The sequence below is a fragment of the Cupressus sempervirens genome, chromosome 7 (assembly GCF_028749045.1).
Source record: "Cupressus sempervirens isolate cs-2001-9-10 chromosome 7, ASM2874904v1, whole genome shotgun sequence".
Classification (NCBI taxonomy): domain Eukaryota; kingdom Viridiplantae; phylum Streptophyta; class Pinopsida; order Cupressales; family Cupressaceae; genus Cupressus; species Cupressus sempervirens.
The window spans coordinates 493,223,568-493,295,656 of record NC_143124.1 but is presented as its reverse complement, the minus strand read 5'-3'; the positions used below and the strand labels follow the sequence as shown (position 1 = coordinate 493,295,656).

The window sequence follows — 72,089 nt, the reverse complement described above, 5'->3', positions numbered from 1 at the left end:
GTATGTTTCTCTTGGTATACTAGCTCATATAGCTTATGGTACATGTCTGCAAGGATTGCAACTCCCCATGTCATCATCTAGGGCTACCTAATCAAATATGTCACTAACCAACCCCAACCTAAATGGAAGCCCTTTTGGCTCCTATCTATGACTGGGGCCTAGGTAACTAAGGAATAAACAAGATAGTCATGGGATACTAATCCCCATACTCATCAATCAACATCTCCCAGCTGAGATGATGGTCTAGGATGGTGACATCCTCAAAAAATTTCTATATGATAGCTCTCCCCCTCTATCAGAGTCTGATCATAGTAAACCTATGGCATTCAAAACCTTAGATTTGTATGTCTCATTTGGACATCAAGAACCTAAAAGAAAAAATCTCAAGACATGTCTATCACACTTACTAGATCATTGTGGTGTGGTACATTAGGATGCAATATACATCCTCGAGGGTGATCATAGCCTCACCCATGGGCAAATGGAAGGTATTATGCTCATTGTGGCACCTCTTAGCCACTGTTGCCAGTAGCCCATGGTTCATGGGATATGGGGCATCTATAGAAACTAACTAAAATCCATACTCTCTACAGCTTCTATCTCATCATCATCTAAGCGTTAAGTGACACGTAACCCCACCAACTTGGGGGCTCTGATCAATGACGTTGAAAGACTATTTGCTTAATCAAAATAAGAAATAAAAGAGCATCGATCCTAATGATTATAGATCAATAAAATCTCTAAAAAACTAAGTACAAAAGAAAAAAATTGTCACATGCTCAAATTCTACCTCTAAACATGAAAAAGTGCTCACAAAATGCTATACAATACTTTTTATAATATATGTGTGATACTTTTCACTCATACAGTATTGTGCAATACTTTTTATAGTAGGAGTGTGACACTTTTGTGTCGTGTGATACTTTGCACAATGTTGTGTGAGATTTGGGTACCTCTAATATGATATACCTGATAATACCTATGCAATACATTGTGACCATCAAAAGTATTGTGTAAGACTTGTCATAATAGGCATGATACTTTTCACAAAAAGCAAAAAAGACATAAAAACATGTTAAAAAGAGCAATAAATGATCTAAATGCTTGAAATTTTCAAAAACTTACTAGGGCCGCATACTCTAGTGGCCTATTATGCAATCGGTTGCACTCAAAATGGTGTCATTTTTTCATAATACCTTCCAAACCCATCACTGTCTCTCCTAGACCACTCAAAAGCTCTCAAATTTACAAGAGAAAAAATGAGTTGAAAATTACCCTTGGACCCCTTATATGGTCCTTTGACCCGTATTTTCAAACTCATAATTCTATGAAAATTGTACCCTTGGCTAATTTCAATGTCCTGGATCCATTTTTAGGATCAAAATCAAAATTTGAGTTCAGCTTGCTAGTCAAAAATGTATTTTAAAATTATGTCTTCTTCGATGTAGTTAGTTGACCTTTTGAGGTCTAATCTTTGAATCTTCATTGGGGAATCTTCATGTCTTCATCATTTCTACACTTCTTACCTACTTAAATTCACTTCATTTTACCACATTTCACTTTTCTATTTGATTTGATCTAATTTTGATACATCTTTATTGGTCAACTATAGTCAAACTAGGGAATTCTATAACTTCCTTATTGTCACTATTTGGTTTTAATCACCTATCTTTCATCATGGACCTTGATCTATCTTGATTTGATCATATTGTTCTCATTTATGCATCCCCTTTACCTCATTTCAATTTTGATCCTGAGAGGGAAGGAATATTCTATCACCTCTGCAAATTACTTGCTTGCTATGGCTATCTATTTCTCCAGAGCATATGCTTGACCTTTCCATTTTTCTCTTGATTTATCTTCTTTTCTTGATGTTAGTACTCTTCTTGGGTTTTGATATCACCTCTCTCTTCCTCGTGTTTGGTATTATCACTACTAGGTTGTGCATTTAGGACTTGTTATCTCATTTTGCACTTTTATTCTTCAAAATCAAATCTCTCTATCTATTGCTACTTTCTTGGCTTCTTCTTTCTTTGACGTAATGTGTTCCCATATCGATCACACATTAGTAAAAGAGGGGAAATTTTAATCATCTAAAAATGATCAATAAGATTATTATCCCCCCTTCTCAGCATTTTGGCTAAATTATTTAATCATTTGCCTAGGTCAAATTGCTAAAGATTATTTTATTTTATTTTAACCTATAATTTGACTATAATTTTAGACACCTAAATCTAATTACATCATTTAAAGCAATCATATTTAATCATCTCCTAAAGGCATGATTAATTAAGTATTTAAAATTCAATTAATTTGTTATCATCCCCTAGTTAATTAATTCATTTAATTGACTATAGTCCAATTGATAAAATTAAATGGCAAATCAAAAGTCTAAATTATAAATTAAATCCCTTTTCTCCTATTAAATTAATAATTTTACTATGCCCATTTTATTTAATTCCACATCCCTTTTTATTAAATATATCATTTAATAAATCAATCCCTAACTCCTAACTATTCCTAAATCCCTATCATTAGCTAAATCCAATCCTTTCACCCATGTTAACCTTGTTTAACCTACTAATTATACCCACTTGAGTGCCTAACCCACTTGCACCCTAATCCTCCTCTAATCCAACCCTAATCCTTAATCATGTGCTTAACTTTAATCCTAGATTAAGGATTCCTACCCCAAACCAAAGTGAAACCCCTCTTACACCCCCACCCACATGCATTAAATGCTCTTACAGAGAATCAATTGCCTCTTACACATTGCTTACATGCTCTCACATCCCTCTTACACACTCCATCCCCCTCATAACTCATTTGTCCCCCCACTTTTTCTCTATCTTGCCCATCCTCTCACATCCTCTCTCCTTGTGACACTTGTCACAAGGCTATGGATTTGAGAAAGCACAATCCATGTGCTTCCCTCTCCTTGCATCTCATCCATCCCTCATCCTTGCATCTTGACCCTCCATCTGCACCTCCTTTGGCCTATAAATTGAACCCCTCTCCTCTCACAAATCATCCACTTTTAATGCTAAGGTTATAATGTTATTTTGATAGCCTAAAAACTACCAAAATACCCTTATAATGAAAAATTCAGCCACACTTGCACTCATGAATCTCTCATCCATTGAATCTTGAGCATCATTTGAGCATACATCTCCATCATTGGACACATCTACACAATCAAGAAGGTTTCTTGGGTGCTCTTATGATGGTTTGCACTCTCTTTTGCACCTTCTTTGTCAGAACTATATGTGAGTTTTGTTTTGGTTTTGTGAATTTTGCAATCTTTGTTAATGTTCTTTGCATGCTAACTTCATAGGCTCTACATTTTGGCACACCTAGTGGGAGCCCACAATGAGTCATTCTCTCACCCTTTTCATCTATTTTTCTTTCTTGCTAACCAACTAATGAGTTTTTTTGTTTGAATATTGTTACATATTGTGCCCCTCGCCAAATATTTGAATTTTTTAAATATTTTCCTGCCCAACGATCACTTCTTAGTTTAATGTTATTTTTAAACATCCCAGGAATATCAAAAAAATTAAATGACCGAACCTTGTGATTTTCCTTATTTCCTAGGTTTATTTCTGTAGGCCTGCAAGTCTCCATCGTCAGATCTCGAAATATCCACGGTCAGCGCTATCTCGCTATGGGAAGTTCCACGTTGTTTTGCCATAGCAACATAGCACCTTTTGGCCGCATGGCCAGTGGGTCCTCCTTTTCCTTGTTGTTTCTCCAGTATCAGGTTTTGCTAGATCCACGGTGGGTGCTATGACACTATCAAAAAATCTGTGTTCCTCGCCATTAGTGACATAGTGCTCGGACAAAAAATGATGTTGCGGTCACATTAGAAGGAAGATGGGTACCAAGCATGCCTCATCGGATATCAATGATAAAATTTGGCACACACAGTGGGACCTCAGGCAACGTGGAAGGATGACTGTGCTTGGAACGAGGCTTTGATTCATCGCCAGCTAGGCAGTTCATTGATGTCAATAGTTACTTGGACCCACACCCCTTTCGAACGCATGAAGATTTCCTCACCCTCGGATCAGTCTGGATCAATGGTGGGTGTTATCTCTCTATGGGAAGCTGCAAGGATATTATCCATAGCAATATAGCGCCTCGGCGATAAGTGGTACAAATGACATCATGCGCCCACCCTTCTCTAAAGTAATATTATGGCTCTTCCTTGGTGGTAATTGTTAGGTGGTTCATAGTACAGTGGTGATATTTCATTGGTCCACTCAGCCAACTTAGTGTGTAGTTGTGCATTTTTGTTGATCACCATAGATCTAAGGAAAATCAACAGTGGGCACTATCTCGCTATGGAAAATTGTGAGGATATTACCCATAGTGACATAGGGCCATTGTGCCACATGGATCGGTGGGGCTAGGTCATGCCAAGATGAAGATGCCAGATGGTTTCCAAGTGGTTCGTGGGCCCAAGTTTTCAAGTTTCTTTTAAGGAGATAGCACAGTAATATGGTGAGTCTTCACGATAGTCAAATCAGTCTAAATCCACGATGGGCACTATCTCGCTATGGGAAATTGCTTGGAGGATACGCATAGTGACATAGCACCTCGATGACATGTGTCCCAGTGGGTCCGATGGAGGCAATAATAGTTAGATGCACTGGTAGTTAATGTGACCGTCACAGTTGGAGTTTGAGGAATTGGCACAGTTAGTAAAGAAAGATTGGTCAACCTTCGAAAGACCTTGTGGGGTGGCAAAGTGAAAAGAGATCATTGGTCCATGTGGCTCATTTCGGTGCCAGGGTTATGTTGACCTGCTAACCATGCTAGTTCATGAATTGGGAACAGGGGATACCGAGGTTTTTTGCATAATCTGATCTTATGATCAATTCCAACCACCCTGGAGTAAATAAGAAACAAAGAGGAACACTCTACCCCCCGATCCAACCTATCTACCTGGTCAGAGAAAATTTATGGCGCCGTTTCTATCTTTTCAAGGCCCTATTTTAGTTAAAAATCAGATTTCATGGTACCAAAAAGCTATATTCATATCAGATTTTCTTCTAGATCCCCATGATTGTTCTCTGTAGGACTTCAATGTAGTGGTTAGGGAGCAACTTCAGTTGGAGGACATCTTAGTTATGCCTAAGCTATAAAGGCAACTTCTAAAATTTTGAAGGGGTCAACCTTTCTTTGTTTTCTCTGTTATTGCTCTACAGATTCTCAGTGTAAATTCCCCTGTGCCTTTGAACTACATGATTTTCTACCTTATCTCTTTCAACCATTGGTATGAAAGTGCAAGAACTCTTTGCCTCTTACTGGTGTTTTGTAGAGATCTCTGATCTACATGACTATATCTCCTTGGCCTATGAATGATAATATAAGTGAATCTCTCTTTCCTTGTGTCATTCACCTTGGTCTTTTGATCTGCATGTGATTATTAGATTAAAGAAACTCTGAATGTGTATATCCTTAGTTTCATTCTGGTTCAAAAGTGCATATATGGGAAGAGATTGGTCTGAACACTCTATTTTGGTGCATCACCTCTTTAGATTAGATTAAGTAGATTTTCTTTCATGCTCTCCTTCTCCCTTTTCCTCTCCAAGAGTAGTTAGGTGCATCTTGATAGTAAGAGGAAGCTGGCCTTCTCCGGAGACTCGACCTCATAGTTCAAGTCCCACAACTTGCAGGTTGTTTCCATGTTTCATGAGGTCATCCTTAGGTAGCAACTTTGGACAAGGGTGTAGACTTCAGTGACAACAATTTTTTGCATGCCTGATGGGACAACTTTTCAAAAAACTTCAAGCCTATTGGTGTCAAAAGGGAAGATTTCAAGATCAATACCGAGGAGATAGTACTGGCTTTAGTGTTTAAGCCTTCAAGAGGCTCATTCTTTAAAGTACTTAGTGACTCTGAGCTTCAAATACATATTTGGTTCCAGACCAAAGTTGTAGTGATTCATGCCCAGAGCTGAAACAAGGGCATCTTCTAGAGGTAAGTTTCAGTATCAAGAGCTTTCATTTTCAAACCTAGAAGAAGGAAGACTAGAATATATTTATCACTGATTAGGAGTGCAATAGAAACAAATACACCTACAAGATCTAGATCTATCTCTACTCCTCCTACTATTAGATCTCAGCCTAGACTACCATCAATACATATCAATAGATCACTTGTCTATATGGCATTTCCTAGAGCTCATACTTTTGCCACCTTTAATGGTGGGAGCCCTCTCTTATTAGCCCAAAGACATGACATACCAGTAGCTACCCTCAAAAGTATACCAGAGTTTAGTGGTGAAACTTTTATCTCTCCCTCAAAACACATTCAAGAGGTTGCAAATGTCTACAATATCCATGGTATTGCAGAGGATGATGTTGTAGTTAGGCTCCTAGCCTCATCCTTGAAAGGAAAAGCACTACAATGGTATAGAGGTTTAGCTCATGGTTCTATAACAGATTGGGATGGATTAGGAGTAGGATTGTGCAAACATTTTGAGGATAAAAGTGACTATTTGTCACTTTTAGAGTAGTTGACTACTATAAAAAGAGCCCCCCATGAATGTATGACTGATTTTAATTATAGATTTCAAAAGACATGGGATAGAATACCTACTTCAGTGAAGCCTACCCCTGGTAATGCCTTCTTGCATTACCTTAGAGCTTTTAACAGTGATATTGCCACTACAATCCAAACTATGGGAGGAGACACCTTGCCTAATGCTTATGACATAGCAATAAAATTAGAGAACATCCTAATACAAGGAGGTAATCTAGCTCCAAGGCCTCTTATGCCTTTCTTCCCTGATGTTCCAAATCATCAACCAGCAATGGCTCCTCTTCCCACAACTTCTACATCACAATCCCTTGTCCCAGTCCCTCAAGCTTCCACATCTTCAAATGGGATAGATGAAATCAAATAGATGATGCAATCTCTGATGCAGAACATGGATAAAAGAGAAAAGAATCTAGAGAAAAGATTGCAAGATTATGGGAAGAAGCTGGAGGATAACTCCTCTATGATGCAAAAAGTAAGCAACAAGGTGGTGACTTTAGAAAGACAGCAAGCTCAAGGTAGTAGGCCTCATCAATTGCAACATCAAACTCCAAGTAGTGGTAGGCCTCCAAATCCTAATCATTGGAACAATTCTTTTGATCAGAGTAGGCAGGGTGGCCATGCTTCAACCTCAAATGTAAACCAAAGTAGGGCCATAGTCCCTCAAAACAATATGGCTCAAGATCAAGATTGTTGACCCTCCTGTAACTACTCCTACACCTATTGTATGTGTCAGAAGGCTTAATCTTTTATGGCTTTGATAGTCCAAGAACCTGCAGCAAAACAATCATACAAGGATGACCAATTTAAAGATGCCTCAGATATGCAAAGACAGGGCGATTACTCTTTTATGAATCATCAGATGGAGAAGCATTGTAATGTAAACCAGGATTCCATTTCTCATAACATTAGAAGCAAAAGAAGAGCTATGGAAGATGTTGTCCCTCCTCCTCCCAATCAAACCTCAACTTCAAATGTGATATCTCATGAGCAAGCAGCAAATAATCAATCAAGTACCTTTCAGTAGCAAAGGCAAAGGCATGGCAGAAAGGATGCAAGTGATCCTCAGGTTATTCCATCTCAACCTCATACAATCGCAACTCCCAAGGGTTCTACCAAAATACCTCCTATGCCATTTAGTGTAGTAGAGCAAATGAAGAAGACAAATGAGAATATCTCCATATGGGATGTTGTTGCTACTATACTCGTGCAAAAGAGGTTACTACAACAAGAATTAGAAAGAATTGAATCAAAGGATCAACCACCCAGCATGGAAAGTGCCACTAGCCTAGTACAACCATCAGATAGGATAGAAACAAATAAAAAGGTTAGACCTCCCCCATTCTATGTTTCTCTAATTATAGGGGGCAAACTAGTCCATAATTGCATGATTGATTCAGGGGTTAGCAGTTCAATGATGCCTAGGTGTGTTGCTGATGCTTTGGGAATGAAATATGAGCCCATTGTTAGGGATGTATTACAGTTGGATGGTAGCACTGTTAAGACTGTAGGGATCCTTAAGAACGTGGAGATGGCCTTACATGCATGCCCTAGTTGTACTATAACCCAAGATATCTCTGTTGCTATGTCAAGCCATATTTTGCCATCTATCTATCAAGAGACTTTACTGCCCAAATAGGTGGTTTCATATCTTCTGATTGGTCATATATGTCTTTCAGGACGAGATATGGAGCCAATGCTTCAATTAGAGCAGAGCCTCAAGCCCTCCATCATACAGAATCTTACACCCCTAATTCCATCAACATGAATTGTCCTATCCTAGAGATGGATGAGAATGACATAGTGAATGAGCCCACCACTTCCCTAGCAAAGATGCCTAATTTTTTCTCAGATGAGTGGGCTAACACATATCAATTTGATCTTATGTCAGAAACCCTTGAGACAAGTCTCGGTACATATTGTATATTAGAAAAAGATGCTTTAGTTCCCAATCTTGTGGGTACTAAAGAGGATATGAGTGGGATATGGAGTATGTACTTTGATGGATCAAGGAATAAGGTTGGGTCAAGGGCTGGTGTGATGTTGATTTCTCCTGCACAAGTAAGGTAGTACTTCTCCTTTAGGCTCCAATTCAGTTGCACTAATAATGTAGCCGAGTATGAATCCTTGATTCAAGGTCTCCTACTTTCTCAAAAAAGAGGAATCCAAGCCTTAAGGGTGTATGGAGATAGTGAGTTGGTGATTAATCAAGTGAGAAATCAGAATACCACCAAGAATTTTTTGCTCAAGTCTTATAAAAATAGGGTATGGGATTTGCTAGAAGGTTTCAATGCATTTAATATTCAAAGCATCCCTAGAAAGGAAAACAAATATGATGATAGACTTGCAGCAATAGGTACATCTTATGATGTGCCAGGGAATCTTAAGGAGGAGGAGAAGCAACAAATCAGAGTGGTACTAAGGCCTGCTATCCCTAATAATAGTATCCATTGGCAAGTGTTTGAGTTTGACAAGCAAATTGTGAGCTTCTTGTAGAATGAGGCAGAATTTTCAGAGAGAAATCAGTCAAGACTACAGGATCAGTATGGTGACCAAATCATTAACCTCAGCTCCAACAAGTTGCCTAAAGGTCTCGTTACTCTAGAGAGCATTTTTAATCTTGATGATCAAGCAAGAGGTAGGGCCATGAACCTAGCTTCTGATGAAGATGACTACACTCCAGTCATGGTTGCTGATGGAAAATCCTTGAACATGGGTAAGGTATGTTCTGAAATTGAGCAGGAGAGTTTTATTCATCTATGTCATGAATTTAATGATATATTTTCTTGGACATATGATGATTTAAAGGGTTTTGACCCAAAGTTATTTCAGCATACTATAGATTTAGTTGATAATGGCAAACCAGTAAGACAAAAGCAGAGGCCAGTGAATCCCAAGATTGAACCCCTAATGAGAAAAGAGCTATCCAAGTTGATTGAGGCCAATATAATTTTTCCCATCAAACACTCATCATGGGTAGCAAACCTTGTCCCTGTTATGAAGAAGAATGAAGAAATTAGATTGTGTGTGGACTTTAGGGACCTTAACCAAGCTTCCCTTAAAGATCACCATCCTCTCCCTTCTATGGAGCAGATTTTGTCCAAGGTCAGTGGTTCAAAGAGATTTTCATTTCTTGATGGATTTTCTGGCTACAATCAAGTGCTGGTTAAAGAGTCTGATAGATACAAGACTGCATTTACCACTAAATGGGGTACCTATGCTTATTGTAAGATGCCATTTGGGCTAACCGATGTAGGTAATACATTTCAGAAGGAAATGGAGATGGCCTTCAAAGGATTGATTGACAAGTTTTTCTTAGTTTACCTTGATGATATCACTGTGTATGCAAAGGATGTAGAAGACCATTTTGATCATCTAAGACAAGTATTCTTAAGATGTAGAGAGTTTGAGGTTTCCCTTAACCCAAGCAAGTGTGTCTTTGCTACTAACCAAGGAAAATTATTAGGACATATTGTATCTAAGGATGGCTTAACCATTGATCCAGAGAGAACAAAAGAAATACTTGCCCTTCCTCTTCCTAAACATAAGAAAGGGCTACAAAGTTTCTTAGGTAGGATAAATTTTGTGAGAAGATTTATCCCTAATCTTGCTACAATGGTGAAACCTCTTACAGCTATGATCAAGAAAGGTATGGTCTTTGCATGGACCAAGGAAGGGAAGGAAATTTTTGAAGAGATCAAGGTAGCCATAGCCTCAGCCCCTACTCCAATGAATCCAAATTTTGAGAAAGATTTTATCCTTTATACTCTAGGTGGTGAGTCAAGCATTTCTGCTGTCCTAACTCAAAGAAATGATAAAGGTGACGAGCAGCCCATAGCTTTCTTTAGTGAAGGGTTTAAAGAGTATCAAGATAAATACAACTATGTAGAGAAGCAAGCCCTTGCAGTCATCAAAGCTTTAAAGAAATTTAGGCACCTCTTGTCTCATAATAAGATTCATTTGTTAGTACCCCATGCCAGTGTGAAAGATTTCCTTTTGAGAAAAGATATTAGTGAGAAAAGAGCTGGCTAGATTACTAAAGTGATGGAATATGATATTGACATTCAGATTACCAAGCTGGTAAGAGGGAGGGGGTTGTGTAAACAAATGTTATCACCTCAAGAACCTAATGAGGAAGCTGTTGTGATATTGACAGAGTGACAAGAGGTAAGAAATAGTGACCCAAGGATTTGGATGGATGATATGATGAATTTCTTATTAGGCAATGGATACCCTCAAGGATTAGATAGAACTAAAAGGAGACAGTATAGATTACAGTCAATTCCTTATGTTATAGTTGACGGTGTCCTCTTTAGAAAAGATTTTAATGGAGCCTTATTGAGATGTATTGATATAGACCAAGCTGAAAGAATAATCAAAAAGCTCCATGATGGTCCTGATGGTGATCACTTCTCAGCTAGAACAACTGCAATGAAGATCATGAGGGCTGGTTACTTTTGGCCATCCTTGTTCCATGACTGTCATAGGTATGTAAGGAAGTGTGAAAAATGTGCCTTCTTCTCTGGAAAACAAAGACTTGCAGCTCTTCCCCTTCATCCTATCTAGGTGGATCAACCTTTTACTCAGTGGGGACTGGATTTCATAGGCCCTATCAATCCTTCTTCCAGTTTTGGTCACAAGTGGATTCTAGCTGCTACAAATTACTTCACTAGATGGAGAGAGGCAGTTGCATTAGAGGATGCCACAGAATCTTCAGTTGATTGTGACTAGGTTTGGTGCCCCTTCAACCATTAGTTTAGATAATGCAAAGTCATTTGTAGGAGCTTAGATTTGTGCATGGGCAATTGACCACAGCATTTTTACTTGAGCACATCATCAAACTATTATCCTCAAGGTAATGGCCTAGCTGAGTCATCCAACAAGAAACTGATTAGAATCATGAAAAGGACAATAGAAGATAACCAGAGGTATTGGTATAAAAAATTGAAGACTGCACTATGGGCTGATAGAATAATGCCTAAAAGTTCAATAGGGAATTCACCATATGTGTTAGTCTATGGCAAAGAAGCAAGGCTTCCAATTTCATTGGAGTTCCCATCCCTAGAGCTAGCTCATCAGTTGGAGTTGATTGAAGATGATGCCATGACAGTAAGAATGGAAGAGCTGATGGAGCTAGAAGAGAAGAGAAGTAAAGCCATGCAAACCCTAGAGACACACCAACAGCAGGTAAAAAAGAGTTTTGACAGGAAGGCTAGGGTCAGGACTTTTAGAGAAGGTGATTTAGTTTTGAAATGGGATGCAAATAGGGCAAAACCGGTGAGGCACTCAAAATTTGACACACTGTGGAGTGGTCCCTATCTGATTGAAAGTTGTAAACAGGTCAATTCTTTCTAGTTAAGCAAGCCTGATGGTGAGATTCTGCCTATCCCAGTCAATGGGATCTATCTCAAGCCATGTTTTTGAGGGTTTGAGATTCCATGTACGTAGTTAGCTTAGTTTTGTTTCCAGTTTGTTCCCTACTTTTCCAACAAGTGCACAAGCATAGGATTATCTTCGTGAGACAACAAGTTTTCTCAATTTGGAAGGACATAGAGGAGGAGCTTTGGTCTCTAGTTTTGGTTGCAGAGACAGGGGTTTCAAGGTTTTCCTCTTAGAGGTAGGGTTAGGGTTTCATAGTGTACGTAGGATCTACATCTTTTGACTCTGTAACCTAATGGATACATGAGGTCACTGGTCTATGCATAGCAGGCTAGCATCCCCTGTGAGTCGCCAGAAATGTTACATATTGTACCCCCTGCCAAATATTTGAATTTTTTAAATATTTGCCTACCCAACGATCACTTCCCGATTTCATGTTATTTTTAAACATCCCATGAATATTGAAAAAATTAAATGACCGAACCTTGTAATTTTCCTTATTTCCTAGGTTTATTTCTTTGGGCCCGCAAGTCCCCATCGTCGGATCTCGAAATATCCATCGTTGGCACTATCTCACTATGGGAAGTTGCACGTTGTTTTTCCATAGCGACATAGCGCCTTTTGGCTACGTGGGTAGTGGGTCCTCCTTTTCCTTGTTGTTTCTTCGACGTTGGGTTTTGCTAGATCCACGGTGGGTACTATGGTGCTATCAAAAATCCTGTGGTCCTTGCCGTTAGCGACATAGTGCACAGATAGAAAATGATACTATGGGGACATCATAAGGAAGGTGGGTCCCAAGCATGCCCTGTCAGATATCAGTGATGAAATTTGGCACACACGGTGGGACCTCAGGCAACGTGGAAGGATGACTGTGCTTGGAACAAGGCTTTGATTCATCGCCAACTGGGCAGTTTGTTGATGTCAGTAGTTACTTGGACCCATGCCCCTTTTGAATGCATGAAGATTTCCTCACCCTCAAATCAGTTTGGATCAATGGTAGGTGTTATCTCGCTATGGAAAGCTACAAGGATATTATCCATAGCGACATAGCACCTTGACGACATGTGGTACAGATGACATCATGGGCCTGCCCTTCTCCAAAGTAATATTACAGCTTCTCCTCGGTGGTAGTTGTTAGGTGGGTCATAGTACAGTGGTGATATTTCATTGGTCCACTCAGCCAACTTGGTGTGCAGTTGTGCATTTTTGTTGATCACCATAGATCTCAGAAAAATTGACGATGGGTGCTATCTCGCTATGGAAAATTGTGAGGATATTACCCATAGTGACATAGCGCCATTGTGCCACGTGGATCGGTGGGGCCAAGTCATGCCAAGATGAAGATGCCAGATGGTTGCCAAGTGGTTTGTGGGCCTAGGTTTTCAAGTTTCTTTTAAGGAGATAGCGCAGTAATATGGCGAGTCTTCACGATCGTCAATTCAGTCTAAATCCATGATGGGTGCTATCTCGCTATGGAAAATTTCTCAGAGGATATGCATAGCAACATAACACCTCGGTGACATGTGTCCTAGTGGGTCTGGTGGAGGCAGTAATGGTTAGATGTGCTGGCAATTAATGTGACCGTCGCAGTTGGAGTTTGAGGAATTGGCACAGTTAGTAAAGAAAGATTGGTCAACCTTGGGAAGACCTTATAGGGTGGCAAAGTGAAAAGAGATCGTTGGTCCACATGGCTCATTCCAATGCCAGGGTTATGTTGACCTGCTGACCACGTTGGTTCGTGAGCTAGGAATAGGGGATACCGAGGTTTTTTGCATAATCGAATCTTATGATCGATTCTAACCACCCTAGAGTAAATACAAAATAAAGAGGAACACTCTACCCCCCAATCCAACCTATCTGCCTGGTTAGAGCACAGTTATGGTATTTTAGTTAAAAATCAGATTTCATGGTACCAAAAAGCTATATTCAGATCGGATTTTCTTTTGGATCCCCATGATTGTTCTCTGCAGGACTTCAATGTAGTGGTTGGGGAGTAACTTCAGTTGGAGGACATCTCAGTTATGCCTAAGCTATAAAGGTAACTTCTAAAATTTTGAAGGGGTCAACCTTTCTTTGTTTTCTCTGTTATTGCTCTGCAGATTCTCAGTGTAAATTCCCCTATGCCTCTGAACTACATGATTTTATGCCTTATCTCTTTCATCCATTGGTATGAAAGTGCAAGAACTCTTTGCCTCTTACTAGTGTTTTGTAGAGATCTATGATCTGCATGACTATATCTCCTTGGCCTATGAATGATAATATAAGTGAATCTCTCTTTCCTTGTGTCATTCACCTTGGTCTTCTGATCTACATGTGATTATTAGATTAAAGCAACTCTGAATGTGTATATCCTTAGTTTCATTCTGGTTCAAAAGTGCATATATGGGTAGAGATTGGTCTGAACACTCTATTTTGGTGCATCACCTCTTTAGATTAGATTAGGTAGATTTTCTTTCATGCTCTCCTTCTCCCTTTTCCTCTCTAAGAGTAGTTAGGTGCATCCTAATAGTAAGAGGAAATCGGCCTTCTCCAGAGACTCAACCTCATAGTTCAAGTCCCACAGCTTGGAGGTTGTTTCCATGTTTCACGAGGTCGTCCTTAGGTAGCAACTTTGGACAAGGGTGTAGACTTTAGTGACAACAAATATGTTGCAAGTATTTTTTTTTTATTATGTAGGTTAGAGGACACATTTGGGACAAAGATCAAGCTCCTTAAACATTAAAACACTTCCAAACTCCTTTTAACAATTTGAGAAAGCATATTCTAGGTCATTTAAGTTCTTTTATCTATTGTTTATGTGTATTTGCCACTTCCTATTACACATATATTCACTGTGTCATTACTTTTATTCTATCTTTTATTATCTTTCTTCATTCTATCTCGGATGATCTCTGTTCTTTGTCTTCCTACTCATTGTTTTCTCCTTTTTGTGCATACATTCCTAACTCTCACATATCCATTCCTTACACTTGTGCATCCATTCCTTACCTTGACACATCTCATCCATTCCTTACTTTCACACATTTGTTTACTACTTCCATGCATCCATTCCTTACTTTCACGCATTTGTTCCGTATTTCTACACATTTTCATTAATTCCATGCATTTTTTTGATAATTCCATGCATCCATGTAGTAATCCTACACATCCTTGCAGTATTTCTTCACATCCATGTAGTAATCCCACACTTTTGTGGCATATTTACATGCTTTTATGTAGTGATTTTGTGCTTTTGTGCATTAATTATGTGCTTTTGTGTAGTTTTTCTGTGTATTTTTTATGTATTATTGTGCATTTGTGCTACATTTCATTCAATGCATTCATTATGTCTGTTGGTGCATTTGTTTCATCAATTAATTGAGGGTTATCTCATTTGCAAGTTGAGGAGTATTTTCACTAACATTGTGCTTGCAGGATTTGGATTGAGATTTTTAAGTTTTGTTTAAAAAATTGACTTGTATACTTAATCATGGTCTAAAACTCTCACATTTCAATTTTGGTATAAAACTTGATCAAATTCAATATTGATAAGGGAAATCAAACAAACACAATTTTCAATGGAATAACTAACTAGATAGAAAACACAATCTTGAATGCTAAGGATCAAAGAACCATTTTCTATGAATCACACTTCAATTTGGGCATAAAATACTTTCACTCAATCTTGAATGCCTAAAATCAAAGAACAATGCAAATCAATACACTTCAATTTTGGGGTTTAAAAAAAATTCACAATCTTGAATTCTCTTAAAGTATAATGCTCTTATTCCCACCCTTCTCAAAGCTTTCACACACAATTTCTTTTGTTGACTCAATTTCTTTTGTTGATCATCATTGTCAAGTTGTAAAGAACATTACATTTTAATCACAAGTGTCTTCAAATAATAGATAGAAAACTTCAAAGCTTCAAGGTGAAATGAACCATATGTATTGTGTGTTTGAAGATGTGTTTTTCAACACATGTTTGAGCTATCTTTATTTTTGCAAAGTAGATCCCTTTAAATACATGATACATGTACCAAAAGTTGTTAGCAAGATCATTTACAACAACCTAGGAGTGCTTCTAGTGAGTTCATCATCTTCTAGGAAGCGTGTCCCCTTTGGATAGAAGCTCAAACTGGTAAACCCCTCTGACCAATATATAAATGAGAAGAAAGGTAAAATTTATTCTCAATCTAAGGCAAGTTTGAGCAACGTGTTTCTGATGGTAGTCTAAGGTGGGAAAACTTTCCCATAATTTCAGCATGGTAGAATAGATTCTTAAGTGGATCATACATGTAACAACCATTTGACATGACTCCATGGATCTTATTACAAACAAAATTAGTAGCTACCCTTTTATCCTTGGTGTCTTACTCATGGTGCAAGAGAATATAAGGCTTCTCTAAAGTTACTTGACATATGTGTTTTTCTTGGTAGAAACATAAGGCTACTTGGACTTCATCCCCAAGAGTTGTTGTCCCCACAGAATGGGGGCTTCTATTTGTCATACCTTGAAGGATCATTGATGTATAAGTTTGTTGATTGATTCTTGTATTGACTCACCTCTTTGATTAGAGGGAAATATCACACTAGATCCATAAAACATCAAGATGGGCTCCTCCTAATAGGCCTAATAATTAACACATTGATCCCAAATTGACCATAGGGATAAAGTGTACTTGGATTATCATATTTCTAAAATGACCTCATGAAAAACATTTGTAAAACATACACTTTGGTTACTATCAAATCCTTTTGTTAAAGAGATCACTTGTCCACCTCTCTCAAAGTTGCTTTGTCCTTTGAGAGACTATTTTTTCACAATACACCATTTCTATTATTAAAAGAGTCTTATCCTCATTGTTTCAAAATGGTTGTTAGCAAGTCCATTCACAAAAACCCTAAGTCTAATTTTCTCCAGTTTATATCTTGTGTTATCCATTGATACAAATCATTTTTTGCCCACTTAAACTTATTTTCTATCCAAAGATTCATATCTTCCAACCTAAGTGAAAGCCATACTTAGTGTAGTCACTACCTCAAACTAAAGTTGAGATAAAAATAGAGCCAATTAGTGGAAACCTCATGTCAAACCAACCAAAACCCAAGTTCAAAAAGGTCAAACTCAAGAAACAAGCTATCTATAGAGAGATCAAAGTCGAATGAAAGAAACACACACCCAACCCAAGAGTTGCCAAACTAGATAAAATTGAGAAGGAAGGTATTGAGGTTGCCCTATAAACTGAGTGGGATCAAAAAGCTCAAAACATGACCTTGAGATATGGATTCAATCAAATTTTCATCACCTGCACTAGATACAACCACTTTGATTAGGTCCCTCTTCTTCCATACACACTTTGCACTTATCATATCATAGATCTATCCCTTAAGGTTATCATATAAGTCATCATCCCCCTTATGAATTTTTAGATCCATTATCCTTAGATCATGTTTTAGAGAACCCATCCTCATCCAAATCATATAATAGATCCAAATCCTCCATCATCCTTAATCATTTGGTGTCAATGTGTTATAGATTGTGTATCCTACATCTTAGTTCCATCATACTATCACAATTACCCCTTTGACTGAGCATTGTCTAGGGTAGTCTATCTTTGTCACTTATGTTCCTCGTCATCTTGAGCTAAAGTTTGGGCTCCACATTTGATCATCATGTATCTTATAAATGGTCATAAGTCTATCCTAAAGTTTCCATTATCATCATATCTTGACCCTCCACATAGGAAAAAAATTCTTTTACTTTTACATCACCTTCACTAATCCTTTAAGTCCCTTAGATATCATATCATTAGAAGTAAGATCCTCCATCATCATCCTTTGCATCTATCATACATCTCTACATCCTATGAATATCCTTGCATCATAGTTGTCACATCCTTAGGAAGCTTAAAAATCACCCCTTTACATATTTGCACCCATTGTCATACCATGTTGCATCTCATCCTTAGGAGAATTATTATTTCATGCCACATACCACATGTTTAGGCAAGAAAAAAAGGAAGAAGAAGGAAATGGACACTAGTCTTAATGGTGGTTCAGCTAGCACACAAACACACTTGGTGATATCTATGATCACACATGACCCACCACAACAGAATCCAGAAGAGTTGGGTCCTACACTATCAGACATAGATGCCTTTGTGAATCAACCTAGGCATGTAACCCTTGTAAATGCCATCATAGACAAAAATAGAGAAACCATCATGGCCAATTTTTAGAGAAATAATGTTGGTTCCTTTGGCTTTGGAAGGCCTCCACCTTTGGACACATTAGATCTTGCACATTTGTTGTTTGGAAAACATCCACTACTCATTGGTCCCTCTGATCCAAATGACCCCTTTTTCATACCTAGAAGAGGACATCAAAAAATGATACCATAAATCATGACCCAAATATACCCTCCACCTAACTTGATGCTCCCATCCCATAAAGTAACCAACCAACCATTCCACAATCATTAGTCCATGCAACACCTCAGTAACCTACCATCATACAACCTACACCTACCACCACTTTCATCATTGTTATTTCTGCCACCTCACAACTTGCATCCATTCCATTAAACATTTTAGGACCTTCTACCTCCCAAATTGTTGCTTCCACCTCATACCTACCTGTTAGTAGTGCACCCAACATATTCCAACATATCACCCAAGCTACATTGTAATTCATTACAAAGATGTCACCAACAAGGCCTACCAACCAACCTCTCATTACCCCTAGTCCATTTACATCTATGCCAAACACCATCACTCCATTCCCATTTGGTCCTTGGAATAATCACAAGGGCAGGCCACAAGCATCCCAATTAGTACATAATTCATGCAAACCTTCCAAGCACAACAACCACCACCACCTCCAACCAATTCGCTACCACCCATCACCAACTATTTCACCATTCCACCCTTAGGTAGTAGCCAAGAAATACCACAACAACAACAACTAGAAATTGGGACAGTTCCCTACATCAACTAGTACCCAATTGCATTCTCAAGCAGGAGTGCAGCCAACTTACATTGGGCATAATGTGTAACCCCAAAACATAGCACCCACATATCCACCACCCCTCTAGTAGAAACCACCACAACAACAATATGTGCAAGAACCCATACCAAATCATCCATCTTCTCATCAATCCTATACCTATCCACCACAATAGTAACCATAATACCAACAATTCATCTAGAAAATCTAGTAATGCATCCAATCACCATCCAAACAATTGATAAATCCCATCCCAATAGTAGTTCAATCCACATTTCACCCATCAAAACCAGCCATACTCACCTACCCCATTTGATACATACCTTGCACTGAGGGTACCGAGAATGGGGGCACCATCAATAACACTTGTCAACCTCGAATGGGAATAAATGAAGAACACTCTGAAAGTATTCAAAGATGGCACTGAATTGAAGATCTTCAAATTTGAGGATGTTTTTCCATACCCATTTGATAGAGATATCACAATGATACCCTTTCCCAAGCATTTTGAGATACCCAAATTTAATAAATTCATAGGGAAGGGAGATCCAATCACGCACGTCAAAGAATTTCACATGCATTGCCAAGAAGTGGCCTACAATGATGTATTACTCATGTGCCTCTTTCCCAAAAGTCTAGGAGGTCCTTCTCTTGAATTGTTTTGTCAAATACCCTAGGGTATAGTTAACACCTTTGTTGATCTTTCAGAAGCCTTTATGGAAAAATACGCCCATGTTGTTGAAAGTGAGTCATCTGTGGTCAATTTAGTACACACCAAAAAAAGGAGGGTGAAAACCTTGTTGATTACTTTGCAAAGGTGATAAACTCTCACAACAAGAATCTCTTGCAACATACCATAGTGCCACCTTGTCAAAATGTTCATTGACAATGCACATCTTAGACTCTTTCACCACATGGTCATGAACTTCTTACAAACATACAAAGAGATCAAGCAAAAAGGCATGGGCCTCAAGTGATGGCTTATTAATCATGGAATCATATATCTCCATAATGAAAATCACTAAGAGTGGGGACACTCCAATGATAAACCATGATATTGGAACAAGAACAAGAACATAATAAAAAATGGTGCTACTGATACCCGATATGTCCAAGTGGTTGGTATTGCACACAACACATCAAACACCCCTCATCAATAGACATTACAACAACAACCATCATATCAACAAAACATGTGCTATCAACAAACATATAAACAAGCTCTACAACATCAATATCAAAATAACACATGGACACATACTTGTCAACAACCAACAAACTAGACCAATGCTATCACCATCATAGCTAGAAAAAAGTTGAGGGTCCAAAAAACACCTCATGTATAGACTCCTTTGGGGGAACCACTCGATTTCATTTTTGACAAACTGGCCCATAACAATCTCATCCACTACCCACAAACACAATTGTTGGACCAGACACACCCAAAGCACTATGGTATAAAGAGAATGAGATCGACAAGTTTCATCGTGTGAAAGGGCAACCCACTCTCGGATGCATACAACTCAAAGATTATGTGAAAGACCTAATTGATCCTAAGGACAGTGGGAGAATAAGCCTCCCAAAATGCAAGTCTATTGATCTATCAAAATGCATTCCCACCATAGAGCAACAAAAATGCAAGCAAGACACTTGTACAACACAACAATACCAAAAACAACCACAGAGTGAACAATAACCAACCCAAGCAAGGTGACAATCATGACAAATAACAAGACTACACTTCAACATACCTTGACTATGGTAATTTGATTGGATGTATATCCCAAGATGAATCTCATGTTAATGTGTTAAATATCAAGGGCCCATACAATCAATAGATATTCACAACATGATGGACTTTGTTGGAAATATAAGAGGAGTAACTGAGAGGGGGGGAAGAATCAATTACCACTAAAATAAATCTTAGATCCCTTAGATGTCAACAATTTTTAGACTGACAAAACAAATTACTATTGATGCTCGATAAACATAGAGAAATTATTGTAACTCAATAAATGTAGAGTGTGATTTACTTTAATAGATCTTAAGATATTATTAGTAATTATTTGTAAGCATGAAAGAAATAACATGAACACATGAGACACTAGGATTTAATGTGGAAACCCAATTTGGGAAAAACCATCAATGTAACTAGTTACTATTTTTTACTCTTCTAAAGTGAGCCCTATTAGGAATCAACCCTGTAAAAGGTTACAAAACACACTGTTAGGTGTGACCCTGTTAGAGGATTTAATCACTCTGCTAGGAGTGGCCTTGCTAGAGATCTTAAAACAATTTGATGGAATTGCCACCTTGTTAGAGGATTTACAACTAGTTGTTAAACCAACTCTATTAAGAGATTTTAGATGATTACTACAATGTTTAGAGAGTAACAATGAAATGACCTGATTGTGATGCAACTGAATTGCTGAATCTAGATCTTTGTTCCGCTTAAACTTGATCCTTCCTGATCGAATGTAACTTTTTTGCACCACAAGGATACCTACCTATCCTTCAAGTTTGCTCCCTCTCTTTTTCTTCTTAATTCAATCAACACACTTGCACACACACTAGAAATCTCAACTTGACCTTTTATTTATACCTTCCAGATTGTTAAGTTGGCTCAAGTATAAATTATACTAACCAATATTCATCATCATAGTCAGCTAGAATCAATACATAAAGTAATTAAGCTTCATATGCCAAAATAAGAAAAATCCTTCATAAGTTGACCCTGCTCAATAGAAACTAACTTTGGAATGATTCTTTGTGTTAATCAACAGAGGTTCGGTTAACACTGCAAACTTGCAAAAATCCTATGGCAACCCAGTGAACTTAGTGAATATTAACTCTATTCAATTTTCCCTTCATTAACCAAGTGAGCTCGATTAACACTCTTTTCTACCTCAATTCCTTTGATGCCCGAGTGAGCTCGGTAGACACTATCATCTATTCAAAGTAAACCTATGAACACTCGGTAGACAAGGAAAACTATCTTCACTAACCAAGTGAGCTCGATAAGCACTATCTGTGAACTAATATGATATTTGTATAACATCAAAGACAACACACAATTAACCAATTGTATCAAACAATCTGACTCTTTGGCATTGATGGCAACACAACATGTCATAGCACATTGAAATTTTGAGAACAAGATTCCTTTTGATAGAAAATTTCTCCCTCTTTGATTTTACACAAGAACTTCTTTATGTTGTATTTTTCCTTTGCATAACTCCTTTTCAAACTTCTCCTTCTACAAAATTTCAGAAAGATAAAGATATGATAGTAAACTTCTCCCTCTTTAACAACACATGTGAAAGAAAAAACATGCCAAATTTATGTCAATGTACCTTGAGTACTGATTCATATGCAATATTTTCTTGATTATACTGCATCAACTGATTGATCTTTAGCTAGGTTCTTGTTGATGCATCACTAAACTTTATTTAGTGAGTTTTAGATAGGGGAATGACCCCTAGCTTACCTCTTAGATACAAGAATGCATCCTTAGATAATGGCTTGGTGAATATGCCTGTAATTTGTTCTTTTGTATGGACATATTCTAATCTGATTTCTTTTTCTTACACCAGTTCTCTAACAAAGTGATATTTTATAGCAATATGCTTTGTTTTGGAATACATCATTGGGTTCGTTGATATGTTAATTGTGCTAGTGTTATCACAATACATGACTACTGGCTCTTTGATTTCAACCTTCATTCCTTCCAACAATTGTTTGAACCAAACAATGTTAGAACAATTCACTGCTACTGCTACATACTCTACTTCTATTGTGGATTGGGATGTGCAATTTTGCTTCTTACTTGTCCAAGATACCAACCTTTTACCAAGAAAGAAAGCTCCACCACTTGTGATTTTTCTGTCATCAAGATTTCTTGCCCAATCAGCACCAATGAATACCTTTAGTTCTAGGTTTTCTTTAAGTTTGTACCATAAACCATAATCTTCAGTACCTTTCAAATATCTCAAGATTCTTTTGATTGCCATCATGTGATTTTCTCTGGGTTTAGCTGAGAATCTTGCCACTATCCCAACTTCTAAGGCAATATCAGGCCTTGTGTGAACTACATACTATAATTTTCCAATCATTGATCTGTATAAGGTCTAATCTACTTTTTTGGATTCATCATCTTTGGTTAGCTTAATTCCAGTACACATGGGGGTACCAACTAGTTTAGAATCTTCCATACCAAACTTCTTGAGTATCTCTTTTACATACTTGGATTGGGTGATATAGATACCATTCTTGTTCTGTTGTATATGCAATCTAACAAAGAATTTTATTTTACCAAACATGGACATCTCAAACTCTTTGTTCATTTGTTCTGAAAATGTTTTGCATAGGTCATCATTTCTTGTAAATAGAGTATCATCCACAAATATCTCTACCAACACAATTTTTTTATCCGGTCCTTCCTTGATGTACAAACTAATGTTGTCATTTGTTCTCTGAAAACCAATCTGTATCAAGTAGTTGTGTAATCTTTCATACCATGCTCTAGGAGCTTGTTTGAGACTGCACAGAGCTTTGTGTAATTTGTACACCATGTCCCTTTTGTCAGAATCAATAAAACCTTCTGGTTGTTCAATCTAAACTTCTTCATCAAGAATTCCATTCAGGAATGCATATTTAACATCCATTTGATATACTTTGAATCCTCTATGAGCTACATATGCAACTAGGGTCCTAACACCTCCTAATCTTGCAATAGGAGAAAAAGTCTCACCATAATCAATTCCTTGTTCTTGAGAATACCCTTTACACACTAATCTAGCTTTGTTTCTTGATACTTGTCCATCTTCATTCACCTTATTTTTGAATACCCATTTTGTTCCAATCATGTTTTTATCTTTAGGCCTATGAACAAGAGTCCAAGTTTTGTTCTTTTCTATATGTTCTATTTCTTTGTTCATAGCCTCAATCTAACTTTCATTTTCTAGAGCATCCTTGACACTTCTAGGTTCAAAATCAGCAAGTAATCATGTACCTTTTAATTTTCTTCTTGTCATAGTACCTTCTAATTTATCTCCAATAATCTGATCAGGTGCATGATGACTTCTAACATACTTGGCCAATACAGGTTCGTTGCCTTTTGAATGAATTGTACTATCTTCATTTTGAATTTCAACTTCAGGCTCAAGTCCTTCTATCTATGGCTCGGGTCCTTTAGTCTTAGTATGCAATAGCTCAGTAGTCTCTGAATGTGACTTGGTAGCTTGAAAATGTGACTCAGGTCCTTATGACTCAGTTTGTACTTCTTGCAACTCGATAGTTGTGAAAGACTCAGGAGGTGAAGTTTCCTTAATGTTAGATTTGCTTGGTGTATGCCTAAAATGTGAACACACTTCTATGAGTCATTATATCCAAGATTACTCAAAAATGAAGTTTGAAATGGTGACTCATAGCTCTCTATTCATGGAGTGCAAGGGTTTGTAATGGAGGCCCTCAACTTGACCTAGTTTGTGCCCATGCAAGTACACCATGAAACAAGAGATTCAAAGATTCAAAAAATATACATGCAAATGAAAATAAAAACTAATCTAAATGATGACAATGCCAAACAATGCAAGAAAGGAAATGTAATAACAATGTAATACTAATCTATGAAAATAAATATGACTCTAAGATAATAGGCAAATGCAAGGATGAAACCTCATGATAGAATTCATGGATGCAAGAGAGAATAAGACAAGAAGATAGAAGTTCTCCATAAAAAGTTTTGATGCTCAAACTCCTTCTTAAAAAATCTCTCCAAACCTGTAGCATAACAATAGCGTAATTGTGGATGTATTGTGGATATATCATGGATGAATTGCAGATGTCCAAAATGAGGAGAGGGCTCTCCCTTATAAAGGAAAATATGGAGGTGAGAGGCTTCTCACAACCAATATGGGATAATAGAATTTGATCCATGTGAGACAAAATTCCACCAATGAGAAAAGAGGAGTGTTTGAGAAGAAAGTGGAAAGAGAAAAAAGAGGACTCCCACTTAGAGATATGTGCATTTAAGTGTAGAGAAAATTTTTAAAAAGATTTATTTAATTTTTCATTTATTTTCTTTTTCTTTTTCAAGTCTGTTTATTTTTTATTTATTTAATTTCCTTTTTCATCACAAAGAGATATTTAAGTGGGAGTTTTATTTAATTAAAAGGGAGCAAGTTCTTTTAATTAAATAAGAAATATTTAATTAAATTAAAAGAGAGGTTTTCTTTTAATTAAATGGGGACTTATTTTATTTAATTAAAAGGGAGATTTTCTTTTAATTAAATAAGACTTACGATAAAATGATCAACCTTAGAAAAATAAATAATCAAACTTAATCAAGAAAATTGATTTGAATTGATTTAATAAAATATTGCAAACCATTGATTTAGGAAATTTGATAAATTGATAAATTGAATAATGGGGGCCCATAGTCTAGGTGACCATTTTAGGGTGCATACATTTGCCCCTCTTTGACTAATGTGTGATTGATTTAGGAACACATGTAGTCAAAGAAAGAAATTGAAGTGTGAGATTGATTTGGGATCACAAAACAACCCAAATGTGTGGTTGATTTGGGAACACATCAGGACAAAGAATACAAATAAATTTTGACTTTAAAAAGTTGAAGATAAAATTGATAAAACTGAATCAAGGATTGAAGTTGATAGGTATTGCCCCCTTGTGATCGAAATGAGATAGAGGAGAAACAAAAAATTGATAAATTTGATCAAATCGAACAAAAGAAAAAGTTCTTTATGTAAGATGAAAGATATAAGAATCATAGAACCAAGGTAAATCAAAACGCATGAAATATTATGCCCCAAAGGTGATTTAGAAGAAAAAAAGTGGGGTAAGGCAAATGAAAGATAGAAGTTTGGAAGATTTGGAAAGAAACAAAAAGAAGATAATAAAATGTTCCATAAGAAAGAGAATGCTCCAAAATCAATCAACTATTCAACTTAGAAATTTTGATGGAGATCACGAAAGCAGATAAGGAAATGAAGATCAAAATGTGACCACAGTTGATTAAAAGTCCACAAGAAAGATGAAGAGAGAACCCTCTCAAACTCACAATGTAGCCTAAAATGCAAACTAACATGAAGTCTAATAATGCAAGCTACATGAAAATGCAATCGTGTACTTGCAAAAGAGCAACTATAACATAGGATTTTTATGTTCATCATTCATTAGAGAATGTAAAGAACTTATTTTCATCATTGGGCCATTATTAACAGACATCAAAAAATCACACAATCATCACTAGTCACAAGTGCAACTATGAAAATATATATATGATTTATATCGGATTGGAATGTGGAAAGATTCTAGCATAAGCATCAAAACATAAAGGTCAGGATGACTTTGATGTTAGCTTACCCAATTTAATGTAGCAAAACCATGCTCGGATCAAGACATAAATGCCAGGATGACCAGAAGAATGGTTGTGCAAAAACAATCAAGGATGATGCCTCAAATCTCCTAAGTGTTTCAAGGGGATAACAAGAGACACTCTAGAGTTTCAAGACCACACCCACAAGCAGAAAATAAATAAAAACATGCCCCATGCCCCAAGTCCTCTAGCTATGCATCCCAAAGAGACTTATCAAACAAGGACACTTAACATAAAATCAATAATAATCAGCACACAAAGAAAAGGTCATGACATAAGTCAAGCATTAAGTGTTTATGTTTAAAAATTTAAGTGTGTTAACTGATACTAAGTTCTGAGGATAAGGATCAAATGTTTGCAAGTAGGAAAGATCACATGACAAAATTGGGTAAAACCAAACCGATAAGTATTGAAAAACACTTGATGCCAATGATTGTATTGAAAAATACAATTGGGATGGTGATACAGGAGCATCTTGGGCTGCCTTGTTATCCTGCTTTTTTTTTTTGCTTCTTTTGTAGTAGGTGTCGAGTTACTGTAGTACTCTTTAGGTGCCGAGTTCCTGTGGCACTCTTCAGGTGCCAAGTTTCTATTGTACTCTTCAGGTGTCGAGTTCCTATCACACTCTTCAGGTGCCAAGTTACTGTAGCACTCTTCAGGTGCCGAGTTCCTGTCGCACTCTTCAGGTGCTGAGTTACTATAGCACTCTTCAGGTGCCAAATTACTGTAGCATTCCTTTAGGTGCCAAATTACCCAGTGTATGTCGAGTGCCAGTATTTGGACGTGATTTTTGCGAGCCGACTTGCGAGAATTATTTCATTTGTGACATTTAATTTAAGAACTTTTCTTGGGATGAGTCCAGACCATTTTTGGGTCGGCCTTCCTCTTATGTAATGATTCTAGAATGATCTATAAGCCGTTTTGGAAAGTATAAATAGAGAGTTTAGGCTTATAGCTAAGCAAGTTTTTAGAAGAAAAAAAAAAGTTTTGGAGGGAGCAGAACTAAAAGTGCGAATTTGTTGTTGGATCTTTGAATGTGAATGTATTGTAATTGGCCGTAACCCAGAAGGCCTCACAGCTGGACATGTATGTAGATATTTTTGATGAATCAATAGAAGTATTCCCCTCTTCTCCTCTTTTGGTTGCTGTCCACTCTTGTTTGCTTCCATTGTGTTTACTCTTACAGGGTGGTTTGGATAGCTGGGTGAGCCTTTGGCCCTAGTTATTCATCTCTTTGTCTGCGCCAGATGGTGTTGAAAATCACCATTTGGGAGGTGTCCTAAAGACTAACGCAGCCAAGAGACCAAAGCTAACATAGTTATGCCCCCTAGACAAAGACCAATTCCAAACCAAGGCAAGAAGGACAAGGTGTGATGGAGAAAGGCTAAGTGTCAAGGACACGCACGAAGAAACAACGGTGCAAAGGCCTAAAGTAGCGCCTGTTTCTAGGTTTTGCACCACTTAGATTTTTTTATTTTTTTAAATCTTTTTTCAAGACTTTTTATAATTTTTTTGTATTTTTGCTACCGAGGCGCCTATTTCCAAGTTTTCACCAAGGCACTTTTTCTATTTTTTTTGAATTTTTTGATTTTTTTGTATTTTTGGAATATATAAATTTTTTTGAGATACATCAAAGCACTTATTACTAAGATGATCATTTTTTTAGGACATTTTCTAATTTTTAGAATTTTCACAGTATGCCAATTTTTTTGGATTTTTGGAATATATCATTTTTTTGTATTTTTTGAAATATATCAATTTTTTTTTGTATTTTTTTAGGATCAATAGATATGTACAAATAATATACAATGCCCCTAGACAAAAACAAGGACCAAACTCTCAAGCAAGAACACATCGTGCAGTCCCAATGTCTAGCAAGGTAGAGGATATGATGGAGTAACAAGCTGATAAATATGATGGATAAGGAAGGAGTGTATGAAGCAAGTGAAAGTGATCTTCAAGGACTGACTCCTCAAGAGTACCCAAGCTAGGGAAAAATTGTCATGTAAAGAACATTTGGACAAGAAATGAAAGGCTAGTATAGGATAATTCAAGAAAGCATAATGTAAAAGTGGGAAAGATGCAATCCAAAGGAGTAGACATGTGAAGAGATTTCATAGCATCGTATTTTACTCTATTTTATTAGATCAAGACCAAAGGGGTAAATGGAAAAAGGGTAGCCAAAGATAGAATGAATGGAAGAAAATAGATATGAAGACAAAACACGAAAGGAATGAAAACAAGATCATCATAAAATAACTCACAAGATAGCCAAATGTTTGTGTATAGGTCAACATTGTCAATATCAAAGAGAGAAGATGGAATGGATGAAAGATGTAGAAGAACTACGCATGATGCCTAATTGTTAGGTTTTCATCATGGTACTTATCCAAGGTGTCATAAGGGAGTGGTTTTCACCATAGGATGAATTTATTTCTCTTTACTTTTGCTACCAAGGTGCTTGATTACCAGGTTTTCACCAAGGCACATTTTCAAATTTTCAATTTCTTTTTCAATTTTCTTTTTTTTTGGAAGAAGTCAAGCTTTTTAGATAATGCTCCTTCAAAGTATAAACCATGACATGCAAAGGAGTTGGAATAATATGCTCAAAGATGCTAATAGGGAAAGGAAGATGGAAGAAAAAAATGGAGGATATGGCTTTATGGAAAGCGAGTAAGATTGGAAGATGGAAATGAAGGAAAGATCAACATCAACACACACCTTGAAGGGTGGCAAAAGGATGGAGAAAATGTGAATGAAGGAATATGTGAAGGAATATGGTGAGTAAATAGAAAAGGTTGTGGTTTAGGCACATGGAATGGAAGAATGCTTTTGGAAGAAGATGAGGTGGAATTCTTTGGAAGCTTGAATGTCAAATTCAATTGTTGTTCAACATTAGACACTCTCAAGAGAGATTTTGGAATCCATATAGCCATAGGCCTCTTTTCATTTCTTTTTGGTGATGTTGAGATAATATCTTCAATGATGGATTTTGGAACCCATACTTGTCTTATAATTTTTTTCTTACATATCTCCTTTGACTTTATGCCCCCATATCGATTAGAGGAGACATGGTGGTCTTCTTTTTATATGGATTCTTGAATTCCTTTTTTTTCTTGTATTGAACATTCAAGTTACTTCCAAAGGACTTGGGACTTGTGAAAGAAGAAGAATGATATGATAGGTTTAGATAAGTAGGTGGACGAAAAGGATGAAACCTCATGATAGAAGCCATGGATGCAAGAGAGAATAAGACAAGAAGATAGAAGTTCTCCATAAAAGGTTTTGATGCTCAAACTCCTTCTTCAAAAATTGCTCTCCAAACCTGTAGCATAACAATAGCATAATTGTGGATGTATTGTGGATATATCATGGATGAATTGCAAATGTCCAAAATGAGGAGAGGGCTCTCCCTTATAAAGGAAAATATGGAGGTGAGAGGCTTCTCACAAACAATATGGGATAATAGAGTTTGATCCATGTGAGACAAAATTCCACCAATGAGAAAAGAGGAGTGTTTGAGAAGAAAGTGGAAAGAGGAAAAAGAGGACTCCCACTTAGAGATATGTGCATTTAAGTGTAGAGAAAATATTTTAAAAAATTATTTATTTATTTATTTATTTTCTTTTTCTTTTTCAAGTGGGTTTATTTTTTATTTATTTAATTTCCTTTTTCATCACAAAGAGATATTTAAGTGGGAGTTTTATTTAATTAAAAGGGAGCAAGTTCTTTTAATTAAATAAGAAATATTTAATTAAATTAAAAGAGAGATTTTTCTCTTAATTAATTAAATGTGGATGAATTTAATTAAAAGAGAGGTTTTCTTTTAATTAAATGGGGACTTATTTTATTTAATTAAAAGGGAGATTTTTTTTTAATTAAATAAGACTTAGGATAAAATGATCAACCTTAGAAAAATAAATAATCAAACTTGATCAAGGAAATTGATTTGAATTGATTTAATAAAATATTGCAAACCATTGATTTAGGAAATTTGATAAATTGATAGATTGAATAATGGGGGCCCATAGTCTAGGCGACCATTTTAGGGTGCATACACCTAGCAATGTATCAAGTTTGAAGTAAACAAATCTTTTGTAATATTTTGGTTCCCTTTTGCTTTCTTTTTCAATCTTTTCTGCAAACTCATCAATTCTCACATGTGCACTTTCTATGATTTTATGAGTAGAAAAATTCAAACATTTATATGCCTTACTTCTGCAAGAATATCCTAAGAATATACCTTCATCACCTTTCACATCAAATTTTCCTTTTCTAGACTCTTTCAAGATATAACATTTACTGCTAAATACTTTCAAGTAACTCACATTGCATTTGTAGCCATACCATAATTCATAGGGATTTTTATGTGAATCCTTCTTTAACTGTACTCGGTTCAAAGTATGAACTATAGTGTTGATGGCTTCCTTTCAGTATTTGATAGCAACATTATTTTCAATCATTAGAGTCCTTGCACAATCCATAATGGATCTATTTCTTCTTTTAGCTATTCCATTCTGCTCAGGAGTGCTAGGGGTTGATACTTGCATTTTGATTCCTCTTTCAATGCAAAAATTATTAAATTCATTGGAAATGAATTCACCACCTCTATCTAATCTTAAGAATTTCAATCTTTTTCCTATTTCTTTTTCTACTCTTGCTAGATACCATTTGAATTTCTCAAATGCTTCTAACTTTCCTCTAAGATACATAACAGTCATCATTTTAGAATAGTCATCAACAAAAAGAATAAAGAATTTTTCTCCACTATAGCTTTCTACACCAATAGGTCCACATAAGTCAGTATGCACAATTTCCAAGACATCCTCAGATTGATAGTTTTTGCTCTTAAAACTAGTCTTTCCCATTTTTCCAATCTAACAATTTTTGCATAAACCAACATCTGGTTTCTTCAAACTAGGGATTTCTGAATTTTCTTATCTTCACCATATTATCAAATTTTACATGACATAGTCTTCTGTGCCATAACTAACTTTCTTCCATTTGAGTAATAAATTATGAGCAATCACCAAGATCAAGATAAAATAGGTTACCTTTTGTTTGTTTTCTTGATCCAATCATATTCCCTTTGTCATCCAGTAGTCTTGCCTTGCCATGCATGAATTCTACCTTGAATCCAATGTTGATTAGCTATGCCACACTTAGTAAGTTATGTTTCAGTCCTTCAACCTAATAGGCATTGTCACATACAAGTTCATTGGTTAATGATATGTGACCTTTCCTTTTTATGAAACAAGGTTCATTGTTTCCAAACCTTACACTACCTCCATCATAGTGTTCAAAGTGTTTAAATTTTGTTTTGTCTATAGTCATATGATGTGAACATCCACTATCTATGATCCATGTATCATTTTTACTAACATGAGAAATAAGTGTCATCTTATCTTTTTCTTCAGTAGATTCATCTTTTACATCAATTTATGTTATTTCATCTTCGCTATTATCAGAATCGTTAACCATAAAACAAGTCTTCCTACCTTTGTCTTTGAAGGATTTGTGACTTTTGGATTCCTTCTTGCCTTTGTACTTGTGGCTCTTCTCCTCATCCTTTCTTTCTCTATTTGGGCACCTAGCAGCAATATGACCAATTTCTTCACATGAAAAATAGATTAAAGGAACTTTACCTTTGTACTTTCATCTGCCTCTAGAATATTTCTTTGCAAGTAAAGCTTCAACAACTTTAAGATCACTATCAAAACTTTCTTGTATTTCCTCTTCACTTTCTGACTGAATGTCCTTTTCCTTGCCTTTCTCTTTGAGTGAAAGTTTTACTTCAAATGCAGACTCAACATTTTTGGAAGCTAGAACATAATTGTCAAAGTTGTCTACCTCAAAAGCTATCAATCTTCCTACTAAGGCATCCAAACTTAACTTATGATTAGGGTCACATCTCTTTTATTGAATAGTAGACAATCTAATTGCATAGATAGGAAGAAAAGTTCTAAGAACTTTACTTACAACAGTTTCTTCTTTGATTTCCCCTCCAAAAGCTCGGATTGCACTGACACTAGCTTTCATTCTTTCCATATATTTGGCAACATTTTCATCTTCTCTCATTCTCATCTAATCAAACTGTCCTCTAAGACTTTTCGCTTTGGCTCTCCTTACATTGTTATCACCACCATAGATATCCCATAGCTTGTTCCACATATCAAAAGTAGTTTTTTAGTCTTTGATCTCATCAAATTCATCATAGCTGAGAGCAGACGCAATATCAATCATCATGATGGTATGGTTCTTTTTCTTAGCAAGATCTCCAACAGATAATGTACCAGTAGGAGTTTTATATCCTTCATCAAGGTATTTGTAGCCTAAATCACTAATGGTGGCCAGATGACTCTCATGAGTCCCTACCATGTTAAAAAGTTGTCTCTATTAAGCTTTGGAATCTCTCTCTTGTAAGACATCTTAATCTTTAGCTTAGGTCCTTGAAACCTTTCCTGCAAGCACCAAAAGCTCTAATACCAATTGTTGAAAATATAAGAGTAACTAAGAGGGGGGTTGAATCAGTTACTACTAAAATAAATTCCAAATCCCTTACATGTCAACAATTTTGATATTGATAAAACAGATTAACTATGATGCTCGGTATACATAGAGAAATTATTGTAACTCGATAAATGTAGAGTGTGATTTACTTTAATAGATCTTAAGATGTTATTAGTAATTATTTGTAAGCATGAAAGAAACAACATGAACACATGAGACACCGAGATTTAACGTGGAAACCCAATTTGGGAAAAACCACCAATGTAACTAGTTACTATTTTTCACTCTTATGAAGTGGGCCCTATTAGGAGCCAACCCTATTAAAAGTTAAAAAACACACTATTAGGTGTGACCTTGTTAGATGATTTAATCAGCCTGCTAGGAGTGGCCTTGCTAGAGATCTTAAAACAATTTGATGGAATGGTCACCTTGTTAGAGGATTTACAATTGGATGTTAAACCAACTCTGTTAAGAGATTTTAGATCACTGCTACAATGGTTAGAGAGTGAAAATGAAATGACCTAATTGTGATGCAAATGAATTGTTGAATCCAGATCTCTATTCTGCTTAAACTTGATCCTTCCTAATCGAATGTAGCTTTTATGTACCACAAGGATACTTGCTTATCCTTCAAGTTCACTCCCTCTCTTTTTCTTCTTAATTCAATCAACACACTTGCACACACACTAGAAATCTCAACTTGACCTTTTATTTATACCTTCCAGATTGTTAAGTCAGCTCAGATACAAATTATACTAACCAATATTCATCATCATAGTTAGCTAGAATCAATACATAAATTAATTAAGCTTCATCTACCAAAATAATAAAAATCCTTCATAAGCTAACCTTGCTCAGTAGAAACAAGCTTTGGAATGATTCTCTATGTTAACCAATAGAGGCTCAGTTAACATTGAAAACTTGTAGAAATCCTTTGGCAATCGAGTGAACTTGGTGAATACTAACTCTATTCAACTTCCCCTTCCTTAACCAAGTGTGCTCGGTTAACACTCTTTTTTGCCTCAATTCCTTCGATGCCTGAGTGAGTCAATAGACACTATCATTTGTTCAAAGTAAACCTGTGAATGCTTGGTAGACAATGAAAACTATTTTCACTGACCAAGTGAGCTCGGTAAGCACTGTCTGTCAACTAATATGACATTTGTGTAACATCAAAGACAAGACACAATTAATCAATTGTATCCAATAGGACTCGATTAAATATTGCAGGGCCACTAGCACCTGCACTTGCTCCTTCAACTATGCAATACAATATTTTGGAACATCTTCGAAACATGCTAGCCCAAATCTCCATCCTGGAGTTACTCTACACAAGCCCACTTTATAGAGAAATCCTTGATAATGTACTCTATGAATCATGTTTCCCCACTGATATCAAAGTTGCAGAGTTCAGAAACCTAGTGAGACACCTCTCTACCTCATGTGCTCTATACTTCAAACCCTCTAATGTCCCAAAAATTGAGCCAACTCACATCCTTCCACTCTGCATAGCCATCATGGTATATGACTTCACTATGAAAAGGGTCATGATAGATAATGGGTCTGCCTTGAACCTATGTAATTTGAGTTTCATTAAACAAGAAAGATACAATGAGGTAGACATTATCAATGAGTGCATCACTATCAAGGCCTATGACAATTTGGAAAGAACCACAAAGGGAACTATCTTGTTGCCCATCAAAGTTGGGCCTGCTACTCAAGAAATAGTGTGCCACATAGTTAATCTTAACCTACCTTTTAACATCCTCCTCAGTCGACCATGGATTCATGCCATCAAAGTCATTCCATTCACTTATCATCAGTGCATCAAATTTTTGCATCATGGCACTAAGATAACAATCTATGTTGATCTAGAACCATTTATATATTGAAATATGGTAGAAGCATCCTATGAAAATCATTTCCTAGGTTTTGAGATTAGCACCACCATTGCTAGTTATTTTGGTACCTACAATGACCCTGACACCATCTTAGCCTCCACACTCTCCACCATTAACATCAACTACCAAGGTTGTGATGAATATAGTCCCTCAAATGCATGTGTTGTTGGTGCCTTGCCTCTTTACCCAAACACTTGAGGGTGCCCTACCTATCAAGAACCAATGAAAGACACAACTCCTCAACTCAAACAATTTGTGCCCACCACATCTATTACAAATGGGATCCTCAATGGAGAAGAAATAGCCCCTGACATCAATACATAGCTATACAAGGATCCACCTCTAAAGACAAAAATCATCTTCACTACTTCAACTAGAAATATTTTCGCTCACATCATCTTGCCACTAAAAAAGTGTTTATCAAGGAGATGGCCTAGGAAAAGAGGAGTCAAGCATTAGGAAACCTATTGAAGCATACAAAGCAAAGAAGAAAAAGGCCTAGGATTTGGACACCCAAAAACTAAGGGTACTAGTAAAGGAAATCATGCCTTCTGAAACATCCAAGGTGAACTCATAGAGGTCAAACACATACCCAAGGAAGTTGAAAAGAGAGCCTATGATGATATCCATGATACTAACATTTTCCTAGGAGACTCTATGCTCTGTGAACTATCTATCAACCTCATAGACCTACCCCTCACCCATCCCAAACTCATTGATTGGGACAAACCAAGTGTACTCCATGTTGATGAGTTCCCTACCAAGGAAGTGCTCCTAAGAATCATGGAGGTTGAGACACCACACAAGAAATAAAGGCCACCATCAACTTATGTCTACAAATTGGACCTGAAAAGCTACTTTAGGGAGGAATAACTATCTAGTCACAAAAATGATAAGGAAAAAAGCAATAAATAAATAAATAAAAGGAACAAAAAAGATATCCCCTGCTAAAAGCTCCTTTGGAGCACCATTGGATCAATAAATAAATAAAGAGAAATAAAGGATGCATATAATGGTGAAAGCCTCTCTAAGGCACCTAAAGATTGATATTTCTTCCTTCCCCCACAGAATCATAGGAAATTATCATCTATCCTAATTGAAGAGACAAGACTAGTCAACATTAGTTTGATAGAGACACTTAGGATCATGTGCATCATAACATCTTTGTCACCAGACCAAGCAAAATTTCTCATTGAGGTACTTCAAGAGAATATTGGTCGATTTGCATGGTCATACCATGACATGCTGAGACTAGATCCTCATATGGTTGTACATCATTTAGTAGTAGATCTAAAAGTCAAGCCAGTCAAGCAAAAACTTCAAAAAATGCATCGCAAGGTCACCTCGTTAGTAAAAGAAGAATTAGAAAAGATGTTGGAAGAAAAGGTCATCCATCCAATCAACTACTAATAGTGGATTTCCAACATGGTACTAGTCACAAAACCCTCTAGTGATCTTAGGATCTATATAGATTTTAGGGACCACAATAAGGCTTATCCCAAAGGTTATTTCCCTTTTCAAAATATCAACATGATTGTGGATCTCATAGCTAGCCACGAACTACTATCCCTCATGGATGGATTCTCTAGGTATAATCAAATATGGATTGCTAAAAAGGATCAACATAAGACCTTATTCACCACCCCTTGGGGAATCTTATTCTACAACATGATGCCATTTGGATTAAATAATGTAGGAGCAACCTATCAACAATCTATGACAGTCATCTTCCATGACCTCATCCACAAAACCCTCGAAGATTATGTTGACAACATCTTGGTCAAATCTATTGATGCCATGGATCACTTGACTCATGTTGAAGAAGTGTTTGATCAATTAGTAAAGTACCACCTCATTTGTAACCCTAATAAATGTGTTTTTTGGTGTCACATTTGGCAAGCTCATAGGTTTTATTGTATCATGGCATGGAATTGAGATTGACCCACAGAAGGTCAAGGCCATCATGGATATGCCTCTACCCAAGACATTACAATAGCTTCATTCTCTTCAAAGTAAATTGTAATAAGTAAGACAGTTCATCTCACAACTCGCACATAAATGTCAGCCATTCACACATCTTCTCAAGAAGGACTAGAATTTCAAATGGGATCTTATCTATCAATGTAGCTTCAACAAGATCAAGTAATGCCTAGAAAATCCACCCATCTTAGCCCCACTAGTTACTAGGAGATTGTTTCTCTTATACATATCAAGTACACCAACTACACTAGGGGCACACTTGCCCAGCTTGATGATAACAAAAGAGAAAGAGCTATCTACTACATCAATCACAGTCTTCTTGGCTATGAAATTAACTACACTCCTATGGAAAAATCATGTTTAGCAGTGGCTTTCACCACTCATAAGCTTAGCCACTACATGCTCAGTCATACATTCAAAGATCATATCAAAGATTGATCCTTTAAAATACATGCTCTCTAAAACAACACTCATAGGTCATCTCACAAAATGGGTCATGCTCCTCAGTGAATTTGACATCCAATATGTTGATAGAAAGGCAATCAAGGCATAGAATATAGTAAATTACTGGTTGATGCATCTCTAGTTGATGCAAATCTACTAGTCATGGAATTTTCAGATGAATACCTCTTGTTAATAGAAGAAAAACCTCCGTGGAAGTTACATTTTGATGGATCTTACACATCTCATCAATCAAGAGCTGGAATATTGTTGGTTACCCCTCAAGGTGACTACATTCCCAAAGCATTCAAGCTAAAATTCCAATGCACTAATAATATCTCAAAGTATGAAGCTCTAATTGTGGGGCTCAAGACATCAATGGAATGAAACATAACAAAGCTATAGGTTTTTGGAGACTCATAATTAATTATCAACCATGTCCTTTATGAATACCAAAAAAGGGATGACAAGTTGCTACCCTACAAAGAATTGGTCGATCAATTAAAGAATATTTTCACCAAGATCCAATTCACCCAAGTACCAAGGTTGCAAAATAAAGCTCCAGATGCAATGGCCACCATTTGTTCACTCTTGGAAATTCCTTGGTAAGATACATAATATGAGTTCTTAGTCAAGCAGCTATACGAACCCGCACACGAGAATGATGAATCAACACAAGTATACATCTTGGTTGGTCCCCAATCCCCATGGTACCACAAAATTCATGCTTATCTAAAAAATGGTATCATATCCCCCCACTTCACATGAAACCAACACCAAAACCTTATTCACAGAGCATCTCGCTACATTATCGTAGCCAACACCTATATTGTTGAGGTTATCATGATACTCTCCATAGGTGTTTAGACCAAAGTGAGACTACCATGGCATTAAAAGAGGTATGTTCTAGACTTTGCGGTGCTCACATGAGCAATATAGTCCTAGGATGAAAAATCCTTAGAGCGGGCTACTATTGGCCTACCATTGAACATGATGTTTGTGAATTTGTCAAAAGATGTCTGCCCTATCAGCAACATGCAAATTTGATACAAGCTCCAGCCCAAGATGTCCAACCCATTGCACCACCATGGCCATTTGCATGCTAGGGGTTTGACCTTTTTGGTGTCATTACACCCCTATCTTCAGAAGACCACAAATGGATCATCATGGCTACAAATTATTTCACCAAGTGGGTTGAGGCAGTCCCACTTGTCACCACCATAGGAGTTCAAGTTTCCAAATTCATCCTCTATCGCATTATATTCCACTTCAATATCCTTGCTACCATTTTTACAGACCATGGACGTAACTTTGAAAACCTCAATATGGAAGAGTTGTGCACCTCCCTCTACATTCATCACCATTTCTCTAGCCCATACTTTCCACAAGGCAATGGTCAGGCTAAGGTAACTAACAAAACCCTACTCAAAATCATCAAGAAAGTTTTCAATGATTCCAGCTATGATTAGCATATACCAATCAATCCTGCCTTATAGGCTTACCACACTTCATTCTGCACATCCACGGGCACAACTCCTTACCCCCTGGTCTATGGTGCCAAAGTAGTCCTGCCTATTGAGGTTGAACTCTCATCATTATGCATTTCTTTATGAGGATAAATATTAGATGAGGACTATAAAGTCGCCAGAGTCACGCGGTTGGATCCACTAGATGAAAGAAGGAAATAGGTCTATGACCACCTCACAACCTATCAAAATTGCCTCAAACACAACTTCAAAAAAAAGTTTCACCCGCAAAAATTTCAAGTAGGCGACATGGTCCTCAAAGAAAACATGAAAGTCTAGGTAGATCAAGAGAAGAAGGGCAAGTTTGAGCCCGCATGGCTTGGTCCATATGTTATCACAACATGTTTTGGCTCAGGAGCATATTAGCTATCAACACTAGAAGGTGAAACTCACCTTAAGAAGGTCTACGCATGAGCCCCTCAATGTATCCTACTAATCATGAAAAAATCAAAAAATCTTAAAAGATCTTGAAGAAAGACCAAAAAATCAAAATATCCAAAAAGAAAAAGAAAATAGTAAAGAAAAGTAAGCATCCAATGGTTAAAACTTGGCAATTCAAGCACCTTGGATAGGTACCTTGGTGAAAACCTACCAATAGGCACCATGTGTACTAGGCCTTCCCATTATCTATCAATGATCCACATCCTCCCACCCTCCCACGCTCTCACTTGATCTACTCATCCATTACCCCATGTTCCAATGGTGTTCTACCATCAAGTGACAAAAGCACACCTACTTACTATCCCAATTCCTGAGCTTGGAATCTGAATCACAACAATGTATTATATCTTGGCAGTTTCCCATTGTACCATACTCACTCAACACATGTATCATATCCATGTTTCATATCTATGTATCATACCCCTTTTACTATAATGTGTGCACTATATCCCTTTGCTATATTCTCATCCTGAGCTTTTCATTTGCTATATTCTCATCCCAACATTTCCATCACACTATCACTTCATCCTAAGCTTTCCATCATGCTATCACCTCATCCTAAGCTTTTCATTCACTATCTCCTCATCCTAAGCTTTTTCACATTGTACTATATCAGATTCATCCCGCTATCTTATCATACTAAGCTTATGTATAGTGATCCTTGTAAATACCCTGTTTAGTCAATTGTAAATCCTCTACAATTAGTCATTAGCTTAGTACCATTGTATATCTCGGTCTTGTGTGTCAGTTCATGTCTAGTCACAAATTGAAGTTCTCTTGGTTAGGTATTTTAGCAAATCCTTGGGAGAGATCCCTTATCATTAAAGTGTAATCCTAAAGGTTTGATTACCCATAACATGTCGTCATAGTCCCAGATACCATCGATAGGTCCTTGTAGGATGCATCCTTCCTCTCATCTCACTTTGGTCCTTTAGTATCCAATCCTACAGATCTCTTTGGAAAAAGGTTCCTTTTATGGATTTACATTTTCTTTCAATTTATTTTCTTTTCGAGATTTATAATTTGGTTCTTAAAGTACATTTTCCAAGTGATTCATTTGTTCCCTCCTCAAAGTCACCACGATCTTTTATATTATGGTGTGCTACGAATGGGGCAATTTGAGGGTAAAGTCTTGATCATGTCTTTTTTTTCAATTTTCTGCTTGTGAGTCAGTTGGGTGTGACCCTTGCATATTCCAAACATATGACCACTTGTGGTTACATGGTGCACTTGGGAAATATCATTTTCCTATGGGTTACCCATTGTTGTTTCCACTATGCTTCCTTTGGGATTCATGTGTGATTTTGGTGCAATCCTTGCATATTTGTTTTTAGTTAGTCTTATGTAATATTGGTGAAAGGGCCTTGATTTTCTTCATAACCTTGGCATATCTCCAATATTCCTATATTAAACTCAATGCTCAACTTCATGGTGGTGCTCTCATTCGGAGTACCCCCACACTCAAGCTTCAATGGATTCCATCTCCCATCCACTCCACCGAAATACCAACCACTTTTTAGAATCCTAGGATATCCAATAAAAAATTCTATCCCAACTTCCAATCTAATCAGTCTAACAATCATGATCAAGCAGCTATAACTATCCCAAAAGTATCCAAAGTTCCCACACCTTCTTCATTCGACCATCATCATCCCACCTAGGTTTAGTTTAAATAACATATCCCCCCATCCCTCACCCCAGTTCTTAATCCTTGGTTATTCTTGTTCACATGGTTCTCCTTTGTCTTAGTCTCCCAGTGAGAGTCTAAGTCCTTGTGCATCCTCTCTTAGCCAATCTGAGTCCTCCTGCTCACCTCGATCTCTCATATTTTTCAAGAAGTCATCGGGCCTCATTTTCTCTCCCCACTTCCTTCTCAAGGGGGCACCACATAGTCTATTCTCTCATTTTCCTTTTTGAGATTGGGGCAACTTTGTTGCTTGAAAAATCTTCTTCGCATCGTGTATCTTCAAACTTCTTCAAAATAGTGTTGTCCCAACACTACGTCAAAGAGGGGCAAAATGTAGACACCTAAATCTAATTACATCATTTAAAGTAATTCTATTTAATTATCTCCTAAAGGCATCATTAATTAAGTATTTAATATTTAATTTATTTATTTCCATCTCCTAGTTAATTAATTAATTTAATTGACTATAGTCCAATTGATAAAATTAAATGGCAAATCAAAAGTCTAAATTATCAATTAAATCGTTATTCTCCTATTAAATTAAATAATTTCACTATGCCTATTAAATTTAATAATTCCGCATCCCCTTTTATTAAATAAATCAATCCCTAACTCCTAACTATTCCTAAATCCCTATTATTAGCTAAATCCAACCCTCTCACCCATGCTACCCTTGTTTAACCCTCTAATTAAACTCACTTGAGTGCCTAAACGACTTGTACCCTAATCCTCCTCTAATCTAAGCCTAATCCTCACCGTAATCATCTACACAACTTTAATTCTAGATTAAGAACTCCTAATGCAAACCAAAATCAAACCCCTCTTACACCCCCACCCACATGCATTAAATGCTCTTACAGAGACTTAATGGTCTCTTACACATCTCTTACATGCTCTTACATCCCTCTTACATACTCCATCCCCTTCATAACTCCTTTGTCCCCTGACTTTCCCTCCATTTTCCCCATCTTCTCACATCCTCTCTCCTTGTGACGCTTGTCACAAGGCTATGGATTTGAGAAAGCATAATCCATGTGCTTCCCTCTCCTTGCATCCTAGTCATCCCTCATCCTTGCATCTTGACCCTCCATCTATACCTCGTCTGGCCTATAAATTGAACCCCCCTCCTCTCGTAAATCATCCACTTTTTAGGCTAAGGTTATAATGCTATTTTGAGAGCCTAAAAACTACCAAAATACCCTTATAATGCCAAAATCCATCCACACTTGCACTAATGAATATCTCATCCATTGAAGTTTGAGCATCATTTGGGCATACACGTCCATCATTGGACACGTCTACATAATCAAGAAGGCTTGTTGGGTGCTCTTACTATGGTTTGCACTCTCTTTTGCACCTTCTTTGTCTAAATAAATGTGAGTTTTGTTTTGGTTTTGTGAATGTTGCAATCTTTGTTAATGTTATTTGCATGCTAACTTCATAGGCTCTACAATAATATTCTAAGTCCATATTTGATTAAAAGAACATGTCTCCTTTTAATTAAATAAAAGACCCCATTCTTCTAACCCACTCCAATGTGCAGATAAAGTCTTTTTCCTATTTACAAATTAAAAGAAAAGACTTTGTCTCACATGAAAAGTCAACTCTTTCTCATTGGTGAAAATGATCTTGCACATGGACCATCCTAAAAGTCAACTCCCACCCTTGATTGATCATTTCTTGATCTTGATCTCAACCATTTGTACATCTTTAAAAGGGAGAGCTCTCTCCTCCTCTAAGAATCCCAATTTTTGAGCTATTGCTATGTTGCAAGCTTACTTACAAGTTTCTTGGAGTATTTTGTGGAGAACATTTATCTTCTTGTCTCATTCTTGCATCCCCATTCTAGTTTAGATTCATTGGCATTAATCTAGTTTCTTTGTTATAGAATAGTTCACTTAGCTTAATTAGCATGGTTTGGTAATACTGTCATATTGTTAGCATAGTTGCATTTTGCATCTCACTATTAGCATAGTTTCATCCTTGCATTGCATACTCAAGAGTTCTTTGACACTAGCACTCTTGCTCTTGTCTAAAGAATCTCTCATTTCATGATTTTTTAGTAAGGGTTTCATCTCCAAGGCTCAACTGAGAGCTATTTCTATGCTTATGCATGCACCTTTGCACTCCATGATTAGGGAGCTCTAAGCCGTCATTCAAGCTTTCCAAACTATGGAATACCTTGGATACAATGGTTTAGAGAAGTGCATAATTCTAGCGTACAAAATGAGATATGGTCTTTTTCATTTGATCAGCTCAGGTGTGATATTTTTTCCTCAGTGGATGGTGTGACCTTTTGTCCAAAGAAGGCAGCTTTTGGAGGTTCGTATCCTAGGTAGTTTATAGCTAGAGCTGACATAGCCAAAGCCTGTTGTAGTGGGATTCCAGAGTTAATGGAATGAATTGACTAGGCATCACTTGTGCTCCAGGATGTTATGGTGGTACTATCATACTGGCATGAGTTGGAGCCATCATCCCTCCTTCATTAGGATTAACTTGTTCAGTAAAGGTGATTGCTTCTTCGAAGATATTTTCTAGTGTGTCAATATATATCACAAGGAACCTCCTTAGGAAGATAGAAGTGAGGTGGTCCATAGAGTTTAGATAGATCTGAATTACAACACCAACTGGTATGGTGTAAGGGGTTTCCAACTTACAATATGCCATGTGAAAATCACGATTGAAGCATGAGATGGTCTCTATTGGATCCCTCTTGATAGATACGAACTAGTGGTGTATCACAACAAGAATGATAAATATTTTGAATTGGTCCAAGAACAACTTTTCAAAAGATGCCCAATTTTGAATAGATCTTGGTGACATATTCACGTACCAGTTAAATGCAACCTCTCCCAACGTATTTGGGAACAAACGAAGGACCACATTCTCTTGTTGAGTTTGTTTTCACTTGCATATTTCTTTGGAAACCTTGATGTGGTCTTTATCTGTCAGTGTTTTTCCCTAGATGAACCTTGGGTAAAATTTCTTAGGGTTATTGAGAAGGTCAGAAGGTCATTGAGTGGACCTTGCAAATTGATTGGTAAATCTACCATGTTTGCAAAGAAAGCCATGGATGGAGGATAAGGTGGAACAATAGGTGGAGGTAAGTTCGAGTGTGAAACTAGGGAAGATGATGGAATTTGAAATGGGAGTGGTAGGATTCTTGGTATCCCAATATCAGTGTGAGGCTTGCAAAAGTGATTGAGTTCTAGGAACACATGTCCACCGAGTGAAGACATTAAAGCTCATTGAAATGGAGATGGTGGATTAGGATCTTCTAGTTTGTGTTTACTATGAAAATTGCACCTCCAAAAATTGCACATCTGAAAAGCACATCTCTGAAAAATTGAACCTTCAAAAAGTGAACCTTGAAAAAGTGCATCTTCTGACATTGACATAATTCAAAAATTTCAGAACTTCCAAAAATTTGTAGAACTTTCAAACAACTTGGTTTTTTGGGTAGAATGGTTTTGGGCCCTCGTTTTAGCATCACTTCTATTGAGTAGTCATTTTGCACAATGCTTAACGATATAAATCCTTCCGAATCTCTTTCTTGAAAAACTTATCAATGACGAACTCCAAGGTTCCAAATCGTTGTTTTTCAACTTGCTAGGTAACTTAATTGAAGATAAATGTGAATGTTCACCATGGTGGAAACACACAAGATAAAAACCAAATTTCAACTTCTATATTCTTTCAATAACCGATTACTTGTACAATATATCTAGTTGTAAGGCCTTCCCGATTACGACCAATACATCAACAATCACAACAATTGTTTTAGCAAGATCTCGCAAGATCTAAGTAAAACCCTTGCTAGCCTAGATCTATAACACCACAAAAATCTAGTAGAATCCCCAGGAAAGATCTAAAATTGTGCTCGTAAACCACCAAGAAATCTTCTTGTTTCCTAAGGCCACACTTAGCTACTAGCTTGTCTCAAATGAATCTCCTTGAGCTACCTCTTCACTCACTAACTCCTTTCCCCTCTACAATGTTGTCCAAACCTTTCTTTTATAGAACACGACTACAAGTTGGCATTTGCAATTATAGTTCTACATAATATAGTATGCCTTTAGTTGACTTACAACATTCATTAAATATGCATAGGAGAAAGAACTAAGACCAGTAGTAGGTCCTCACGCATCCCACAATAACCCAAACCATTGAACTGTCAACACAACAAACGAGCCACAAAATAGCTACTAGGGTTGCTCGATGCAAGAACACCCAAAGTGATGATCGAGTTTGATCGATGAACCACCAAGCATGAACGCAATCAAGTTGAACATCCACCATCAAGCTCATTTGGTAAAGCAACCAAACCCTAAAAACTCTTTAAGAAGGCCCCTAGTTTTTAGGGTTGAATGGCCTTTGCCTTAAAAATTGGTCACTAGTTAAATCTTGTGAGTGATAATATCATTAAATTTAAATTAAATTTGGCCTTCAATTTCACTATTAGGTTTCTTAAACTTTGTAACCAAACATCATCACATTGCCTAGAAATTTCTTCTATAAGCATAAAAACTTCCTCATCAAAATATAAAACACAACTCTTTAACTATTTGATCTCTTTCTCAATATGTTAACATATTATTAGATTTAGTCCATCATTCTTTATTGCAACCATATGCTTAAACAACATATAATACAAATATTATTATTTAAAAATAAATAAAAACAATGTGATACTTTTCAAAACTATATTGCAATTAATAATTGCTTTAGTGTACTTAAATACATTGATAATCCTTAATAGTAATAATCCAAGGATTATTTTACCTCTCTTATAATTTCTTACACAACCCCTAAGAAATAGAGGAGAAATATGTCGAGTGTATCTCTAGACAATCCCTTGAAAATGGTATAATTCTTTGTACAATGAGACGAGAAAAATGTTCCGCATGATTTGATGGAGAACAAAAAACTTTTCTTCACTAGACACTGCAAGATTGTATTTTGTGGAATCGTTATTAATTTTTATGATTGCAATTGGTGCTCTACACTTTTTGAGCATGAAGAAGAGAGTTGCAAAAAACAACAGCCTCGGCCACTGTAACAAACAACCATTTCTTTCCTAGAATTTCCAAGAAATTGCACTTCTCAAGTTTTTCTACCACCGGAGTTGTTGGATTTGCTAGAACAAGCTGTACATATAAATAACAATTTAGCAAATTATATTATTCATTAATTTTCATTAATCAAATAAATTGTTAGTATTATTTTTTCATAGTTCATAATGTAAATAATTTTTTTTTAATAAAATTATATATAAATTTCTATTAGATATTGAATTGAATTTAGTGATTCATAATTTTCTTTTTTATACTACATTATTAAAATTAATTAATTTGAAAGATATAATAAAAATTATTTCCATATTTTCTTTAGAATTTATAGCTGTAATTAGAATTAAAAAATTCTCAAAATTTTATTTAGAATTTTAGCTATAATTACATAAGGTTACCTGAAGTTGTCGGTGCTCTAATACCCTTTTCAATTCCTCAAGAATATTGATTCCACTTGTGTCAATTGTGGCCACAGCTGATAATTCAATTAAAGTACAATATTAAAAAATATATATAATTAAAATTATAAACTCGTATGATTGTTACTCAGTTTGATTGAGAGACACTCACAACCCATGTCAAGAATAATATAATGCAGGATGTCTTGATTGAGCTTGGCCAAGTTTTCTTCTTCATCTTCTATCCATCTCAATGTTCTGCATAAATCAGAGTGCAAACATCATTTAATAAATTTTTCATTTTTCTTTCTATGCTTTACTCGTTCTTGTGATAGATCATACCCTACATTTATTTAATTTTAGTTTACTTCACAAAATAGAGGATAAAATCTTTAAATACATTCGTGTCTACATCAATCACAGTATAATTTTCAAAAATGGTGTAAAAAGTAGACAAAGTGTTCCATAGAACCTCAACAACCTAGATATTTTTCTAAAAATAATCAGCTCAATATCTTCTAAGACATTTTTAAGATTGATGAAACCTTCCGTTCTTCCTTTCTTCTAAAATAAGATTGATAAGACATGCGCTGCTAAGACCTCTAGATTACATATAAATGTTTCCAAAAGATTAATCTTTGACAACCTTTTGAATTTTCATAACTGTTATGAAAACAATCCACTTAATTATTTTTTGAAATATACTGGAACCCTTCTATCCTTCATTTCTTCTCAAATAAGATTAATAAGAATCTAAGACAGTAAACTATTAAGACTCTCTAGATTAACATAAATTTTCATGCAAGATAGAAAAATTATTCTATTGACTCTAACAAAGTTTTCAACAGTTTAATTTATGAAATATTTTTCTAAATATAATTAACATTAAATCGTTCCTTCCTTCGTTTTAAGCTTAGATTGATAAGACAACGCTCTACTGAGACCTTTCGTCAAATTCTCTATTGATAAAAATCAGGCAAATTAGTGATGCTACTAAAACAGGCTGCTAAACTAACCTGTCTTTCAAATAGTTGGCATTGGCAAAATATATAGGAGAATCTATCCGCAGGATAAGAATGCCAGGAACTTTAGTGGCATCCTGGTACTGCTCTGTGCTTCTGTACATTGATGTTCCAGGAATGTTCCCCAAAACTGCAGTATGAGGCCTCATCACATGCATCAACACCCTTACCACTGAAATGGATACCTGAATAATCATGTTCAAATCATCACAAAAGGCATGCAGTTAAAAGCTGCCAAATATATTATGAATAACCAAGATTATATCAAGCTAAAAAAGTGTATACATACAGCAATAATCAAACCAGTTTGTACGTCTATGAAAACCACGCCAAAGTATCCTCCCATGCAGACAAGGAAGTCAAGTTTGTCCACCTTCCAGAGAAGATATGCAGCTTGGACGTCTATCAAGCCAAGCATTGCTGATGTTATTATTGATGACAGAACCACCATGGGAGTGTAGTAGAACAGAGGGGTCAAGAACAGCAAAGTTATCATCACAGCAATGGCCATCACAATATTTGATAAAGCTGTTTTACACCCTGCACCGAAATTCACTGCTGATCTGGAGAATGGACCTGCAATTTAGACAAAAAGATTGAAGTTTAATAACTTTTTTAAATATTATTAATATTGAATTTGGGTAATTCTATTGTTTTTGGGATTGATATAATGATTTATATAATTAATTAACTTTTTTCAAAATTGTGAAATAAACAATTAGTGATGATAGAGTTACCTAGGATTCGACTTTACTTACAGACCCACCAGATATTAGTTCTTCTAAAGTTTTCCTAAAAAAATAACGTTGTGTTGAAATAATACTCTTCACATTTAATCAATCATGTGACAAGACCACATGGTCCTAAAACCCATAATGTGATTGGAATTTGGGTATAAAGTTGGAGGGGCTTTTAACTACCTTTTATCATTGAAAAATAGTCAATGATTGAAACAGAAAACTGTTAACATACTAATTGTCACTGTGATGAATGTGTGTAATGATTTCTACGAAACCTTAATGGAAGCAACAGTGTAAATTATTGGGAAAGTCATCAAGCATATATCCCTTTGAAAAAAAAGTGTGAGTGATGATTAGAACTCTCCTCGGAAGAAGAAAAAAATTCAACCCAAATGTCCAATTAAAACGTTTCAATCAAAGAATTTGAGTCGGAATGGATTAGCTTTCAATAATGCTTTGCAGAGGGAGTAGAGAAGAAGACCTGTTGTAACATAACAGCTTGTCCAGGAGCCCAATATGTTCATCATTCCGATGGCTATCATCTCCTTATTGCCATCTGTATGGTAATTCTTGAAAAGGGCAAATGTTCTTCCGGATGCTATCCCTTCCTGCATTAGTGTAGTTCAGTATTAACATCACCTGCCCTGTATTGATTATGACACTAATTATGTGCTCAACATTACAAGAGTATGATCTTACAGTCAGGGAGATGAGACCGCATATTAGCCCTGCCTTCAAAGCAACCTTCAAATACTGTCCATGGAAGACTAAGAGCTGAATCGACAAGGGATTTAGACCTTTCTTTAACTGCCCTACCTGTTATTCCAATTCCTCTATTAGTAGATGTACCATGATTTCATAGTCCATTATAAATACCCATTGAAAAGATAAACAATACAGTGTGTACTAATCTGATTTCTTTTCTTCGAAAAACATATATTATTTATTTATAAGACCCACAAAAAGTTTGGAGTGCTTTTTTTTCATACAATTGGCACTCCATGTTTTTCTGCATGTGTGCAAAACACCAGCAGGCTGCCTACGATGACAGATGTCAGTGGAGCAGCAGCAGATACCCAGAAAAGCTTGGAATTTTTCTTGCTCTGTTATAGATCACGATCCACAATCTATTAGTTGGAAAAAACAAAAGAGATCGAATTAATCCCATAGATTACTTAACCATGTATAAATAGCTCACAATACTCACAATGTAACGAGTAATCAGCAAGAAAGCCAGAAAGGTTACTCCCAATACAATGCTTTCCCATCTCCACTGCACAAATCACGGACACGATTTCTCATAAGAAAACAAGATTTAAGTTTTAACAGAAATACCACTAGATTCAAATGTAGAGCTTCTGGAAAAAAGTCGTGTATTTTGAATTCATCAACTTTTCTTAACACAGATGATGATCCATCATTATAATCAGATAAATGATTGAAATATTGGTGAGTTAGAAAACCATTATCAAATGAAAGGAAGAATGTTTGAGGAAACCTTATGAACTTGTTGTGAAACTGATTGCACCACTGAAACAACATCTGTCTTAGTTGTGAAATGTTGGAGACCAAGGAAGCCTTTGAGCTGTTGGAGGGACACAACAGTGGCTGCTCCTGCCATGAATCCCACTATTGTTGCATGTGAAAGCATGTCTATGATGAATCCCAGCCTGTAACACTCCAATGGGTTATCAGCATTTAAACCTAGAGTGAGGGTCTTCAGGGCATTTATGCTAATTTGCAATCAAACAAATACAAACAGGAAATGGTTTATCTATGGAGGTATAGATTATTAGCTCTGACCTGAAAATACCCAAGGATGCTTGGAATATTCCAGCAAAAAATGTTGCAGTCAAAGCCAGTTGTATATACAGCTCCGGATTAGTTGTGGGAGAAACCTCATCTCCAAGCATTGAGGCAAGGAGAAGCGATACAACTGCCACTGTGCCCACTGCTATATCCTTGGATGTTCCCAACATTGCATATACTAGAGGAGGAACAAAACTGGAATCTGTACAAACATTAAAATTTTCAGATTGAATTAAATTGTGCTTCTCAAATTATCATTTTTACTAATGTTCCTTTCAATGATACGTTATTGGAGTGAGAAATCAATTGAACAAACAGGCTGTCTAGATCATCCCCAAGCCTAAGCATAAATCTAGTTATCCTAACATAAACTCCATGAATAACCCTATGGAAGTCAAACGTCAGGGTCAGCTAAACCATGGCAGATTAGGCATTAAAACTTTAAAAAATTGTTCATACAACTAAATAATATCAATGTCTATAATAAAACTAATTGTTAGAGCCACTTTTCAAGTACGACTATATATCTATCTAGTTTTATATTCAGAGATGATATAGCAAGCAGCATCACAATTTGAACTAGTAAGTTAAGTCTTAGAACAAGAGAATTATTTTTGTTTGAAATGATATTAATGTTGACAACTGGGATATAAAACTGCACTTTCCTTGACCAGACAAACGCATACTTCAAAAAGACAGATGAAAAAGTTAATTATTGAATCATGGCACTTTATTTACTAAAATGGACATTCAGAATTTTAGACAAATAAAATTGAAAAACGTACATAGAATCAAAATGAAATTAGGGGCCAAACTTTTTAAATGGCTTCATCTCATAAAATAAGTTCTCCTTTGATAGTAGCTCGTCATTAATTAGAACTTTTTGCATGCGACCATGCCTATTTGGTTATCCAAATATGGATTACAGTACACTTACAGATTGCAGCTCACATAGGAGGGAATACCTCTAACAACTAGGATAGTCGCTGGGACTAATGTCATAATGCGGTTTTGCTGATTGCAGTAAGGCAAGACTAAGCATCTCTGGTAATTAGTTTAGTTTAAGGACTAGTGTAAGAATGTGGGTTGAGCTCAAGCGCTTGAATTTATTAAGAACATATATCCACTCTGTAAAAGCAATCTAGAATAATCCAAAGTAAAGAATGCGTTTGAAGACTTGGCCATAGTCTTTCTACAGCCTACCTTAATTGCAAAGCTTTCCAGTCCTGAAACTGAAAGCCAAAATATTCCATAGAATTTAAATGTTCACAAAGATCCAAAGCTAGACAAGAGTATGCCTACTTGCATAACTTAATTTGGTGAGAGGGGAATGTGGATATTAATGTGGGGTTAGCGATTAAATTATAGAGAAAAAAGAACGGAGTAGTACTCACACAGTCCCATCAAGGGAGGCAAATTCGCAAGCTTTGCATAGCTTATGCCCTGCATCAATTATGGCAGATAAATACATTAAGCATACTGAAATTGAGAAACATAAGCGCACTAAGACACTCATCCAAATACATGACCACTTTGAAATTTTACCTGTGGAATGGCAAGGCTAGCAATGGTGATTCCAGATGTGACATCTGATTTGAACAGATCAAATGAATATTTGGGCGCCCACTCTAAGATGGGGAAGACATACTGAAGCCCAAGAACACACTTACGTCCCTTAGACTGGTTCTTAAACTGCCTAAAGGGATCATCAGAGGGTTTCCTTGACTGCTTTGCCAACTTCATTGATCATTTTTGTGCCCTGAGCAGGAGGAACATCAGTCTTGTGAACAACCACCATCTGTAAATCATCATTAACTTTCCCATTCCCCTGTTCAACTCCTTCCATTGCAGTTACTCTGATAACCTAACAATCACCCGCCAGAAAGATCATAAAACAGAACAAACTACTCTTCATTGATGAGATTGTGATGAATTTGGGTGGTCTTATAAGCATGGACGCCTGCTGCTTAGCCACCCATAGTGGCATTAGGGTCCCACTGGGCATGTGCCCTACATTTTCTGCCGCCCTACATTTTCTGCACACATTCCCTCCCTCAGGAGAGCAGAGCAGGGTTTCATACAAGAGTTATATTTTATTGGTACCCAACATTCTATTCCCGCTTAGCTCTCTTAGGAGTTATGGTGTGCTCAGCATGTTGGTGGGTACCAACGATATCCTAACTGAATCATCAATGCAGAAGAACGTTATTGGTGCCCAGGTTTAGTATTATATTTTAAGGGAAGTAGATTTTTACTCCTCTTTTTAAATTTGTTTCAAAAAGTTATGGTACGAGGGTGATGTAGTCCTAATTTGAGATTTTAAGATTGAGGGTCCGCGAGCCTTATACTGTATCCTCTCCAATTTTAGTCAATTCAAATGCTGACACTTGTTGCTGAGGAATTTGAATGCATTATGAAAGGGTGATTTCATTTCTGTTAGCGCCAGTAATGATATGGGCATTATCACCTAACTATTGACAGGGTTTCTAACCTTTATGCAAACGCCTCGTTCGGTGGATGTTTTACTTCGTCACATTTGAAAGTAGTGGAAGGTGGTCCAATTGAATGTTACCACCTTAGCCAACTACTATATAGGTAAGATAATTGAAGTATACACGCGCAGTTCAATGTGATGTATTGTTATATTTCAAAAAATAAAATGTTATTATTATTATATATTTGGATATTGTTCGTGCCTCGCTTTATTAATCAAACAAATATTTAACAACATTGTTAGGATTTTTCTCAAAAAATTTGTATGTTTTCTTTTCATTAGTATTAATAATGATATTGGATAATTGATATAATGGTTCAAAAGTAATAATGAGAGGGTATGCTATCAGATCTAAAAGTTGATGTTTAAGCTTCAAGTACAAATAAAATTAGGAATATAGAAATTATGATAAAGGAAAATTAGGAATATGGTAATTATGATGAGGAAAATTATGATGAAGGAAAATTATAAATATGGTACATAAACAAGTTATCAAATTGTAGAACATAAATGTTTGTAGTCAAATGAATGACTTAAACACTTTGAGATATGTGAGATTTTGTTGGGATGTTCCACTTAATACATTTGGGCATTGTAAGTCACATTACATCAACTCCAAGAATCAACTTTTGTTGTCAAAACTTCTCTATTTCACCTTCAATTCATTGTGTTGAACTTTACTCATTGCAATTCACTATTCTCTCTCATTCTATGGCTCTATCATATTATTCTACCACTCATTGTGCTCTCATACAAGTAGATCAACATAAAGGAAAACTTTTCTGTGAGGAAGGGGGGAGAATCTGAGATAGGAGGCAGGATCAAGGAGAAGGTTAAAGACAGTTCGAGGAAAAGACAGGAAGCCAAGTGGTTCCTTCCCCTAGAAGGCTGGCACAAAGCCAACTTCGATGGAGCCTCCAAGGGCAACCCTGGCTCCTTGGGTAGTGGAGGCGTGATAAGGAATGAAAATGGAGATAGTATTGCGGCTTTCTCTCTCCCGCTGGGATTCCAAACCAATCATTTTGCGGAAGCGAATGCCGTGTGCAATGTTGTAAAACTGGCTTTTGAAATTGGTGTCACTAATTTATAGCTCAAAGGGGATTCGAATAACATTATAAAGTGCATTATTGGCAACGCACATCCATCATGGACGATTGCAAATCTCATTGATGAGACTCGTGAGACCCTCGCCAAATTTAATAGAATCCACGTCACTCATATTTTTTGGGAAGCAAACACGGTTGCCAATAGGTTTGCGAACATTGGGGTCGGCGCATACCAAAAAATGACTTGGCTTCTCAAAATTTGTTTGTCAGCAGACGTTAAAAGTTTGATTGACTTGGACAAGATCCAAGGAAGTACGGAGAAAATCAAGCCATAATTATGATTATGAAGGTTTTAAGTAATAAGGGTACTTTTCAATATGGAAGCATGGGAAATCGTAACTGCAGTGATTCATAATTGATTAATCGACACGCTTTGTGGGTTGTTTTTTGTAGATTTTCAGTTGATTAATCGACATGCTTTGTGGGTTTTTTTGCCAGCTTTAGTTGTTGGGAGAAAGATTTTCAGTAACATAAAGGAAAACTTTTCTGTGAGGAAGGGGGGAGAATCTGAGATAGGAGGCAAGATCAAGGAGAAGGTTAAAGACAATTCGAGGAAAAGACAGGAAGCCAAGTGGTTCCTTCTCCCAGAAGGCTGGCACAAAGCCAACTTTGACGGAGCCTCCAAGGGCAACCCTGGCTCCTCGGGTAGTGGAGACGTGATAAGGAATGAAAATGGAGATAGTATTGCGGCTTTTTCTCTCCCGCTGGGATTCCAAACCAATCATTTTGCGGAAGCGAATGCCATGTGCAATGTTGTAAAACTAGCTTTTGAAATTGGTGTCACTAATTTATGGCTCGAAGGGGATTCAAATAACATTATAAAGTTCATTATTGGCAACTCACATCCATCATGGATGATTGCAAATCTCATTGATGAGACTCGTGAGACTCTCGCCAAATTTAATAGAATCCATGTCACTCATATTTTATGGGAAGCAAACACGGTTGTCGACAAGTTTGCAAACATTGGGGTCAACGTAGACCAAAAAATGACTTGGCTTCCCAGAATTTGTTTGCCAACGGACGTTAAAAGTTTGATCGACTTGGACAAGATCCAAGGAAGTATAGAGAAAATCAAGCCATAATTATGATTATGAAGGTTTTAAGTAATAAGGGTACTTTTCAATATGGAAGCGTGGGAAATCGTAATTGCAGTAATTCATTATTGATTAATCGACACACTTTGTGGGTTGTTTTTCGCATTCGCTTCTGGAACAATAGTAGGGTTGTTTTTCTCTGGTTATTGCTAACTCTTGGTGGTCCCTTTCAGTCATAGAGTGAGGAGCACATGAGTAAAGAGGGTGTGCAGTGTGCAGAAATGGTAGGTGAAAGGTGCAGAAAGGAGCCAGTGGAAGATTTTGAGAAATGGAGAAGTAGCGAGAAGGTGTGGGAAAAGCTAGAAGATGGTGGGGTTACCAATTATATCATGAAGCTGCATGGTTTTGATCAGGAGGTGACTAAAAGCATGGTGGGGTCCTGGAAGGATGGCAGGGTGAAGGTGAACGGGGTCTACTTCTAGATAACAAAGGAGGTGATTGTGACTGTCACCGAAATCCCTATCGAGGGTTTCAAATTCTTTAGGGATAAGAAGCTCTCGGCCAATGTGATTAGGAACTTTTTGGAGAGTGAGAAGGAACTAAATGCGCTGAGAAAGATTGACACCTACTATGTCCCTAACTCCATGAAGAAGCGGTGGAGGTATGTTCTGAAAGTTGTTATCAAGTGCATCACGTTGGACCCTAGGTTTGATAGAGCTCGCACCCACCACTTTGTTATATTGAATTATTTCTGGCATAATGCAAATATTTCCTTTCCATATTATCTGTTAACCTCGATGAGCAAGGCGGTGGATAGCTTCAAAAAGAAGCCCACCACAAACACAGCTCTGCATGAGGGGCTGCTGCTACTTATTCACGAGCACTTTAAGGCTCAGACTATAAGCATCACTCCCCCTCAAGCATAGAAGGTGGAGTCTGATAGCTCTAGTTACTCCTCTGACTCGAATGAAATTCAGAGCCTCAGCTCTAAGGAAGGAGGGATCTCTTCTTCGGGGAAATTAGCGACTCACCATGCTAAAAAAATTCCCTCCCCCATAACCCCTAGCAGAAAAAACCCTAGGGATCTTAGGCAAAAGCCTCTTGAGAAGGATGAGGAGGGTGTCAGTGATGATGAGGAGGAGCTGGAGTCTAAGGAGATGGTCAAGGAGACGTAGGAGGAAATTAAGGATGAAAGTGGAAGGAAGAAATGCAAGAGGGAGAGTTTGGAGGAAGAGTGCTCTCAATTTGAGGAGGCATCTATGTTGCCCCTATCTCTTGTCCACCTCCAAACCCAACTTGAGGAAAAGAAAGAGTAGAATGCAGGGTATGCGAAAGGGGAATTGTAGGTTAATGATAAGAGGAAAGCTTGGATAAACTTTAATGTCAAGACTTCAAAGATGGGCATCTTTAGGGAGGCCATGAATCCCCAAATACTCGTGGAAAATCAAGAGGAACAGCGGCTAGAAGGACTCATTGACCTGGCGATAGTGGCTATTTCGGACAGAGCCAGGGAGACAGGGATGAACCTCTTGAACAATGCTTGTAACAGTATGATTGACAATTTTAGATCAATCAAATGGCTTTTCCATGAGCTGGAGGAGGTCAAAGAATAGGTGAGACATATTGAGGCAATAAGGAAAGGGATGGATGCTAACAGGAGGACAGATTCGGCTAATAGGCTTAGTCTAGCGGAAAGAATGATACACAACCTAGAGAACTACAATCACAACCTTGTGAATCAGATGTTCTCTTTGTTAAGCTCCATTAAGAACAACATCATCTCTCTTATGGGCTGGACCAAAGACAAATAAATGCAGGATGATGAGGAAGGAAAAGATAGGGATGAAGTCGAAAGGGAAGCTGACTCTGTAAAGGACAACTCCATTCCTGATTAGGGACCAGGGGGACCAAAGGATGCAACAGCTAGAAGCGGAGGAGAACCAACTGGCCTTCGAGGCTACTTAGGCTACGCAAGAGCTGGAGCAAAAGAGCGAGGAATAACTCTTGCCTGTTCTTTTGTTTTTCTTTGTCTTTTGGCTTTTGATCTAGCTTTAGGCCGTGGTTTTACTTCTCTTTTTTCTTGGTATTTTCTCAGAGCTCTGCTTTTTGGTTGGGCTTTATGCTTATTATCAGCCTCTAAACTTATACTTTTCTGGCTAGGCTTTCATGCTTATTTTCAGCCTTATATGTTTTAACTATTGGGTTTTAGGATCCCTGTAAAACCTATTTATCTAATCAAAAACATTCTCATCTAGACATAGACACTTCATTTTTCCACTATTAATTATGGCACAATGGCATCCTCTAAAATATTTGTTAATATCAATTGAAAAGGTGACTTCCATTTGAAGATTTGTAATGTCCCCACTATTAGGGTTAGCTTGGGACAAATATTACCTTCAAAATAAATGTAAAAAATTTACAATAACAAGTCTAAATATACTATTCTATCATTATCTTCTTCTCAAACCTTAAAAACATCTCCAAATTGGTATTACTAACCCTTTGAGGATCTTTAGGTACTAAATGATATATCATCTATTCTAGTACCATCCTTAGTTACTTCTTCGTCTTCTTTGGAGTGCTCCCTTTAAGGTTCATCTTGGAAGAGGTAGCCTCTATCCAAGGCCCTTATTACATATGCCTATGTTGACATCAACTAAATATTCCAACCATTATATCATTCTCATCTAACCATTCATACGAGGTTGTACTAATTTCTTGTACTAGTATGATAGACATTTATACAGGGTTGTACTAACTCTCGTAGTGACATATGATGTTCCATTTACTCCACCTTAGTTATTCACTAAGAGATGACCTCAAACCCTACACTAGAACATAACCATTCATATAAGATGAGCATAGTCCCTACATTAACACTATGGATTTTTCGTTATTCCCAATTTATCCATTCATCATAGAGATGACCTCAATCCCTACACTGACACATAGCCATTCATGTAAAGATGGGTGCATTCCCTACACTTAGACTATGGAACTTGATTCATTATTTCTTTATATTCTTATTCCTTTTGGATTGATAACACGCACGTGCACATGTGTGTGTGTGTCTTTTGTTACCTTATTCTATTTCCTCCTTTTAATACAATTCTTCTTCTTTTTTCTTATTCAATGGTAATTTATAAATCTTGTTTTATTTAATCAATAATATTTTTGGTATTGATTGTGTAAAATAAATTTAATCAACATTTCAAATCACACTCTATAATCTAAGCCTTTACACTCTGGTATTGATATTCTTGTTGCATTTGTCATCTATGTCATTCTGAGAAGTCACAACCCTTCATAATCACAATCCTTTTGAAAAATCACAACCCTTCATAATCACATTTCTTTCAAAAAGTTGTAATAGTTCATAATTATAGTCATTCTGAAGCATCACAACCATTCATAATTACAACCCTTTTAAAGAGTCACATCCTTTCATTATTGCAACCATTCAAACACTTCACTTCCTTATTTTCTTCTCATTCATTTTCTCTTCCATTAATCCTTCTTTAACTCTTATCTTCTCATATTTTTCTTTCCTCTTTAAAATGAACTCTCCCAGGCTTTTATATCTTGATTTAAAGAAGTCACATCTCTTTATTAGATGTATTACTTTAAAATGAAAGCCCCAATTGACTTGGGGGCTCTTAAGATGTTGTAGCTCCTCTTTAGTGATCTCTTAGAACATGGATGTATTCATATTCAAATTCTTAACTTTCCTATCTAATTGGGTCTTTTAAATATTATGCATCGTTATTTATTAATTTAAATTAATAATATAGGTTTGTTGACTTTATGGTCAAGTTTTTTTATTAGTGACTCACACTTAGTTGAATGCTTAGTATCTACTGAGCTTATCTTGTAGTTTATAGTGTTAAACAAGTAATCTAGGCTCTACCAAGTTCTATAATTGCTATTGAGTTTTAGAATTAGTATTTAGTTCACACCAAGCGGTATTTACTGAGTTGATAAGTAACAGTGCAAACCAAACTCCATAGTATTAACCAAGTTGCATAGTGTCAATCTTGGTCTCTAATGTCTATCAAGTTCATAGTATCAATGATGTGAATCTAGTTCCTGTCAACCAAGTGATTTAGTTTATACTAAGCTGGCAGTGTTAGTGTTGACTAAGCCATGTAGTGTCAACCAAGTGATTTAGTTTATATGCCAAGTTTTGCAGTATTCACCAAGTCACTACTGTTGACCGAGTGCAGACTACTTGGAAGTGATTAGTATGAACCAAGCTTCTACATCTACCAAGAGCATGATGATGTTGAGTGTTTACAATGGTTGTTGAGTATCAGAACCTCACCAAGTTTGTCTTCAAAATTTGAGTGCCAGCAGTTGAGTTGACTTTGGGTATTTTGGTGAAACTTGTATTGTAGCCAACTTTGATGAATTGTAATTTGGATTGGTATATATGAAATGTATTGTATCACATCCTTGAATGACATGAATATAATAAGAAGAAAGTATGAAGAGCATAAGTACAAATTGAGAAGGCTACAAGTAGTATAAGGATTAGCAAAGATTTATCTATCATAGCAAGGTGATCGTTACACTTCAAAGGGATCTCAACCAGCAAATTAGAGTTGCAGATCAAAGATCAGCCACTAGTTCATCCTAATAGGTGGAACAATTTAATCCTTTCGCAAGATAGACATAATAGTCTTTTGCAAATAATTTTACCAAGTGCACACTTCATTGTATGTTTGGTAAATCCTTTAACGAGGTGGATCTAGCAGTCCTTATTGCTCCTAACATGGCAAATCATCAAAAGTGATCAATTGTAAGCTTTATCTGGCCAACTTTATACTGCAGTACTAAAGCTTTTAGGTATCATCCCCACCACAGTTTTACTTTCTATTAGGAAGGTTTCTTGGTCACCATATCTTGTGTCAAACTATTATGAATGTTTTAATGCTTTCAATCTTTCATGCATGCAATTAGATCAAAATATAAATGAAGGATTATTTAGTGTAATAAGATTAAGTTTTATTAGTTCCTAATTCACCCCTCCCCTCTCAGTAAGCTAGCTTATCCTATATTGGAACCCTAGAGATGGATGAGACTCTAAAAAAGTTATGTGTGAATGGTGCATTGAAACCTAAGCATCAACATTTGGAGACCAAGTGTTTGACACACATTGTGCATATATGCCCTAAGACTTTTAGATAAAATGGATAAGGTTTTTTCTTAGCCATGTACACAATGGGTAGCTATGGCTGGAGAAACCTATTGAAGTAGAAAAGAAAATGATTCATTGAATCACAAGGCTTCTAATGTTGAACAAAGAAAAGACTACCAAAACCCTAAGTTGGGTAGAACTGGAAAGCAAAAATCTTGCCAAGTGGGATGGAAGAGGTATGAAGATTAGCAGTGTGACTGACATGGAGCTGAAATTTGGAATTCATGTGATAGCTCATAAGATCTATAGCTCCATTTGTCTTAACAGTGTGTCATGTGAGGTAATTGATCTAGCTCTCAAGGTAGTGAAGAACAACATGTCCTTTGACCTTGCCAAGCTAATGCTAAATCAATTCAACAAGAACATGGAGAGCATTAGAACTTCAAAGAACAACCCATGTAAGTTTGGTTCACTCTTGACTTATTTAGTCTTCTTTGTGCAAAATTTTTCCCTTTCAAAAGGTTCAGTCGTATGGCGAAAAGATGTACATGTACTATATCAAATTAATGAATATATAGCAAAGATGGGTGAGAACTTTGTTAGTATCATGGGAAATTACTTTGATTCATTCAAAGAAAAGATGAACAGTAGATATAGAATTCTAGAGCAACTTGTGGAAGATTACAAAGATGATGGTTTTTTTAATGGTAGACTGTCACAAAGTGTACATTCAAGCAGTCAAGCCTAGAGTGGTGTGGGTTAAGCCTTTAAGCTATGAGGTTAACATTGATGACACCAAGGATATCATTAAGGCACTTTTGAATGAACCTATGGATCCCAAGGACATATTTTAGTACTTTTGATGAAGTCAAAGCTAGAATAGAACTTTAAATCAAGCTTCCTCAAGCAGTTAGTAAAGGAAAGAAGAGGATAGCAAAGGTAAGGCAAGAAAGTTCTACTCTCTTGTTGATAGAAGGAAAAGGAGATGATTTGGAAGAAGATGATGAAAAAGATTAAGTAGAAGAAACAAAGTCTAAAGAAGATCAACCTATAAGGAAGAAGCATAAGGTCATTATTACCCGACCCACCAAGTCATCTACTATAGTATTCACAAGAAGAGCATCTAGATCAAGAAAGAAATTGAAATTAGGTTAGGAAGACGCTAATGAAATTATTTTCAAGAAACCTCCACCTACATTTTAGGAAAAATTAAAGGAAATTGATGCAAGAGCTGGAATGGAAAACTTCAAATCTCTCAAATATGAGACCAAGAATGCAGATGAGAAGAAGCAAGTTGAAGACATGATAATGTCAAAACTATGTAAATGGAAATACTCACCTGATAAACTTGCACATCAAATTCCCAATGAGCTTATGCATGAAATCAAGCCAAGATGGGAAAATGCTAAGAGAATTGCAAAAGATATATTTGAATAGACTCCAAGGTAGTTCATGCCGAGTCTTAGTGACAAAGAGGTGAAAGAATCCATGAAGAAAAACTCACTCTAAAATTCAACACATGCATGATATTGGTAAATGACATTGAACATGTGGTGAAGATAGCTACAACTACATGGAAGAATATTTACAAACTTCATCAACCGAGTGATTTTTTTGTTCATGTTAGTGACATAGATGATGAAGATAACAAGGAAGAAAATGACAATAATGATGAAGAATATATAGAAAAAGGTGTTGTAAATCTAGATGATGAGGAGAAAGAACAAGAAGCTACAGAGGAGAATCTCCCTGAGATTCCAAGTATTGAGGAAACTGACCCAAAGAAGATTGCAGTAGCAATGATGGCCTGATTTCCTCACTCTCTGAGAAAAGCTTTAATACCATCAAGCTCAAAGAAAGCTTTTGCCAAGTTATTTGTGGCAACCATTGCAACACCATGCACCCAACCAATATTTGCAGCTGTTCAGCTAATTACCATATTGACTGAAGTGATTAGCACTTCATTCATCTACCAAGTAGCTAGTGCTTCCTCCATCATCAAATTTGGCTATACAATAACTAGTTATTTCTACTATTAGTGTAATATCTACTTTTGTTGGTATACCTTCTATTTCTACTATTTTTACAATTCCAAGTATGTAAATAGTAAGTACAAATATAGTTGAGAGCAAGCCTCAACTGAGTACTAAAGTTTCAAGCAAAGATAAGGGTAAAGAAGAAGACATTGATCTTGATAAGGATATAATGATCTCGAATTGGGGTAGCTCTACTCTGAATCCTAATCAAATGAACATCATAGGTGAACTATTGCAAAATAAAGCTAAGTAACAGAAGCTTAGAGAAGAGAAAAGCAGATAAAACCAAGTGCTTGAAGATGTAAAGAACATACTCATAGATGCACTATACACTAAGGTTGATAGTATACAACCTATTTTGGTTTAGTTAGCAAAAGTTGTCTAGAAATTCAATGAAGATATGAATGGACAAGAAAAGTTTCTACAAAGAATAAGAGGAAATTTGAGAACAAAGTATTGGAGCAAGTGGCACTGAAAATTGCAATAAATCAAGTAGAATTGTCTACTATTCTCAACTCATTGGAAACCTCTACAAATAGTGTTACTTCATTATTTAGCAAGTTGTGTGACACATCTATCTTCACCTAGGGAATCAAAGATAAATTGTCTAAGATAGATGAAGATTTGAAGGCAAGTTCACACTAGTTGTCACTTGACCTAAGCTATAGTTCTGCTCACTATTTAAAGATTAGATTTTTGACTAATTTGCAAGTAAAATTATTAAGGGAAGAAGCTAGGATCAGGGCCACATTTGTAGACTTCCAAGGCATGATTCTTTCAAACATGGATGCATTGTAAAAACACATTGCAAATGCCAAAACTCTCATCCATGACAATAATTCTCTATAGCTGATCACATAATGGAGTTATCAGTAGAAGTATAGATTGCACTTCATGTAAGCAAGGTGTTGTAAGAAAATTGGGACAAGACAATTGCATTGATTTTGAAGGTACATTCTAACTTCTTGTCACATTTTGGCATCACCATGTAGCATACACCTTTGACATTTATGTCAAAAAGGGGGAGAACGATATATAAAAAGGAGAAAATAAAAATAAGATAGGAGATATATGTATATAGTGAGAAAATTATAATATGTGTATATATGTATGGGGGAGTAGCATAATATTATACATATACATGTACAAATAATAATAAAATTATTCCTTACAAAAGAATTTTTGAAAAATCTCAAAAATAGACTATGTTACCAAGTTGAAGACACATGATGGAGACTAAAAAATGTTTTGAAGTTGAAATTTCAAGAATTTAGTTTTGTTTGATAAGTTTTTTTGTCATTAATGCCAAAGGGGGAGATTGTTGACTTTATGGTCGAGTTTGTTTATTAGTGACTCACACTTGGTCAAATGGTTAGTAGCTACCAAGATCATCTTGTAGTTGATAGTATTAACTAAGTAATTTAGGCTCTATCAAGTTCTATAGTTGCTATTGACTTCTAGAATCAGTATTCAGTTCACACTGAGCAGTATCTACCGAATTAATAAGTAACAGTGCAAATTGAGCTTCATAGTATTAACTGAGTTGCACAGTTTCAATCATGGTCTCCAGTGTCTACCAAGCCCACAATATTAATGATGTGAATCTAGTGTTGATTGAGCTAGGAAGTGTCAACCAAGTGATTTAGTTTATATCGAGATTGCAGTGTTAGTGTTGATCAAGCCATGTAGTGTCAACCAAGTGATTTAGTTTATATTTTGAGTTTCACAGTATTCACCAATTCACCAATGCTTGCTGAGTTTAGACTAATTTGAAGTGATTAGTATGAACTAAGCTTCTACATCTACCAAGAACACAATGATGGTGAGTGTTGACAATGGTTGTTGAGTATCAAAACCTCACCGAGCTTGTCTTCAGAACCTAAGTGCCAACAGTTGAGACAACTTTGTGTATTTTGGTGAAACTTGTATTGTAGCCAACTTTGATGAATTATAATTTGGATTGGTATATATGAAATGTATTGTATCACATAAAAATTTATGGATATAATAAGAAGAAAGTATGAAGAGAAGAAGTGCAATTTGAGAAGGCTACAAGCAATATAAGGAGCAACAAAAATTTATCTATCACATCAAGGTGATCGTTGCACTTCAAAGGAAACTCAACTAGAAAATTAGAGTTGCAGATCAAAAATCAGCCACTAGTTCATCCTAATAGGTGGAATAGTTAAATCCTTTCACAAGGTAGACTTAACAGTTTTTTGCAAATTTTTTTACTGAGTGCATACTTCATATGTTTTGTAAATCCTTTAACAAGGTGGGCCTAGTACTCTTTATTGCTCCTAATAGGGAAAATCATCAAAAGTGATCAATTGTAAGCCTTAATTGGCCAGCTTTATACTACAATACTAAAGCTTGTGGGTATCATCCCCACCTTAGTTTTACTTTCTATTTGGAAGGTTTCTAGGTCACCATATCTTGTGTCAAACTATTATGAATGTTTTAATGCTTTTAACCTTTCATGCAATCAATCAACCAGAATATAAATGAAGGATTATTTGGTGTAATAAGATTATGTTTATTGGTTCCTAATTCACCCCTCCCCTCTTAGTAACCTAGCCTATCCTATATTTCCAACAAGGTATTCCTTTATTAATTTAAATTACTATTAAATATTGACTCAATTGGTTCAAAACTCAAGGTTTGTACTTATTTCTTAGAGTGCTCCTTTATTTTATCCTCCAATTAAATGTATCATTTCATCCCATTGGACCTTTTATTAATTTAAAATATTGTAAAATAGTTTGGACCATTATTTCTCTTAAAATTATGTATCCTCTTTCTATTTAAAATTGGGTCATATCTTAATTAATATTTTATCTCTCCTCTAAATATTTATTAATTTATTATTTAAATTGATGTTATGTTCTCCTCCTATTTTTTATATTAGACCTTTATTAATTTAAATTAACAATCTTTTATTGGTGTTTACTTAATATTTTAATTTATTCTCACAAAAAAGTTGTTATGGCCAATCATTTTATTTCACCACTTTAAGATGGGTCTCATCTCATTTTAAAGTTCAAGGCATTGACCACTTTGAGATATCTATAAAAAGAAGCTCTCTCATTTTATTTTCACATCACTCTTCAAGTCATGCTAGCATCCTCTAGAAATATACATATTATGCAAGCATTCACTTTAGCTCTCAAGAAAACATTTAGAGACTTTGGCACTAAAGAAGTTCATGCAAGGATTCATTGAAGACTCTTCTTTCATGTTGTATTTTCTCTTCAAGATCTATCTTCTTTCATTATTTCTAGTGGAGTTCATCATCAAGGGATGAGATCTACAATCATCACCATTGCATGATCATTTATCCTTCTTCTATTGAATATGTTTTATCCATGATTCCATGAGATGGTTTTTTATATTTATTAAATATGTGGATGTTCAAGAAATTCAAGATTCAAGCATCTTCAATAAGCAAGGTGAATATTTACTTTTATCTTATTTACACATATTTACATTTTGATTTTAAGGTTGATTCCTCAATCTAGGGCTTGACCAAGCAAAGACCTCCCTAAATAAACAAAGTCATTTTTCTCCTATTTTCAAGTTCACAATGAAAGCTTTAGATACACATTTGAATATCCGTAGAAAAAGTAGAGACTGAACTAGATGATATTTTCATGTTTTCTATTGTCTTCTAAAATCTTTTACAATTTTAGGACCTGTAGACGGTGGAAAATTAGCAATCTTCTCCATCTATTTATTCTCATCTCGTAAGGTGTTTATCATGTCTTGATGTTTTAGATATGATCTTTCACGTGCTTAGTTAATGTTTAAGTTTCTAATAATCTCAATCAATCTAATCAATATACTTTCACATTACAAATCTAAGGTGAATGAACATTGCACAAAAGATGACTTTCTTATGTACTTCCTTAGTATAATTTGGGTTTAGTGTTGATATCCCTTCATCTTGTTTGGGTTTTGTTAATCTAACTTGGGATATGTTGAGAATTATTTTGGAAGCCCCTCATCCTCTTGTATTGAATGGATTAGGGTGAATATGTTGTTAGAGTAATTATTTGTTTGCACTTAATAATTAAATCACTTTGATTTAATTAATTAAGTTGCCTATTACTCTATTTTGCTTAAGCTATCTTGTAGGTGTATTATTAATTAATTATTAATTAATAATGTGCAACCTAGCTTTTTAGTTTAGGGTTTCTATCTCACCTTTATAAGGTTGAGTCTTGTACTTATTTCATTATCTCTTATGCATTTTTCATTTGAGAGCAACTTTTCTTCTATCTCCATTTTTTAGCAAACCCTTGCCTCTTCTTGTCTTTTTCTTCTGTGACAGGTTTTTGCATGCAGGGATTCGAAGGCTTTGTGGATTTGATTGGCTTATTTGCTCAAATCCTACATGGTATCAGAGCCAGATCTGCTGTAGCTTGTTCAGTGTTTCAAGAAAAAGGGAGAACAAGGGTTTGGCAGATTAGATCTGGTGTTTTTTCGAGTTTTTTTTGAGAAAATAGGGGGGTCACTAATTTTCAGAGTAGTTTGAGGCCAAATAGACCTCACGGATGGATTTAGAAGGTGTCAAAACCCCTGTTTTGATATAAAATTTGTCCGATTTGGACAACTTTGATCTGGGAGGCAAATTTTTTTTGTTGAACAGGGCCATACGGCCCCTGGCACGCGGATCGAGGCAGAAACATTAAAAAAATTACAAAAAATTTTTACAGCGGCATTTTAAATCTGCGGTGGTTTACTAACCGCAGCGGAACCGCTGGCGATTACCGCCCAGCGGCTCCGGCCGCGGCACCGCCTCAGCTCCGCCGGAGCGGCGCCTCTCGCCCTCCTCCATCACCAGCGGCTTCGCCGCCTCCTCCGCTCCGCCTCAGCCAGCAGTGATGGAGTTTTTTAAAAGTTTTTTTTAATTATTTATTTATTTATTTAAAAAATAAATTTTCATGCTTTTTCAGAGGCCCTGGAGGTTTTTCTTCCGTAACTCGAGCATACGGACGTATTTTTTCAATCTGAAAAATGTGCCGAAAAGTTGGTTCCGAGACAGAGATGCTGGTATAGGTGTTTTTGAGTTTTGATGCATTTTGGTTGCCTATTTTGGTAGTCAAAGTTGGATGTTCTATTTTGCACTCTGGGAGGCGTATCTTGAGCATCCGATCTCTTTTTTTGGACTTCTTTATATCGCTGGAAAGCTCTTTCTGTGCTCTTTCCAGTGATGCTGGTTTTTGTTCTAGATTTTGTTCTAGGCACATCCTATTCAGTCTTTTTTTTTTTAGCATTCTGGTGGATATCCTGTTTGTTTCAGGTCCGGGGATCGATTTTGTTGCTTCAGTTGCTTCGTTTTGGGCTCTACCTTCTGTTGTTTCAGCCTTATGTCTTTTCTGATCATTGTTGATATTCATTGTAAGCATTATTATGCAACGCACTGAGATAAAGTGCCACTCTTGCGTTTCTGGATCCTTTTCATCATTGTGATTCGTTGTACTCGCACTATTATATAAAGTGCCATGGGGGGATAGTTGTTTGCCGCTTATAGGCCCTCTTTCTCTTTTTTTCTCATGTAGTGTCGATGACACGTGCCTTTATTGGTGTCTGTACCTCACTCTCGATGTGTCTGGTTCCTGTGTTGTAGGAGATTTTTTGGCCCACCTTTTCAGCTGCCTGTCACCTCACCTGCCTTAAGGGGAGGTTATATTGTTGTTCTATGCTTCTTTGGTTGATGGTTCATTGGTGTGAGCTATGTAATCAGTACCTGATCCTACATACTAGGCGATTGCAGTGGCTGGCTACCTATGCATTTCGGTGAGATGGATCATCTACCATATAGACACGCTCGGTTTGTGCCTTCTATTTCCATGGAGGTTCTACAGATCAACATTTTGACAGAGTTTTGCGGTTCTTCATGCTTCAGTGATTCTCTTCTAATCTCTTTGTTCCTTCTTCTGGAACATTCTTTGCTATCTCTTTTTGGAGTAGGGTTTTTCCCATGTGGTTTTCTCTATTTCTCCTCTTTATAGAGATTATGTTGTGATTGGGTACCTGATCAGGCCTTGTTGCCGGGACCCAATTTTCCTGCTTTCATAGCTGTGCTAGGTTAGCTTACCTCCTGAGCTTCGCTTAAGGGGGGGTGTTAGAGTAATTATTTGTTTGCACTTATTAATTAAATCACTTTGATTTAATTAATTAAGTTGCCTATTACTCTATTTTGCTTAAGCTATCTTGTAGTTGCATTATTAATTAATTATTAATTAATAATGTGCAACCTAGCTTTTTAGTTTAGGGTTTCTATCTCACCTTTATAAGGTTGAGTCTTGTACTTATTTCATTATCTCTTATGAATTTTTCATTTGAGAGCAACTTTTCTTCTATCTCCATTTTTTAGCAAACCCTTGCCTCTTCTCGTCTTTTTCTTCTGTGACAGGTTTTTGCATGCAGGGATTCGAAGGCTTTGTGGATTTGATTGGCTTATTTGCTCAAATCCTACATATGTTTAACTAATGAACTCATCTCATTTGGTTTACATTATTAAATTAATTACTTTAATTTTTCCCCAAAATATTTTGGTGAACTTGATGCATTACACTTATTTCTTACATTTTGGAGTTAGATCTACTTTTTATGCTCTTGTTTGTATCAGCAATCTTTTTCATTGTTGTGGTTATATGTTGCAATGCATCTATTTTGTCAAGTCCCTTTTATCACTTTATCCTTGTCCTAAAGACCCTGCTCTTAATGAGGTCATTTTGATGCAAGAATGTGTATTTAATCCTTCTTTTAACCTCTCTCTTTTGAGAGAAGTGTTGAAACTTGATGTTAACTATTGTAAGAATTTGCCTTAGGGAAAAATACACCCAAGAACAAAGAACTCAAACACAAGCACAACTGTAGAACAGAAAGAGTATGATCAAAATATCAATATGTATTTGATTCAATGTGATAAAAGTACACTAGGAGTGTCTGTATATAAAGGTCTCTAAGATGCATGTAGAATGCCTAAGAATTAGCATCATGATAAGTCATACAACTAGAATCATGTCCACTAGATATGAGTTATCCTCCATTAAGCATGGAAGTAAGTGTGATGATGAGAGGATAAGCCTACAATGGTGTAGCATGCAAATTTATGTTGTAGACACCATGTGTTAAATTTGGAGTGCAAATATCTATGTTGTTTACATGACAACTTAGTGAATGATGGAAACTCAACTATTGTAGACACCATGTGCTAAATTAGAGTTATGTACTTCTATGTTGTCAACATGACAACTCGTAAAGGTACACAAACTCCTAAGTGTCTCACAAAATAAATAATAAAATAATGCATTAACCTAAGTAAACTTAAGTAAAGTATAAATAGTAAATATATATTTACACCAACACCCCCTCCTTAAGTGCAACTTAGGGGAATGCCCTTAAGATTACGAAAACTAGGATGAAATACAAGATGGGTCTTGGCTACTAGGCCATGTTAGGTATTGTTAGTGAACCGATTGTCCTCCAAGAAAATACATATGAATATAACCCTGAATGCCCAAATGAGAAAACTAATCAATAGTAATAGTTGGATAAGTTATCATTGGATTGATAACTTTCCTCTGAATTTTATTGGGTACAACTCCCTGTATATGATTTGCAATGAATTAAAATATGGATGCTTTTAACCTGAAAGCACAATAGGATTACAAACATCTACATGTATGTACAAAGTAGATGCGGAAACTAGGATTATTGAAAAGAAATAACAACAAAGAACATTGGATGACACAAATTTCACATGCCCAAATGCTGCATTACAAAGTAAATGAGATCAAAGAAGTATTTTCCATCCTTTTGAGAAAATGAGGAATTAGAGCTTTATGAGATATCTTGAAATGATAGCATAATCTGAAAACAGTGACCATGAAATGTATTTTAGAGAAAACTGAAAACAACACAAAAATTGTGATCAGTGGAAGGAAAATGCATTGTAATCAAAGTTCTGATACAAATATCCTCCAACCTCCCTTCTCTAAATGAAAAAGACACAAAGATCTTCTTACACATTTACAATCCAAAAATCACTATCTAAAGGAAAGCTGAAACTCTTTCCTTTAACATTGCATTAACAAATCAAAAGATCTCCTATCTCTAACACAAAGTTTAGAAAATCAGCTCTGCCCTCTCTCTCTCACAAGAAATAAAATGATTTGTAGAATCTCCTTCCCTTCTAGAGCACAAAGTCTACTGTCGGTGTAGACACCTAAAAACCTTTAGAAAATAAAGTATTTTTATTTTCTGAATAAGTCCTGATGACATCATCATTAATTAATTAATTAATTATTTAATTTATTTATTTATTTTTATGCCATTAAATCCCTTTATCTTAATTAAAAATATTTAATTAAGGAATCCCTCCTTAAAATGTTTAAATCTTATTTAAACATTATTTCCTTATTTATTAATTATTTAATTAATAAATTGACCAAAAAACCCAAAATAAATAAAAAAATTATTTTTTGCCCAAAACTTGGCCAATTTCCTTAAGACCACTAACCTCTTCCAAAATCTTCTAATCCTTCTTTAATTTTGATTAAAGGCTAATCCCATCATTTCCTACCCCTAATCCCAACTCAAAATATTTAATCAAGATTAAATATTAATCCTCATGTTTATTAAAAATATTTTAATAAATATCTCCTCAACCCAAACCCTTGAAATAAATAAAACTTTATTTATTTCATAAAATCTTATCCTAGGAAGTTCTAGACTCTTCTAGAAAGTCTTCATCCTCATCCAAAGCCTAGACTCTTCTAGAAGATGTCTTTAACCCTAATCCTAATCCCCTCCTAACCTTGTCACATTCCCTAAACATGGGTTAAGACTTGCTAACTCAAGCCAAAGTTAACAAATATCTCCTCCTTCACCCACCCTCATTAATTGCAATCCACTTGCCATCCACTTGCCTAGTCCTAAGCCATCTCTAACCCTTCCTCTAATCATTTTTACAACCCTAAGCAAGCTTAAAACCCCCCTAAACCCTCAAATTCGAATTTCATGATATCTCTCACAAATATCTTCAACCACAAAACTTTATAAAGCCCACAAAGTCATAAATGTTCTTACAAAGCACTTATGAAGGGTCTTTATGAAGATTTTATCTCTTGAGCCTCCTTTGTTGACTCATCCTTCCCCTTTCCTCCATCCTCTCACCATGTGACATGTGTCACTCCTTGATTGGTTGTAAGGAAGCACAATCTATGTGCTCTCCTCTCATGCAATCTAAGCCCTCCATGAGCTTTTTCCCATCCTTGCATCTTAGCCCTCAATCCCTCAAGCCCTTTGCCTATTTAAGGAATCCTCTCCCAAGTCATTTTAACACAATCCATGAAGTAAAGTTATAATGCTATTTTGAGAGCCAAATCCATACTAAAGCCATCTATCCACACCAAAAATCCACAATCATCCATTGAAGCCTTTGGAAGCATATTGAGCATACATCCTATCCATTTAGATAAAGCCACTCAACAAGAGAGCTTCTCATTGAGAGAGCCCATTAATGACTCATATTTTCAATTGAGAGCTCATCTTAGTCTATCTTGAAGTTTATGAATTTTGTTTAGTTTGTAGAAGCTTTATTTAAATTTGGTTTCTATTAGCATACTAACATTGCTCATATACATTTTGGCATGCCCGGTGGGACCCCGCATGGGTCATCTTCATTAGCTTTTTTAGTCAAGTTTTGTATGTCATTTGCTGATTTTGGCTTATTTTTTTTTATTTTTGTGATTGGTAGGATTGTATAAATTGCTTTTGTAGGTCCACATGAGCATGAAGAAGACAAAGGAACTCATAGTCTATCTCATAGTATTTGCAGATTTTTCAAGCTTATCGGTGGACAAAGAACTTGAAATTCTTCTTCCTCTTCTTGTCTATATTCTTCTTATTCCATCTACTTCTTCTTCTTCTTCTTCTTCTTCTTCTTGTGGGAGATCTTGGCCCTTTTTTTTTAAGGAATCAAAATCATACACACTTCTTTTTAGTGCTTAAAATGAACCCCCAAATCATACTTAAATCCATTAAAAAATTAAAAATTTGCAAAAAAGAAAAAATCTTTTAACAAGTGAAACTAAACCAATCTAATCATTTGCATCCTTGCAACATCAAGGTTTTAGATGCATTCATGCAAAGTTAGGAACACTTCATTTTTGGGAATTTAAAAAGAACTTCAAGTTTCCATTTCAAAAGGTTCAAAATCAACACTAAGTGCACACTAAAATCTAAATAAAACTCAAAGCATCAATCAAGGATAAAATGAACCTCATTTGCAAATATGTTAAAGTTCTTTTAACAATCTCATGAAAACTAAGAGTCCTAAATGGTTGCCAAAATTGTCCTAAAAAGCTTTGTTATTTGTTCCAAACAAATGTCTTGTTGCAAAATCTTGAATGTTTCTTAGGTTTTTTAT

At 36.2% G+C, this 72,089-nt stretch overlaps 1 protein-coding gene across 1 annotated transcript; it reads right to left on the bottom strand.

The window, feature by feature from the left end:
* Positions 1–45,486: 45,486 nt before the first annotated feature.
* Positions 45,487–51,754, bottom strand: LOC149547701 (sulfate transporter 3.1-like). Its single transcript, XM_089791778.1, has 13 exons — positions 51,381–51,754; positions 51,230–51,278; positions 49,830–50,037; positions 49,525–49,696; positions 49,234–49,299; positions 49,016–49,129; positions 48,726–48,842; positions 48,508–48,634; positions 47,576–47,862; positions 47,281–47,471; positions 46,437–46,522; positions 46,265–46,341; positions 45,487–45,944 (listed from the first exon to the last, which is right to left on the bottom strand). Exons 1-13 carry the CDS (start codon positions 51,576–51,578, stop codon positions 45,798–45,800), a joined length of 1,839 nt encoding a protein of 612 aa, XP_089647904.1. The 5' UTR covers positions 51,579–51,754; the 3' UTR covers positions 45,487–45,797.
* Positions 51,755–72,089: the final 20,335 nt, after the last annotated feature.

Coding starts and splice junctions, on each gene's coding strand:
- LOC149547701 (XM_089791778.1), bottom strand. CDS start 51,578: ATGAAGTTGGCAAAGCAGTCAAGGAAACCCTCTGATGATCCCTTTAGG. Junction 50,038..51,229: donor GCCTCCCTTGATGGGACTGT/GTGAGTACTACT, acceptor ATGTTTGTACAG/ATTCCAGTTTTGTTCCTCCT. Junction 47,863..48,507: donor AAGCTGTTATGTTACAACAG/GTCTTCTTCTCT, acceptor TCTAAATTGCAG/GTCCATTCTCCAGATCAGCA.